The sequence below is a fragment of the Onychomys torridus genome, chromosome 1, assembly GCF_903995425.1.
Source record: "Onychomys torridus chromosome 1, mOncTor1.1, whole genome shotgun sequence".
NCBI classification, from domain to species: domain Eukaryota; kingdom Metazoa; phylum Chordata; class Mammalia; order Rodentia; family Cricetidae; genus Onychomys; species Onychomys torridus.
In genome coordinates, this window is record NC_050443.1 from 54,070,021 (window position 1) to 54,141,948 (window position 71,928).

At 46.9% G+C, this 71,928-nt stretch overlaps 1 protein-coding gene across 1 annotated transcript; it reads left to right on the forward strand.

Moving 5' to 3' along the window:
• Positions 1-15,362: 15,362 nt before the first annotated feature.
• Fam174b (family with sequence similarity 174 member B) lies at positions 15,363-58,110 on the forward strand. Its single transcript, XM_036176916.1, has 3 exons — positions 15,363-16,016; positions 48,868-48,999; positions 57,450-58,110. The coding sequence occupies exons 1-3, from the start codon at positions 15,694-15,696 to the stop codon at positions 57,451-57,453; spliced, it is 459 nt and encodes a 152-aa protein (XP_036032809.1). The 5' UTR covers positions 15,363-15,693; the 3' UTR covers positions 57,454-58,110.
• The last annotated feature ends 13,818 nt before the right edge of the window (positions 58,111-71,928 follow it).

Genomic DNA, 71,928 nt, shown 5'->3' on the forward strand with positions numbered 1-71,928 from the left:
ACATTTAATTGGAGTGGTTTGCTTACCATTTCAGAGGTTCAGTCCATTATCATCATGGTGGGGGCGCATGGTGGCGTGCAGGCAGACATGGTGTTGGAGTAGTAGCTGAGAGTCCTTATAGGCATCAGGAAGTGGACTGAGACACTGTGCAGTGTCTTGATTATAGGGATCCTCAAAGCCTGCTCCACATGCTCCCTCCAACAAGGCCACATGTATTCTAACAAAGCCACACCTCCTAATAGTACCACTCCCTATGAGATTGTGGGGAGCCAATCACATTCAAACTGCCACAGCAATCTAAATGAAATAACAAAATAATGGGGGAGATAGAGACCTCCCTGGACATCTCCTGTCTCCAAATGAAGGTTCCAGTACCAGGAACGGGTTATATCTAATTGAGTTGTTGGCCAAATGGGTCCCATGGGAACCTCCAAATAACCAGGCTGTTGGCAAGGCTATATGTTGCTCTCCAGGCTGTTGGCAAGGCCCTATTGCTGAAGACAACACCTACCCAGCTCATTGAACATAGAGAAGTTGAGCTTGTGCCTATCTAGTGCCTTCACCCCTACGGACTAGTGTTCTTGGTATCAGAAGGTACTCTGTGCACTACCAAAGGAGAAAGCTAAAGGCCAACCCAGCTACAAACTCTTCACTCTACAATGGTATTCTGGCTGAAGATACACCGGGGCAATGGTGGCACAGAGCTTGTGGGAGTAACCAAATCTGATCTGATTTAAGACCCAATCCATGAGATCAAACACATGTCTGATGCTGCTGTGTGATAAAAAATCTGAGACTAGAAGGCCAAGGGACCTAAGGGAAAACCAAATACTACTATTCTACTAAAGGAATGTAGCAATAAAATGACTCCTAATGGCATTCTGCTGTACTCATAGATCAGTGCCTTGCTCAGCCACCATCAGGGATGCTACCACCTGCTGCAGATGGGAACAAATACAGAGACCCACAGCCCGACAGTATGTAGAGAGGGAGAGAGACCTTGAACACTCAGTCCTAAATGGGATGTCTCCATCAAATTCCTCTCCTCAGCGCTCAAGGAAGTATGTGGGAGAGGGGAGAAAAGACTAAGAGCCAGAGGGGATGGAGGGCACCAAGGAAACAAAGCCTTCTAAGCACAGCAGGATTGGCCCAATGAATGCTCAGAGACTGTGGCATCATGCGCAGACCTGCATGGGTCTATACCAGATGGGGACTTAGAGCTAAAAGGAAAAGCGGACACATGCCCCCACCCTTAACCCAGACTTGATCTCCACCTGATAACCCCTTGTAAATGAAAATTTAGTTTTCTTCAAGAGAGACTCATGGGGGCAAACAAACTTCTTTCCAGTGTAGGCTGCCTGCCCAACAGTAGACGGCCAAGAGAGAATGAACTCCTCAGAATCTTTGGAGGTTCCTTCTCTTATACTGTCTTGTCAGGGCCTTTTCTTACATTTATTTTTTATTTCTATTTTTACAGTATAAGTCCTTTGTGTATATATTATGGCTCCAGTTTTGTGTTTTTATGGGGTTCCTGAGTGTGTGAATAAATCTATCTCTGCATTTATATATAACTGTTTCATGTCTCTTTTCTTGGGCTCTTTTCCTTCTGTTTGTTTTGTCCTATTCTGATTTGTTAGTTTTTGTCTCATTATATTTTATTATTATCCATTAGAGGGCTCTTTGTTTTCTAATGAGAGACAGAAAAGAGGTGGATCTGAGGAGGGGAGATGGAGAACAGAGTGAGGAGAAACCACAATCAGAATATAGTGTATGAGAAAAAGTATCTATTTTTAATACAAGGGAAAAAACCCCACAGTGGTGTGATGGCTATTCTTGGTTGTTAACTTGATTACATCTGGAATGAACTACAATCCAGAAAAGGAGGGCACAGCTGTGAGAGATTTTTTTGCTTGTTTTGAAGCGGGTGAATGCACTTCTAGTATGGCCATTTGAAGTAAGAAGACACACATATGCCTTAGAACCAGATCTTGAGGCAGGAAGACATATGCCTTTAATTGGGATCCTGAGATGGGAATACACACCTTTAATCTGGGCCATGCATTCTGACAGGAGCCTATATTAACAGTGCTTCTCAACTTGTCGGGTTGTGATCCTTTTGGAGGTTGAATGATCCTTTCACAGGTGTTGCCTAAGAAACAGATATTTACATTATGGTTCATAACAAGGACAAAAATTCTAGTTATAAAGTAACAATGAAAATAATTTTGTGGTTGGGGGTCACCACAACATGAGGAACTGTATTAAAGGGTCACAGCATTAGGAAGGTTGAGAACCACTGCTGTGTAAGGACATGGAAGAAGGAAGCTTTTCTTCTTTATCTGTTTGCTCTCACCTTGCTAACAAGTCCATTCCTTTACTGGCATTACAGCCTACTTCCTTGGGTCTCCAGTATCTACTGAAGGCTGATGTCTACATGCAGCCTGGACTTTTTGTTCATAGTCAGCCATTGTTGGATTAGCTGGACCATAGCCTGAAAGTCACTCTAATAAATCATATATATATATATATTCATTCTATAAGTTCTGCTATATTGGTGAAATTATTAAGGCCACTCCATGTAGTTAAAAGGGAGGTTTATTTTGTGGGGTAACTTACAAATGAAGGGGTAGGTTGAAGGGTCTGGCAAAGATATAGGGCAGTCCGGCGGTGTTCTCTGGAGAACTCTGCTCGGTCTACCTCCAGCGTCCAGCGTCCAGGAACCAAGAGAGAGACCTCCTCTTGCTCCTCGGTCTTCCGCTCCCTCCTCTGCCCCGCCTTGTGGGTGTGACCATTACCGAAGCCTCAATGGGGGTTGGAGCTTCCAGGCCAATGCTGGGATGGCTATCCACTACATTTCCCCCTTTTGTCTAAATAAGAAAGTTCTAACCTAATACAAGACTATATACAAAGAGATGGTTATCAAATATTGTCCAGGAGTAATGAGGGATAATGACTTAGATAAGTTGGAATTACAATAAGTGCAAACAATATCAAGCAAAAAACATATAGTAAAATCCAGGGAAGTCTAGGGCATGGGTAGGTGGCATGTTACAAGGATCATTCCAAAAGGTGCCCTATCCTAAAGAACCTGAGTCTAATACTTAATATATTATTCTATCTAAGATATTACATATGTATATATACTAAGTTGTAACTATAACTGTTAATCTCCAACCTCATCAAAGACCTGAGAAGGAATATAATAATACCTGAGGACTGGGAGAAGGATGCAAGCAACTTTCGGGAGTCTTGCAGGGTAGACAGAGACAGCTGGCAGCCTGGACAGTCACCTAATGTTCCTTTGTAAAGTTGGGGCATTTGTCTTCAGCCCACAAGGCTAGAGTCTCCTGGTCACTTTTTTTTAGTGTCCTGTAGAATGTCTGGCAGTTTTCTCTGCGAAGCAGGAACCTGAAGGACCATTTTGTCAAGCAAAGTTCAGTGGTCACCTTTCTATGGGTCCTGCATGTCCAGTTAATCAAGCAGTCCAGGCAAGAACAGTTTTTTGCCCAAATGGCTATTTTTGCCAAGGTGAAGATAAGATATGAAGTGTCTTCAATGCCCATCCTTGTCTCTGAAGTAAATCGGTGTTGCCAGGAGCAGACATGTCTCACTGTCCAGAAAGTCTAAATTTTAAAAATATTTTAAATGCCATATTCTGAAGGTCTTTGAAGTATTTGAAGATTACCTATCTATCTGAAATATCTCTATGTATATCCAGAAGACTTAACTAACATGGCTATGAGTATGATTATCACAGATGATTAATTATTAATCTATTTTTAATTATCCATTACAATTTTAAATGAGCTACACAAACATAATACCTTAAACATGAGTAGAAATATATACATAGTATAACAAAATTAACTTTAAGTTTGTATCAATAGACTAAAATCTATACCAATGTAAAACATTTTAAACAAGTTGTTGCTCTTTAGAAGTAAGTTCCTTCCTTAATCTACCCTTTCATACTATTATATCTATATCATATCCCCTTTTCTTCTTTAGAAAGAGATCGCATTTATAATCAACCTGCTTTAAAGAAAAACATTGGTTTTTCTCTGTCCCACACCAGAGGGCTCTTCTGATTTGGGACACAAGAATCTCTTAACCTTTTCTTTTAGTAATATGTCTGGGTTTAGAGAAGGAGTGAGCCAATTCCATCTCCAAAGCCAGCTTGATAATTTTGGGAATGTGGGCGTAGTTTTTCTTACTACTTCCTGCTGGAGGGGGGCGCTGTATCTTATGGGGACACAAAGAAAATTTTAGGATTATGGAGTAGTCCATTAGGGTGAACCTCTGAGCCAGTTGCCTTGAAACCATTCTGGATGTTGGATCATCTGGGCCATGGTGTCATCGGAGACCTTTCAGGTGGTCTTGGCTGATGAAACCTGATGTATCTTAATGTGGAACAAATCCACAGCCTCTGGCTTTCTGTGGAAACAAAAGCAGAGACTCTTTTCCAAAGCAACATATCCTTATATCCAAATTTTGAAGTCAAGGTACCTTTAAAATTTACATATTTGTTTAACTCAACAGCTTTTACAGTCAAATCTTTTTTTTGCAGTTAAAAATCCCAAAGACAAGACAAACCAGATTCTCTGTGTAATATCCATCTTTGTAAGACTGAAACACCGCTGTGGCTGCTAGCTCCACCCACCTCAGCTTCCCAACATGGCGGTGGTACAGTTTACTGCCAGCTCTGGCTCTGGGGCCATGTGTACCATCAACTATCAGAAGCAGTTCTATCAAAGCAGTGCATAGCCCAGAAACTTTTTTTTTTTTTTTTTTAAACTAGCAAAGGCTAAATCCACCATGCAGCAGAGTAAAGTGCCGCTTGTAGAATCCTCATTCCCGCCAAACTGCAGATCAGAAGCACTCGCCAAGAACCCGCCATAGTAGCTCAAACCGGCAGGCTGCCGCTAACTTAAGAAAGACAACTAGGAAGCTGTTTTTAGCTCCGTTTTAGAATCTTTTTTTGTCAGGTTTTAGGTGGAAATTCTTGCCAACACGTTGGACGCCATTTGTAGTTAGAGTTTTCCTGCCTGGCCCAGTCAGGACAAATCTCTCTTACCCGCCAGTCCCACACTGCTACTTTAGAGAATCCTGACTAATACAAAGGAGAGAGAGAGAGAGAGAGAGAGAGAGAGAGAGAGAAGGAAGGAAGAAACATTCTTTTCAGGAGGGAGAAAATATGTTCATCAGACTCAGGAGCTTCACCAAACAAGACTGCCTGGAATTCCTGCCTGGAAGTCCCTTAATGATGGGGCAACCACTATCTTCTCCAAGTGGCTTTGGTCATAGTGTCTTATAGGATGAGGCCCAATAGTAAGCATAAACAGAGAAACAATTACCAGACATCCATATCCTCCTCCAAGGCTCACAGAACTTTATGGAAGATTGTGTGGAACAAATAGATGGGCCAGAGGAGTCTCTAGATAGGAGAGGGCAGGACTAGAACTCTGTTGGTGACAGCAAATCCACGGTCTTGTTAGTGACCAAGGAATAAGGGCACTGGTGTGACTAAACCCGGCTAAGTGGTTCTTGAGCCTTTGGGACTGGTTTAAGGGAGGATTTTGGAAGAGTCTGGAGTTGTGACTCTGGTGGGAGTTCAGAAGATGAGAATAGGAAAGTGGGCGGTAACAGCTACACCTGTGAGATTTCAGCTGGAAAGGTGGACTCTATTGGGAACTGAACCACATAATACTTATGTCACATTCTGACAAAGATTCTGTTTCATTTTTCTTATGTTCTGAGACTCTGAGTGAGACAGAATACAGAAGTAGTAGAACAATTAAATTGTAGTAGTAAGTCAGTAGCAGATTAATTAAATTGGTTGAAGGAATTTCAAGATGATAGCATTTTGGGTGTAGTTCGGTTGTTGATTGCTTTGAGTAAGGCTTACAGTGAGACTTAGGAATAAGCAGTGCGGAAGAATTAAAAAAAACATGCAGTTTTCACAGACATAAATAGAGTCAACTGAAACTTCCTGATGGGGCAGTGAGGGGATTAAAGGGATTAGCTTCATTAAAGACACACCATCACTTCAAACTCCCATTTCCATGATCTCAGAGCCAGCAGCCATGTCTTCCCTTCTACAGTGGCTTGTAGCCTCTAAGTGAGACACCAAGATAAATCTTCCTTCCCTTAAGTGGCTTCTGTCAGGTAATTGGTCACAGCGATGAGAAAAGTAACCAGTACAGTAGCTCAGGCTGGCCTTAAACTAACTATGTAGACCAGCTGTCCTCAAGTTTTGATGTTCTTGCCTTTGGTTGCCAAGTGCTGGATTACATGCTTATAATCCATCATCTGCCACTGTACCTTGCCTTTCATTGGCCTGAGTTATACAGCAAGGCTCTATTAAAACACAAACCCAAAGCCAAGAGGAATATTGAGGCCCCCTAAGAGTTTTTATTGATGTGGGTTTACACATTAATATTGACAGTATTCTAACCTGTATTTATCATGTCAGTACTTGGGAGATTGAAGCAGGAGAATTGCCATGAGTTTGAGGATAGCCCAAGCTACAGAGACCCTATCTCAACAACAAAGGAACAGCAACAAACCAAAGGGGGAAAATAAAAAAAGAAATTAAAACACATAAGTCCTTAAAATGTTTATTAGTTCATTAAAATGTGTTACTGTACTAATATAGCACGTGGTAGTTTGAATGAGAATAGCCCCCATAGCCACATATGTTTGAATGCTTGGTCCCCATTTCATGGAACTGTTTGGGAAGGATTAGGAGGAGATGTGTCACTGGAGTGGGCTTTGAGGTTTCAAAAGCCCACACCATTCCAGCTCTCTCTCTGCTTCAGGCTTATGGATCAGATATAAGTAAGCTCTCAGCTACTGCTCCAGCACCATCTCTGCTTACCTGCCACTCTGCTCCCATGATGACCATATAACTATAAGCAAGCACCTAGTAAAATGCTCTTTTTTTTTTTTTTTTTTTTTTTAAATAAGTTGTCTTGGTCATGTTGTATCTTCACAGCAATAGAAAACAACCAAGATAAGTAGTAACATCAATAATACATTAAAAAACCCCTACTTTTCACATACAAAAACTGCAGATAAGTATGGCTTTGCTTGACATGTCTTTCTGCAAATATCTTCTTTATTGTTTGGCTTCATGGAAAATGGTTGGATTCTCATATTTGCTTTTGCATTTAATCTGTTGTGATTTGTTGTTTTGAAACAACAAGAATAAAAGGAAGTTGTTGAAATAACATAGTTGTGAAAAGGACAAACCTTTTTTTTTTCAAGACAAGGTTTCTCTGTAGCTTTGGAACCTGTCCTGGACTAGCTCTGTAGACTAGGCTGGCCTTGAACTCACAGAGATCCACCTGCCTCTGCCTCCCGAGTGCTGGGATTACAGGCGTGTGCCACCACCGCCTGGCAGCAAACATTTTTATAGTCTTTTCAGATGGTTGTGACATTCTTTTTGATACAGTATGACAATGCACGAGGAGTTTCTTAGAGGGTAGTTACAATCTAAAAAACCAGAGCACATCATAAATGTTTTATATTTTGATTCATCACAGTCTGTCTGTCTCAGGTTGGGCAGTGGTGGCACATGCCTCTAATTTTGGTACTTGGGAGGCAAAAGCAGATGGATCTCTGTGTGTTTGAGGCCAGCCTGATCTATACAGTGAATTCCAGGCCAGGAGAGCTACATAGTAAGACTATTAAAAAAACAAAACAACAAAACAAACAAATCAAAAATAAAAAACCAAAACCCCAAATCAAACACCACCACCAAACCAAAACCAAAACCCAAACCCCAAATCTGTCTAATGGAACAGAATAGAAATAAACCCTCATGGCTACATAACAGCCACCTGGTTTTGACAAACGGATCAACAACTTACCCTGGAAAATAAGACAGCATCTTAAATGCATGGTGCTGGGAAAACTGGGTATCCATCAGCAAAAGAATGAAATGAAATCTGTATCTTTTAGCATGCATAAAAATCATTCCCAGGGGCTAGTGATATGGCTCAACAGTTAACACTTCCTGCTCTTGTAGCAGATCCAGTTTAATTCCCAGCACCCACATAATGGCTCACAGCTACCCATAGTCCCAGTTCCATGGGAATCCAGCAGGCACACACATGGTGCACATACATGCAGGCAAGAAACACATTCAAAAACATAAGAAAGTAAAATAAATAAACCTAAAAATAATTTTTAAAAAGGCTCCTGGAAAGATGGCTCAGCAGTTAAAAGCACTTACTCTTGCAGGGGACCTGGGTTCAATTCCCAGCACCCACATGGTGTGGTTTACAGTCATCCATGTTATGGGGGATCAGATCCCCTCTTCTGACCTTTGTGGATACCAAACATGCACATGGTAGACATATGTACATACAGGCAAAATGCTCAAATAAATAAAATGAATATGTTTAATAAAAATGTAAAAAAAAAACCCAACTTGAAATGGATCAAGGGCTTTAATACAGAGGTGGAAACACTGAAAGTTCTAGGAGGAATCATGCAGGAAACACTTCAAGATCTAGACAGAGGAGGGCTGGAGAGATGGCTCAGCAATTAAGGGCACTGGCTGCTCTTCCAGAGGACCTGAGTTCAAGTCCCAGCAAACACATGGTGGCTCACAACCATCCGTAATGAGATCTGGTGCCCTCTTCTGGCCTGTAGGCAAACATGCAGATAGAACACTATATACATAATAAACAAACAAACAAACAAACAAATAAATATTTTTAAAAAAGATCTAGACAGAGGCAAAACCTTTCTGTTAATAACTAATAGCATAGTACATAAACCAAAACAAGTGGGATTACGTGAAGTTAAAGGCTTCTACACGACAAAGGAAACAACCAGTGGAATGGAGAGTGAGCCCACAGAATGGGGGAAATACTTGCTAGCTGTACTTTAGACAAGGGGCTGATGGCTAGACCATATCAGGACAAAACCAAGGGGCTAGAGAGATGGCTCAGAGGTTAAGAGCACTGACTGCTCTTCCTGAGGTCCCGAGTTCAATTCCCAGCACCTACATGGCAGTTCACAGGCTGGAGGCATAGCTCAGCCATTAAAGGCTAGGCTCACAACCAAAACATAAGAAAAGTTCAGTTCCTAGCACCCACGTCTGTCCCTCCGGCTATTAAAAAAAAAGACAAAACCAAAACCAACAACTTCAAATCTTCCTACAGAAGACAAAACCAAAACCAACACCTTCAAATCTTCCTACCTATAAACTGTACACATAATTCTCACAAATGAAGAAACAAAAATGGCCAATACATAGTTAAAATGGAAATTTTAACTACTCTGAGGCTCCATCCCACCCCAGTGAGAAGGGTAACTTCAAGGGAGCAAATGAGAACAGATAGTGTTGAGGATACAGGGAAAGAGAAACTCTTGTTCATAGCAGGTGGGAGTGTATTCTTGTGTATTCACTATGGAAATCAGCATGGAGGTTTCTCAAACAACAACAACCAACAAGCAAACTAACCTACAAATAGAACTACCATATAACCCAGCTGTAGCACCAGTGTGCACAGACCCAGAGGACTCTAGGTCTATTGCATTCCAACATCCATGTTCATTGCTATACCTTTCACAAAAGTAGGATTTGGGACCAACTTAGAAACCAACTGATGAATGGATAAAGAAAAATAGTACATACATGCAATGGGATTTGCTAAAAAGATTTTGAAGAATTTCTCTCTCTCTCTCTCTCTCTCTCTCTCTCTCTCTCTCTCTCTCTCGTGTGTGTGTGTGTGTGTGTGTGTGTGTGTGTGTGTGTGTGTTTGCATGCTACAGCATTCACGCAGAGATCAGAGAATAATTTTTGGAAGTGGATTCTCTCTTCTTCCACTGTAGAATTTGAGGATTGAATTTGCAGTGATTTGAATGAGAATGGCCTCCATAATCTCATATTTGATTAGTCTCATTTGAATGTTTGGTTGAAAGACTGTTTAGGAAGGATTAGGAGGCATGGTCTTGTTGGAGTAGGTGTGACCTTGTTGGTGTAGGAGTGGCCTTGTTGGTGTAGGCGTGGCCTTGTTGGAGGTGTGTCACTGGGGCTTTGAGGTTTCAAAAACTCATGCCATGCCCAGTCTCTCTCTTTCTGTCTCCATCTTGTGCAAGATCAGATGCAAGCTTTCAGCTACTGCTCCAGTGCATGCCTACCTGCCACCATGGACCCCACCATAATGATCAGGGACTAACCCTCTGAGACTGTGACCAGGCCCCCAATTACATGCTTTCTTCTACAAGCTGCCTTGGTCCTGCCGTTTCTTCGCAGCAATAGAACAGTCACTGAGACCCCATTGGTCTGGGCTGGGGCTGATCAGTGGTAGAGCACTTTTCTAGCATCCATACAAAAGCCTGGTTCCCTTCCAAGCACATATGTACCCACTGGTCTGTTCTGCACTTGTTTTTTTTTTTTTTTTTTTAGCTGAGGATCGAACCCAGGGCCTTGCACTTGCTAGGCAAGCACTCTACCACTGAGCTAAATCCCCAACTCCTGTTCTGCACTTTTAATGGACCTTCACTCACCAATAATTTCTAACTATGTGTATCTGCTGCTCAGGAAAAATTAGTTCACTGATCTAAGCAGACCTTCCAAATTTTGACATATTTCGCTATGAAACACCCATGATCTCACAGCCTCTAAGGCATACATTTTGGATGCCACAGTCCTGTAATTTGGTACTTAGGAGGAGTTCCTGCATGATAGAGTTATAAACTGTGACATATACAGAGGCACTGGAGCAGTCGCTCAGCAGCTAAGAGCACTGGTGCTCTGGCCGTGGATCTGAGTTCGTTTCTCAGGATCCACGTGGTGGTTTACCCCAGTCCCAGGTTATATGATGCCCTCTTCTGCCCTCCATGGGTACCAAGCATGCACTCGGTATGTGTACCGAGTACATACAACTAACACACTCAGACACAAAAAAATAACATCAGTAAACCTGAAAACTGAAAAACATGTGAAAAAGAATTCAGGCACTGTGGTACACAACTTAGGAGATGGAGGTGGGGAAACTGAAAGTTTGAAGCCAGTCTGTGCTACATGGACTATTTGTCTCAGAAAGGGAGGGAGAGAGAAGGGAGGGAGGGATGGAAGGAGTAAGGGGTATGGACGGGGCTTACACTTTTAAATACTTCCATCCTCAGAAAAGTTTTGAGGTACTGGGCAACTGTCCGACTCACAGCATGAAGCATCCTAATTGACAGGTCTTCTAATGTTTCTCATGTTTCACTTGAAATCTTGGATTTTATCACCGTCAGCTGGCTTCCTGGAAGCAACAGGCTCGTTTTGTTCATTTTTGAGACACTGCCTGCCAAAGACCCACTCTGAAGTCTGTCAGTCACTCTTTGATGACAAACGCTGTTCCAAGAAAAACAACATCAACAAAAATGGCCATTTGGTTTGTGGCTCCAAGAACTGCATGCTTGCTTTTCCTCAAGTCCGCTGCCAGTTCTCAGCATGGAACAGAAGTGATTTATTGATTCCTCCTGTCTTACCACAGAGGATGATAACATGGCCTGCTCCCCAGAGTCAAGGTTTAATAATGTCAAGGCTATATCAAGGGAATTCTGAAGTGAGGTTGGCTCTGTGTCAGGGTCTGTGCAGAGCGTGGCTTTGGAGATGACACCCTGTAGTTGGAGTTTCCTGCCTGGCCCAGTCAGGACAAATCTCTCTTACCCGCCAGTCCCATAGTCGCTCAGACCCAACCAAGAAAGCACACAGAAACTTACATTGTTTAGAAACTGTATGGCTGTGGCAGGCTGCTTGTTATCTACCTTTTTATCTTAAATTAACCCATTTCTGTTAGTCTATACTTTGCCACATGGCTTGTGGCTTACTGGTGTCTTTACATGTTGCTTTTCATGGCGGCGGCTGGCGGTGTCTCCCCAGCCTTCTACTTCCCAGAATTCTCTACTCTCTTGTCCCGCCTATACTTCCTGCCTGGCCACTGGCCAATCAGAACTTTATTTACACAGAGCGATATCCACAGCAACACCCGGCACAGGTAGAACTCTCCTTGAGTCCTGCTGTCACCCTTGCTGACACTGGCATCAATGTCAACTCAGTGAAAAAGGAAAATCACCTCTCAGCATCGTTCTAGAGTTATTTCTCATTTTGAAGATTCCCTGAAAGACTGTGAGGAACCCCAACTGTCCGCTGACAATGCTTCTAGGATGTCTGCTCTAGTGGACAGTAGTCTTGGAGGCAGCCTACCCTGTGTCCAGTAACCCTTGACCTTATATCAACTAAAGTTGGTCGCCATTGCCTGCTACTAGTTTCCAATGTTAAAAGGTCATTGTTCACATGGTAGGCACTCACTCATAAGTGGATATTAGGAGTAAAGGATAGGAGAACCAACCTACAACCCACAGCCCCAGAGAAGCTAGATAACAAGGAGGGCCCAAAGAGGGTTGCATGGATTTCCCTGGGAAGGGGAACTAGAAGAGAGCTCCTGGGTAAACTGGGGGTGAGAGGTGGGATGGGGGAACATGAACTTGAGGGAGCCGGTTGGGTGGGCTAGGTGCGGGAGGCAGGTTGGAGGTGGGCCAGGCTGGGCATTTTGGGTTTAGAGAGAAACCTGGCACCAGGGAAACCCTCAGGAATCCACAAAGACAACCCCAGCAAAGACTCCTAGGAATAGTGGAGAGGGTGCCCGAACTGGCCATCTACTGTAATCAGATTGGTGACTACCCTAACAGTCGTCAGGGATACTCTGTCCAGTAACAGATGGAAGCAGATGCAGAGATTCACAATCAAGCACTGGGCTGAGCTCCCAGAGTCTTGCTGAAGAAAGAGAAGAGGGATTGTATGAGGGGCGGGTCAAGGTCATGATGGAGGAACCCACAGAGACAGCTGACCTGAGCTCATGGACTCTGGACCAATAGTTAGGGGGCCTCCATGAGACCAACCTAGGCCCTCTGCACATGTGTGACAGTTGTATAGCTTGGTCTCTTTGTAACACTTCTAGCAGTGAGATCGGGACCTGTCTCTGGTGTTTAGCTGGCTCTTAAAGGGAACCTGTTCCCCATGCTGGATTACCTTACCCAGCCTTGATGCAAGGGGAGGAGCTGGGTCCTGCCTCAACTTGATGTGCCATGCTTTACTCAAGCCCATGGCAGGCCTGACCCTTTCTTTCTGAATGGAGACAGAGGAGGAGCGGATGGGGAGGAGGGTAGATGGGAAGTGGGGGGATGGGAAGAGAGGAGGGAGAGGAAACTGCAGTCCATATGTAAAATCAATGAAAACGTATTTATTTAAATAAAATTAAAAAGGACATTGTTCACAGTTATTTGTATCAAAATGCTTCAGGGATTCTAATATGAGGCGATTTATAAGTGAGCCTTACATAGGGAGAGTGAAAGATCCTAGACTGCCACTTTATTAGTTTACTGTTTATGCTTTCTGTATTCCTGGTGTTAGTTAAGTCAATGTCAAATAATCACATCTACAGCACACAGATTATGGCAAAAGAAGAGGATGCTGATATTTATATGTGTATGTTTGTGTGCCTGCCTCTCTGTGTACCTCCTGTGTGCAGTGCCTGGGGAGGCCAGAAGAGGGTGCTAGATCCCCTGGAACCAGAGTTGGGAAGCCACCAGATGTAGGTGCCAGGAACTGGACCAAGGTCCTTCGGAGCTTCATTTCTCTAGCCTGTTTCCCTCTTCTTGTGGATTTTCTCAATGACCTTATTGTGCTCAGCCCTGTTACTCATATTCAATATTAAAAACCTGCTATTCACTGGTTAAATCCTTTCTGGCCAAGACCACTCAATGGTTAACTTCCATCCTCATGGAGAGGCTTTAACTTGGGCACACCTGTGCTCTACTATGTCGGAATTTTTTTCTAAGTAACAGGTGTGCTGTGGTACCTGAGGCTTGTTTTAGAGAAGGCGGCTGGGGAATTATGGACCTCACACCCAGCTCTTTAGGGAGTTTTCTGTGCATATTTTGATATGAAAATGAATACTCTCAACCATATGATTTTTTTATTCTCTCTCTCTCTCTCTCTCTCTCTCTCTGTGTGTGTGTGTGTGTGTGTGTGTGTGTGTGTGTGTGTGTGTGTCTCACCGTGTAGCTCTGGCTATCCTGGAACTCACTATGCAGACCAGGATGGCATCAGACCCATCCAGATCTGCCTGCCTCTGCCTCCTCAGTGCTGGGATTAAAGGCATGTGCCATCATGCTGAGCAAATGATCTGTCTTTATCTCTCACCCCTGTAGCATGCTTGCAAACACACATTGCACATAGTACCTTGTGGGCAATGACTTCTGGGAATCTGAACGTTGTTCATCTCCCCCCCCCCCCCCAACCCCGGGAGGCAAATAAAAATTCATCACACTGTATATGGCAGACAGCTGTTGGGTGGCCCCATGCACCCAGCTTCCTGTTATTTACAGCACTGCACAGTCTCCTTTCCTCAAGTGTGAATGAGAGCTGTGTCACGCTTCTAATGAATTAGTTCAGGAAAAAGTGTGGGGATGTCGTATCTGCGATTAAGTTTTATAGAATTGTCTTCTGTCTTGATCGATGACTTAATTGCTAATTGGGCTTGAATGCTTTGAAGATGCCTAATGGCTCTGTTAGAGAGTCTCCAACGAGAGAACTCAGGACAGCTTCTGACAGACAGATGGCGGGGAATGGAGGTTCTGGTCTCATAGCCTGTGAAGAGCTGAATCTACCAGGTGAAACTGACTGAGCCCAGAGACAGACAGCTCCTCCCCCAGGTGAACCTTGGGAGATCTTAAGCTTAAGATCATAAGACACTTTGAAACTGGAGAACCCAGATATGCTTGGGTCTGAGATAATATATGTGGGCTGTTGTAAGCTACTAAGTTTTAGGGTAATCATGGAAGTTTGGTTATGCAGATATAGATAATGAATATATCATTGTATTTGTCTGTCTCTAGCTGGACCAGAAATGAGGTGTTCAAAGTCTCTGGATTCTTGCTTTATGTGTTTAGATATTTACCTGTCATTAGGGAGTGTCTTCCAGATCGAGCTGGGGTCTGCTCCAGGAACGCACTCAGCACTGCTTCAGTTCCTGGGCTCCCAGAAGAGTATCCATAGCTGTTTAACACTCCAGCATCATTTAGTTTATAGACCAGAGACAGCACGACAATCGGAGTTTGAAACTTCAGGCTGGTCTGGACAGGGTGCTAATACTTCCCACGGTGGGAAGGCAGAAAACTAGTTCACCAGGTGGGGGAATCGGGGCTGCTGTGAGCTGGCTCTCAGCGTGCTAAATCAAGTAATGAGGAAAAGAGAATATCTGTTTCTAGGTAGGGGCTGCTGAATTGAACGAGAAAGCGCACGAGCCGCTCATCATACCGCTTGGAGCGGAGAGAGCCAGGCCGTTAGGACTTCTCCGTGGGGTCTCAGGTCCCCGATCAGCTTGGGGCCACCCAGGGGCGGAGCGCAGCGGGGACCCAGCTGAGGTCTGCCCCGCCCACGCGGGGCCGAAGCCCGTCGAATGACTCGGTGCAACGTGTTGGTGGCTGCGGCGGCGGCGGCGGCGGCGGCGGCGCGGGTTCTTCCGGGCTCTGTAGCTTCCTGCCGAGCACCGCGCAGCCGCCACGGCCGCGGGAGCCCCCGGGCGCAGGCCTCCGGGGTGCAAACCTCCGGGGCGCAGACCTCCTGGGTGCAAGGCTCAGGCTTCGGGGACGCAGACCTCGGCACCGTGCGCGCAGCGCACCATGAGCGCCCTGCCGCCGCCTCCGCGGCCGCCGCTGCTGCTGCTGCTGGCTCTCCTGGCCGCGCCCGCCGTCCTCGCCCGCAGAGCCGAGTCCGCCTCGGCCTCACAGCCCGAAGCGGAGCACCAGCCTCCGCCCAGCCCCGGGAATGTCACCCGGTTGGGATCTGGCGTGGCGGGCGGGGGCGGCTCCAACAGCAGCGGCGACGCTGTGGTGACCCGTCTCTCCAGCCTGCTGCGTGACCTGCCCACGCTGAAGGCGGCGGTGATCGTGGCGTGCGCCTTCAGCGCGCTGCTCATCGCCTGCCTGCTGCTGCGCGTCTTCAGGTGGGTCGTGTCACCCTGCTCCTGGCTCAGCTGGCTCTGCGGGCCGTGTCGCCATGCTGCTGTCCCCGCGCGCCGGCCCCACCTGCGCGCACAGGTGCTGGGTCTTGGCGCGCTCCCGCCGGACGCGCTCGCTCATCTCTCTGCTCTCCCTGCGAGGGGGGCATCCCGAGGGCGGGCGCTGTGCATTTGATTCTTTCAGGTACGCATTTCAGGAACAGTTTCCCCCCTTGAAGGCTGTTCGGTGTGTCCCAAGTCCTTGATCCATTGCTTTTCTCAACTCACAGTTGACGCGAGCATTGTCACTCTGAGTTCCGATCACCTTCCGCGCTTCCGCGGAATTGATTTGTATGCCCACGTCACAGACGAGGTAACATTCAAAAGAGAGGTGGCTTACACAGTTACTCAGCGGTGGAGGGACAATTTGGAGTTGGGTTCTTCTAAGGTGAACCTCGCTCCTGTTCTCCCCTTGCCTCCCCCGCTCCGTTTCTCCCTTCTTCTCCGCCCCCCATTCCCCTCTTTTCACCTACTTTTAGAGAGCAGAAGGGAGCGAGAAGGGGGATGCCTGAGGAACTGGGGACACCTGCCTTACATCAGGTTTGGTAATAGGCTTCAGGAGGTTTGGTGACCCTCAACAGATGTGGCGACTTTACATTGCTGAACTTCTAGACTGAGCTGTCTCAGTGCTCATTTACAGGGGACCGAGACGGACCTCAGGGAGGTTTTGTAGGTTGTTCAAGGCCAAGGAGAAAGTGTCCAGGAAATTTAGACGGTCCCTGGAATAGTGAGGTGGACAGGTTCACAGGGGAGGCCAGTTGGACGTTTCTCTGGAATGCTAGGGAAATCCTGGTTTGTAGGAAAAAGCCAAATATATCCTGTTATTCCCACCAGCTAGCCAGGAAGCGCGCCTGCGTGCGTGCGTGCGTACATGCGTATGTGTGTGAGGTTATTGACCCTCTGTCCTACACTGTGTTTTGATGATTGATAGTTACTGAAGATAGGGCAAGGGGCTTCTTCCTCTGGAGAACATCTATGGGGCAAGAGCAGAAATTAGACCCAGGGAAGTCAAGGTTGGGAGCTATGTGTAGAGGGATGCTCTCAGTTTTGTGTGATGTTAAGTCTAGGTGGTTCCTTTGGGGCCCATACGGTGAAGTGCCAGTTGTCAGAGAACAGAGAGGGCCTGTGGTCTCTGTCCCCTACCACTGCCTGCTTTGGCTTACCCCAGCCTTCTCACTTCCCTCATTCCTCTGCTGATGAACCTCGCTGGCTCTGTCTAGCCACAGCCTAGGCCTGGGATTTCCTTTGCGAGGTGTTCGGGGCCCTTACAGGCTGGCTCCAGCTCGCCTTGCCTCCCTCAACCAGCCCTTCCCAGCCTTGTCTTTTGTGTCTTGCTCTTCCCTTTACCCCCACGGCCCCTGGCGTATGCATTTCAACTCTGCATCTTCCAAGACCGCAGGCTGGACCCTGAGTGGTTTTCTTGGACAGCTGAATGGGGCCATTGCTTTCTTCTCTGGCCTCTCCAGCGTTAACTTCATGTATCCTTTGCTACACCCTAAATCCCACCATGCTGGGTTACCCAGTTCCTGTATTCAGCAAAGAGCCCTAGAGGGTGAGGTGCCCAGTTCATCTTAGCGTGTCTGTGCAGAGCGAGGATCTGGCATTCAACTGAGGCAGCGTCCTCTTTTCCAGACTTCCTCACTGTTCACTTGGAGTCAGCAGATGCCTAGAGCCGCTCCAGCCTAAAGGTTTGAAGCATTTAGCTCAAAATAGTCCCAGCCCACACAGCTGTGTACTTTTAAAAGAAGGCATTTCAACTATTTTTGCCAGTCTTCTCTTTATTACCCAAGAGTGGGGGAGAAGACAAGGCATCCTGTCACCAGATGTGTGTGTGTGTGTGTGTGTGTGTGTGTGTGTGTGTGTGTGTGTGTATGCAGGGGGATGGGACAGGGCTATGAGTTTATAGATGTGGCACTCAGGCCTGGGTGGGAGAGTCCTTGCCTTGGGTGTGGAAGGAAGGAGACCACTTCATAAGATAAACTGCTTCTGGTTATGATCAGCGAGTGTCCTCTTCCTGAGAAGGCATGCTTGTTATTTGAATCTCCAGGCAGAGAGCTGCCAATCTGGCTTCTGATTTAGATAGGATTTGTAGCATTTTACAGCAGGGAAGGGCCTTGGTGGTACCCAGTCCCCTAATGTCCTTTTGGAGATGTTGCTCCTCAACGTGTGGGACAAGTATTGGGTTTTTAAGAACATGCCATGGGTCTGTGTGGCTAAAGGCTGGGGCTGTGCCTTGACGGCTGCTTGGTGCTCTGTTCTGTGGCTGTTGCCTGTAGTCACAGTCTCCTGTGGACTTGATTAACTGGGCTTCCAGAACGTCTGGGCTGCTGGCTAGGGGTCTTTTGTACCTTCTTGCTTTCCATCTTCTTAGTTTATAGGCCCCGAGTCCTGCTCTTCCAATCACCGAGAACTCCCAAGACCATTTCACCCCTGTTTAAACGTTCCCTGGTGAAGTGATCCCACCCCCCACTTTTGCGTGAGTTACACCTTCCTCATCTCTCCTTGGTCACAGTGATGTTCTAGGCTGGGGTTCCTGGGGGATCCCTGCTCCTCTGCACTTCATTATCCCTCTTCTGCTGGAGTGCTGGTCTCGTTCTTCGATTCTCTCAATCTCCCACGTCCAGTTCTTGGACCTGTGGGCAAGGCCGTCTCTTCATGATTGTCATCGAGTCTTGCTCTTGAGTCTCCATATAAATTCTGCCCAGTGTTCCTCTGCCCTTAGCTCTGCTGGACTCCAAGGGCTCTTTAGTGGCATTGTGTGTTCCTTTATTCAGTTATTTATTTGTTTAGTTATATTTTGGATTGGCTTCTCCAGTCCTATAAGGCCCCAGTTTCTCCTGTGCTGTCCAATCTGGTAACCATTAGCCACCTGAGATTATGGAGAACTGGAAACATAACCCTCTGAACTAGGAGGAGCTGAAATCATGGGAAACACATGGAATTTATTAAAGAATGCTTGATTTTTAAAAATTTTTGGTAAGATTTTGAAGTAATGTTTTTTTTTTCAAATTTATAATTTTGATGTATTGGGTTAAATATATTAAAATTAGGATGGGGATGCCATTCAGTGGTGCATGCATTCCCCCCTCCACACACACAGGCACACTCACACACACGAGTGAGCATTCATACGTGCACAAATGTCTGACAGGTTTAACTGTGGCTTCAGGCTTCTGTTTCTTTTGTTGAGCCTAGCAGGCTGGTCTCAAGATCAAACAATCCTCCTGTCTTAGTTAGGGTTTCTGTGCTATGAAGAAATACCATGACCAAAAAGCAAGTTGGGGAGGAAAGGGTTTACTTGACTTACATTTCCGCATTGCTGTTCATCCCTGAAGGAAGTCAGGACAGGTACTCAAACAGGACAGGATCCTGGAGGCAAGGGCTGATGCAGAGGCCATGGAGGAGTGCTGCTTACTGGCTTGTTCCCCATGGCTTGCTCAGCCTGCTTTCTTATAGAACCCAGGACCACCAGCCCAGGGTGGTACCACCCACCACGGTATCCCACCACCTCACCCTTTGATCGCTAATTAAGAAAATGCCCTATAACTGGATCTCATGGAGGCATTTCCTCAACTGAGGCTCCTTCCTCTCTGATGACTCTAGCTTGTGTCAAGCTGACACACAAAACCAGCCAATATACTTCCTGTCTCAGCCTCCCAACTGCTAAGATTACAGGCATGAGCCACCATATTGGTTTTCATATATTTACGAAGGCTCTGGTATCGTGTAAAACATACCACAAACCCAGAAAGTTAGAGGGAAAAATACTGTGTTGGTTTTTCATGCTACAGTGATAAGATTCCTGATAAAAATGGGGGCCGAGCGTGAAATGTTGATCTGAGCTCATGGTTACAGAGCTATCTGGGCCCCAGGGCTGTGGACCTGTGGTGAGGCAGGACATCATGGCTAGGAAGTTGGAGGTGGTGGAGGAACAGAGTTGCTCATTTCCTGGTCACTGGAAAAGAGAGAGAGTGCCCAAACACGTTGCTCCACTCTGCCCCTTGCCTGGATTCCCTTGGGACCATGTCTACACAACTGGCTCATGGCTGACCCTCTTGTGTTTTAACTTGGGAAAACTCCTTGGTCAGGCCCTCTTCCCTCAAGCTCCCAAAGCACACTTGAGTTTTGAATTTCCTGTCCCTGCATTGCCAGGCTGAGGGCTGCCAAGGGCAGGGCTTCCGTGCCTCTCTAGCACCTAGTACCATTCCAAGAATAGGCTGGCATTTAATAAAGATATTTTTAGCAAAAGAATGTTGAACTCCCAAGTATTTTACATTGTTGATGACTCTCCAAGTGTCCCCTGTGACTAGATGCATGGTCAGTGTGGGATGCCTATGGAGTGGGAATCTGGGTGGTACCTGTTCATTGTCTTAGCAATGCAAAAACAAAATTAGGGAAGAGAGTGTGGTATCATTGCTTTTAAATTAACTCTTCTTCCTGTTTGTTTTCCCTGAAGGAGTCACCTTGCTAGACAACAGAAAAAACATGGATCCAAGGAAAGAGTTTAATAAAAGGAAAGATCCATGTAGTGAAGACCAGGAACTCTTAATTAGGCAACCCTGCTGCTAAGGTCCACATGTATTTCCCTTTGATATTCTTATTTTGATGCTAATGATTAGAAGGAGATGAAATGTGTGCATGTTGGGGGGTATTCAGAGTAGTTCTGTTTCATAGTGAAATATTTTAAATAACTTATATAGAGCTGAGTATGGTGGTGCACACCTGTAATCTCAATATTGAGGTGGCTGAGGTAGGAGGATCATGAGTTGGAAGCTAGCTGGTACATGGTATGACCTTGTTGAAACAAAACACAAAAAACCAAGACATATCCAGTAATTGACACTGTTTAAAAGAATATGGTAGTCTGTGATGGGTTAATGCTGAGCGTCAACTTGACAGGATTAGACTCATCTAGAGGATGAACCTCTAGGCACGTCTGTGACGGAGTTTCTAGATTGGGTTTGTTGAGGTGAGTGGATACACCTTAAATGTGGTCAGCACTGGCATGGGCCGGGGTCCCAGATGGAGTGAAAAGGGGAGACTGAGCTGAGCGTCAGTGTTCCCATCTCTCTGTTTCCTGGCTGCGGGTGCCATGTGATGGGCGCCTCATGCTCCTGGCACCACGGCGTCCCCACCATGCTGCATTGTACCTTCAGAACGTGAGCCGAAACAAACCCTTCCCTAAGTCGCTATTTCAGGTATTTTGTAACAGAAACAAGACAAGTACAGAGTACGTAATCCTTTAGAGCTGCTGAAAGTAATGACATGGGAAGATGGCGGCGCGAATTAAGTAAGACAGGCTATGGGAAAAAGTAACGACAGCGGCAATATCGGCCGCGGGTTGTGGAATGCAGCAGGTTATAGAGTGGCACGGCAGTATGGGCTCCTGTCACTCACTTATAAATATATGCGTATATATGCATGTGCAAAGAAATGTATTAGCGTGTGCACCCACCTGTCAATGTGGGCGATTCTTCCTTCATGTGCACCCACCTGTCAATGTGGGCGATTCTCCCTTTATGCATTTATATTTGTGGCATGATTATGTATCACCTGTACTCCTTTACAGTCCTGAGTCCTGTATTCATGCATGCACACTGTATCCTAGGACATGTCTGAAGACCAGTAGGAAATCATCTGGGGTATACCCCTGGCCATGGGATTCCTGTGTTCTTCATACTTGGTTTCCCTGGTGGGGTACCATGCAGCCATGCCTGTGGATCCTTTATTTGTCCCTGACACTTAGGATGACTGATGCTTTCCCATGTGTTGGGTATACCGTAGCATCTCCTTGCTTTGGTCTCCATTTCTTTGGTGTCAACTGGACCCAAACAGCATTCTTTCTTCCCATGCTTTCTCTGCGTGTGTGCCAATGCACACGTGCACGTGGAGGCCAAGGAAGATTTTGGGTGCCCTCCTCTATTGCTCTCTGCTCATTCCCTTGAGATAGGATCTCTCACTGAACTGGGAGTTCACCATTTTTTCAGTTAAGGATGGCTATCAGCAAACCCCCTTTAACCCTCCTGTCTCCATCCACCCAGTGCAGGGTTATAGGCACCCCCCCAGCCACACCTAGTGTTTTTAGTAGGTTCTGGGAATCTGAACTCTAGCTTTCATGCTTGTACAACAAATGCTTTTACCCAGGGAACCCCAGGACCCATACTTAATCTGATTTCCCCGTCTGTTTTACTTACTTTTTTCTGTTTCTGTGATAAAATGCTGTGACCAAGGCAACTTAGGAAAGTTTAATTGAGCTTTGGTTTTAGAGGGCTAGAGTCCATGATGCTTCTATGTCTTAATATGTATTTTGATTTTTATTTAATGTTACTTTCTATTACATTTTATTTACTGTCTCTGTCTCTCTGTGTAGGTTAGAGACAACTTGTTGGAGTCAGTTCTCCCCTTCTACCACATGGGACCCAGGAATTGAATTCAGGTCCTCAGGATGTGTGGCAGGAGCCATTATTCACTGAGCCCCTTTACCTGCCTCATGTATTAACATTTTACCATCAAGGAAAACGCTAGATAGGAGATCAAATCTGGAGAAAATGGTGGCTTGATTCCAGAGCACCCTCTGGTGGATGTGATCACATGGTGCATGTGAGGGTCCTGGCAGGGATGTGAGGGTGGGGAGTGGGGAGACATCTCTGGGTTGAATGGATGCTTGATGCCTTTTGTAAAAGGACAGGAGGTAGGTTTTTTTTTTTTTTTTTTGCCTTCAGGTGCTGGTGCCTTGCATGGGATGTCAGTCATAGACTAGAGGCTGTTGTGGAGACCCTTTGCCCCAGGGGTTCCCTTACAACATCTCTCCCTTTGAGCTTTGGGAATTGTACTTTTCTCTCTCGTGATGTGGCTGCAAGCCAGGGAAGCTTTACACCTTGAGACGCGGCTTCCCCGTTCTGTGGCTTGGCGGCTCTCCCAGTTTTATTGTACAGGCACGGTTTCTCTTCCGTCTCCAGTGGCTGCATGCTCAGCCCCTTCTTACTTCAAAATCTCTGTGAAATCCTCTTACCCGAAAGGCTTGTTTTGGCGCTTTCCCCAGGGATTGGGAAGACAAAGTTGAGGTGATTTAATCTTGCCTGGTGTGGTGGCGAGGGAGTAAGCACCATGTTCTGGAGACGGCGATACCTTGCATACCCAATGTGCTGCTCTAGGTCTTGGAGTAGGGGGTTAAAGTTTCCTACTTGCCTTAGGTTTCCCAAATTTTCTTTTTTATTATTATTTATAATAATGAGAAAAGTTAATATAAACAGTAACTCCAGGGCTGGGTGGGGTGTGTCAGGAGGACTCTTCAAACTCACTGGCTAGCCAGCCTAGCTGAATTGATGATGGACTCCAGGCCTCAGTGAGAGAACCTGCCTCAAAAACCAAGGTGGAGAGTAATTGAGGAAGACAACCGGTGCCCACACACATATGCATGCACACACTCACCTGGATGTGTACACGCAACATATGTAGTCACCATCACCCGTGTCACCACCAGCACCAAGGGTACTGGGGCTGAGAGACTCTCAGACATGGCTTTCTGGTTGCTTGTGGGCGATGTGAGCCGTTTCCTGAACCGTGCTAAGAATCCTTTCCACATTATTAATTACAGAACATCCTGGAAGGATATTTGGGTCAACATCGTGTCAACCACACCCTGGTTTCTCCTTCAAGCAGCCAAGTGTCCTGTGGTACTGAAAAATATGATTCTGAAGACAGGTAGTTTCTACCTGGCCTTTTTGGTCTCGTTTCTGCTTGTCAGCAGGGCAGCCATATGGTTAAAATAATCAGGCAGCTGTCTGTACCTCCAAGCATGTTTTAAATGAAATTGGTAATCATTTCAGCTGAGCCCTTTTGATGGCTCGGCTCCCCAGCAAAGAGGGTATCTTGTGACTACCCTTATGAATAGGCCTTTTAGGCATGGGCACCTGCCACTGGTTCCTTCTAGCAAATTGAAAAGGGAAGAGCAAATCCCTCTTTAATTTAACCCTGAGCCCCTGGCTTACATGGCGTTACCATAGACTCCCTGGCACATACTCTTGCCGATGTGGGTTCTTGTGATATCAGACCCGTGTAAGGCTCCGTGGGGATGGGGATGGCTGGGGGTCGGGTGGGGTAGGGTTGGGTGGGTGTGTCCCACCAGAGAGGAAATCCTCCTAGATTTAAGCAGAAGTTTCTTGAGTTGTGTGTTTAGTTTTCTGGTGCATGTTTGGGTCTAAACATTTGCAAGGGGACATTCTAGGAACTGGCGTTTAAAATCCTATTCTTATGGTTTCACTTAAAAAGCAACAATAATGTCTCCTAATCTGAGGGCAGCCTGCAAGGAATCCAGACTTCATGTTTATTTTCTGAGGCCACAGAGAGGAGGAAGGCCATTCTAGGTAGGTGTGGCTCAGAGGAGAGTGGTGACAGAGAACTCTGGCATGGTTCCCCCAGATCTGGGAGGCCTTGGGCCCTGTAACCTCTCAGGTGCGAGCTTTCTTCACATTCAGGGCTTTGTCGACCTTCCTCCCCCTTCTGCATTGTACAGTTGAAACTGAGGCCCTAGCTAGGAGACATGTAACTCCAGGTGCTTGTATGCTCAGCTGGGCTCTTTCTGGACCTCCAGGATGTGGCAGGCTGCCCTTTGACCTGTCAAATAGGTCTCCCTAACATGTAGCCCAGCAGCTAGGAGAAAGCTTGGCTGAAGAGACCACACATTCTTGCCTCTGTGAACTCAGGGTGCTGTGCTGAATAGGGAGCAGCCCAGAGACCCAGGAATATCAATGTAGAAGGAAAGACAACTCCTTTATTGCTTATCTGGTGGGAAGGAAGCCATGCAATTCAACAGGGGAGTCACAAATCCAAAGTGGCTTTGGATGGAGCTAGAGTGGTCTTGGGAAGGTACTGTAGAGAGGAGGGAGATTTGGACTTAGCAGTGGGAAGGAAGGCTTCTTCCAGGGTTGGGTAGAAAAAGCAGGCATGATGGTTAGCTCTAATTGACAGCACGGTTAGAATCACCTGGGCAGAGAGTCTCAGTGAGTCATTGTTGAGGTCGGACTGGCCTATAGGCATGTCTGTAAGGGGTTATCTTAATGGCACTAGCTGATGTGGGAACATCTAGCCTGCTCTGGTTCTGGATTGTATAAGAATTGAAAAGGTGAGCTGAGCAGTAGACGTACATACATGCACTCATTCCCTCTTTGTTCTTGACGATGGATGTGAGTAGCTGCTTCAGGTTCTTGCCTTGACTTCCCTAAGTCAGTGATAGACTGTAACCTCAAAATGTGACCTGACATAAAGTTATCTCCCCAGAGTGTCCCATTGTTACACAGTTCTGAGCTGGATAGTTTATGTTTCCTATTCCAGTGAGGGGTACTTTACTGGAGTTCCCATTTTACAGATGAGCAAATCAAGTCACTGAATGTGAATGTGTTTTACTTAAAGGCCCATAGCTGAATAGGAAAGAGAAAGGGTCCAACTCATGCTTCTTCTGTTGAAATATATTTGGAAAACACCCAATGTTTTCCAGAGGATTTGGCATGCTGGAGGAAATGGAGGGATAATGGAACACACAGTTAAAAATTAAAGGGCTGTTTTCAAAAGACTGGTCCAGATTGAGGTCTTAGGTACTGAATGAGTGGATGAAGAGTAATTGGTTGCAGTGGGGGGTGCATGGTGTCTAAGGAGACCCAGAAAAGGTGTTGGGAGACCAGTTGGCCCAGAGGTCTCAGTGATGGTGACAATGACATAAAGAAGTCATCTTCCCAGGGAGACAGGGTGAAGGGGTGGGAGGGTGGTCAGGCAGGGAGAAGGCTTGATGAGGACAGAGATGAAATGGAAGGGAAAGCAGCCTGTAAGCCCCTGCTCCTTCCTGTGCCATGGACCACAGACACTGACTCCCAGCTGACTCTGCCTGTCAGGTATCCTCCCCTGCTCCCCTGCTCCTTCCCATCTTCTCATGAAGACTCCTAACTTTCAAGTGGTCTTTGTTTTTTTCTGAGACAGGGTTTCTCTGTGTAGCTTTGCGTCTTCCCTGGATCTCTCTCTGTAGCCCAGGCTGGCCTCGAACTCACAGAGATCCGCCTGCCTCTGCCTCCCGAGTGCTGGGATTAAAGGCGTGCGCCACCACCGCCCGGCTAACTTTCAAGTGTTCTTAACTCCTTTTGTTTTTAAAATAAGCCAATACTAAACAGAAAAGCATGGCTGTGGTCAGAATTTCCAGCCCCTGGACCTGTTGTTGGCAAACTCTGACTTGGGATGCAACAGAAGTGAAATTTGTGAATGAAGATGCCTGAAAGCAGCTGGGGGCCTGGTCTTGGCACTTCTCCTGCTGGGAAGACTTGGGTTCTTGAAATCCTGGGTGGTGAAGACAGACAGTGCCACACCTCCCCCTTCCATGGATGTGTGGACACTGTCTCCTAAAGCATGGTGAGCCCAGGCTTTCAGGCTCCCTCGGGTCACCAAATGAACCCCCATGGTCATTTGGTGCTGCTCTCAAAGTAGTGAAGTCTAGCGGCTACTTTCTTCATGTTTGGCTCCCTGTCCCTAACCTCCTTTACAAACAAAACAGACCCAGCCCTTCGCAAACACACCTGGCAGCTGGAAGAACAGGACCAGGGACATTGGCTGTGGCCGTGTTTCACCTGGTTCCCTGCAGCAGGTCAAACTCAAGGTGTGCTGTATTTGTCTTGGAGAATCAGAGAGCTCATCCTTCAGAGTAGGAGGGTGACAGGTTAGGGGGCAGTTGGGTTTGAAGCTCCGAGATCTGTAGTTGAGATCGTATGGGTTGTCTGGCTCATGTTATCTGACACCTAGGGCCACGTCCTGGATGCCAGTGTTGGGATATATCTATAGTTGGTATTGTTTTGCCAATCACAAGGGAGTGGAGGCAGGAAGCAGATTGGTAGCTGATCCTGGAAGAACTGCCAGGGACGAGGGTGAAGGAGGGGATCCTGGTTGATGTGCGTATCATTACATCTGTCAGGGCTCATAGGCTTTTAGTAGAATTATTAAATATCACTCATGACCCTATAAACCACAGCTAAGAAACTGAGACAAATTTTGCCAACAGAAGGCCTGGGAGTTGGAAATCCAGACCACAGACAGGCATGCTATTCGGTTTGGTTTTGATCTGGTACTGATTTTGAAAACTGAGAGAGCTGAGAACACTTAATGTAAAGATTGTGGTTCCTCTTCTCTTGCTAGGTGAGCCTCAGTCCAGGAAGGGACAGGATGCTGCTGCCCCCTTTAGGCTGGGCATGGCACTGCACTTTTTATTATTAATATTTATGTATTTATCATGTGGGTGCGCACATGTGTGTGCTGTTTTATATTTATTTATTGTGTGTGTGTTTGCACATGTAGGTGAGTGTGTGTGTGTGTGTGTGTGTGTGTAGGAAACTTGTAGGAGATGATATTTACCTTCCATCATGTGGGTCCCAGAGATCAAATTCGGGTGATCTGGCATTTCAGCAAGCACCTTTATACACTGAGCCATTTCAGTACCTCCAGGCATTGCTCTTTGGGTCTTTGATGTGAAGGTGGTGCTTAGTCACCATTTGTCATCCTGTTTGTTCCCATAGTTACGTCACACCGTTTCCACTTCAAGGGTTCTGCGTATCTGCAGGGCACTGTAGCGTTTGAGTTGTTGACTTGCTGCTTTGAGTCACAGGGCTGGGGCAGTGCTGGTACACTGGGGCATGACCAGGTGAGGAGTGGGTGGCTACAAAGAATCTCAACACAGCATTCAGGAGGCCCAAGCAGAGCCCGGCTGCTGGTCCTGAAGGAGGTCCTGAAGTTATGACCGAACTAAAGGGGCACCCGTATGTTCCACGTGACTGTGTTTAGTTGCAGTTCCCCATCTGTAGTGGAGCAAGATGAGGTTCAAGTCTTACTGACTCATCGAGACTGCCTTACAGGGAGGGCGCTGGTTGGATGCACTTGTCAGATGGAGCTCATGGGTGCTGCGGTCCCGCCGCAGCCTGGGTTCAGGGGAAGGTTCCTGAGTTGGGGAAGGCGTGTTGGCATGAAGAGATGACCTGTCCGACCACCAGATGAGTTTCACACAAGTGGCTGGCCCTGAATAGCTCCAGCCATGGTTATTTACACACCAGAAACAAGCGTGTTTTTCCACTCTAACAAGTTTTCCCCATCCCCCAATGTTAACCTCCCGCAAAAACAAGAATGTCAGATATGTTTTTCCCCAACTTTTACATCAAAACATCTTTAAACCAAAAATAACACTTATCATTTTGCTAACTTGGCTAAATATTGAGCCAGGTACATTCTGTCTTTACAAAATTAAAGGTGATTGACACAGGCACACATTTTCAGGAACAACAATCCTGCTCAAAACATATTTACAGAAATAGGGGTGATCTGTCTCCAATCCTGTCAGCACTGAATCAGATCAGCTCCCGGGGTCTGGAGTGACAGCTGGCTTCCCCAGTCAAGAAACCTGAGAAGCATCAGCTCCCAAAGAATTTTAGGGGAAAATATTCGAGAAAAAAAATGTGGTTTCCAGGAATGATCCCAACTGTCCCATGTGTGACCGACAACATGACACTGAAGTCACCATGAGAATTCTCAGTACTTCAAGAGAGAAGAGAGCATGCAGGCTGTGTGGTCCCAGCATATTCTGTGCTGTCCTGAAGTCCACTGGTCCTTGCCGAGTGACTGTCCCTGTGTCCTCATCTGGAGACCCAGTGGACAAGTACTCATATACTGGTCCAAAACTAGGCTGCAGGGCTCCCAACACCTGGGCTATGCTCAGGGCAGGTTGCTGGGGAAGGGTGCATTGGTAGCAGGCCATGGTGGCTTTTCTATTAAGCCTGGGACTCAGGCATCTCTTCTTCTGTACTGGGCACTCAGGCACCTCTTCTTCTGTACAGGGTATGGCAGAGGCCATGGCTGGAAAGGGGGCAGGGTCTGGGGTCCAGTTCTACCATTCTTCAAGTTTAATTGCTTTTCTAGGGAAGGCCCAGTCATTTCTCCTGGATAGCACCCAGGCATCAAGGCTCACCTGCAGGGTGAACGCCCATTTATGCTCAGCAGCTGCTTGCTTGCTCTCCCCACTTCCCACATTCCATTTTCATTTTCTTTGCTGAGTTTTCCCCATGTCAGAGGTGACACCATCTTTAGCTTCCAGCTTCAAGTGGGGTTTTAGGGCCTTAATGATGAGATAGTGGAGGTGGGGACACGTTGAGTTGCTGAATGTGAATCCTCAAGTCATCGGGTCAGGGGAGTATAGCCACTTGGAGGAGTCATGGCAGCCCCTGGGTGGGCTCTAGGAGGGGCAGCCTGGTCCATTTCAAATTTAGTGATCTACTCTGAATTTTTGAAATGTACTTATGTCTTTAAAACACAGAGCTTGGTCTGGGGATGTATGTAGCTCAGTTGGTAAAATGCTTGTGTGGATGCTGAGGTTCATAAAATTGGGAAAGTGGCCCCTGCTTGTTATCTCAACACTCAGGACATAGAAGCAGGAGGCAGAAATCAGGGTTATCCTTGGCTATATGGCAAAGTTGAGGCCAGCTTGAATCCCTATCTCAAAACAACAAAATCCAAAACAGATAGTTTATTCCTGTGGTTCAAAATGCATAAAGAATATGAGTAGGGAGTAAAAAACTTCACAAGTGTCCATAAGCCTTTCCCAGCTCTAGACCACCACTAATTTACTCCCAAGTCTATGGGCTTCTCTGTTTTGGACTGTCATATGACTGGAATCACGTAACATGTGGTCCGACTGGAATCATATAACATGTAGTCTGTTTTACTCTGCATTTTCTCAGGGGTTGTCTGGATTGTAGCATGAATCAGAGTTTCATTCTACCCAGCCCCCCAAATAGTAGCTTCCTATTTAGTTACTGTGCCACTCTATTTTTTCCAAGCTTAATCTACATTTAAAAATTGTGTGTGTGTGTGTGTGTGTGTGTGTGTGTGTGTGTGTGTGTGTGTGTAGGGATATTTGCATATGAGTGCACAGGTCAGAGGTATTGAGTTCCCCCTACAGCTGGAGTTACAGGTGGTTTTAAGCTGCCCAATGTGGGTGCTGGGAACCAAACTTGGGTCCTCTGCAGGAGCTGTACATGCCCTTAACTGTGGAGTCGTCTCTCCAGCTCTGTATACTGCCTTGATCCACATGTGGTGGTGTGAATGAGAACGGCCCCCATAGCTCATATGTTTGAAAGTTTGATCCCTACTTTGGGACTGTTTGAGAAGGGTTATGAAGTGTGGCCTTGTTGAAGGAGGTGTGTCATGGGGGAAAGCCTTGAGGGTTCAAAAGTCCACACCATTCCCCAGTTAGCTGTCTCGCTTCCTCATGCTTGTGCATCAGGGTGTAAACTCTCGGCTACTGCTCCAGAACCATGGCCGCCTGCCTGCTACCATACTAACTGCCATGATGGTAATTCGTATGCTTAATCTCTTAAGAATCTGATGACCAAGCTTCATACTATTCTGTGTCTCACTAGAAGGATATGAAGGACATAGTTTCTTCAGGTCCTTGTTAGCATTGGCTGCTGTCTGTCCTTTTGATCCTAGAGTGTGAAGCTATCTCATTGTGGTTCAGTTTGCACTGTGCTGTGTGATAATGGGGTGACCTTCCCTGTATGTATTTACTGGTCATTTATATGTTTGCTTTAGGGAACTATTAGGATCATTTACCTAGAGGCTGGGGGAGATGTCTCAATGGGTAAGAGCACTGGCCGCTGAAACATTAGGACCTGAATTTGAACCTCCAGCACTTGTGTAAAAAGCCAAGTGTGGCCACTTGACCATGTGATCCCAGTGCTGTGCACTGTGTGAGGGTTGGGGGAAGAAGGCAGAAGGATCCCTGGGCTTGCTAGCTGTAAGCCTGATTCCAGGTTCGATGAGAAATCCTATCTTGAGGAAATAAGGTGGAGAATGGTAGAGCAAGACACCTAGAGTCCTTTTCTGGACTCTGCACATGTGCATGGGTGCATGCACTGGCACACACACACGTGTGTATATATTACACATCCACTCACCAACACACTGTGCTGGTAGTTTATGTCAAGCTGATATAAACTAGAGTCACCCGAGAAGACCTCAGGTGAGGAATTGCCTCTATTAGATTGGCCTGTGGGCAAGCCTCTAGAGCGTTTTCTTGATTAATGATTGATGTAGGCAGATCCAGCCCATTCTGGGTGGTGCTATCCCTGGGAAGGTGGTCCTGAATTGTATAAATAAGTAAGCTGACTTAGTCATGGAGAGCAAGCCAGTCAACAGTATTGTTCCATGGTTCCTACCTCTGCCCCTGCTTGAGTACCTATCCTGACTTCCCTGTGTAAGCCAAATACATCTTTTCCTTCCTAAGTCAGTGTTTTATCACATTAGAAACCTACCTAGAAAACACACACAATTAACAATTAAAGACCCTTTGCCTGTTTTTAGCTGGTATCACTATTTCATTGTTGAGATGTAAGAATATTTTTGTATTGCAAATGCAATTTTATCCCATTCTCTGGCTGTCTTTTCACTTTTTGAATGTTGTTCTTTGAAGTCCAACATTTTTGATTTTGGTGAAGTCCAATTTATCTAATTTTTTTCTCCTTTAGCTTCTGATGTCCTACTCCAAGGTCACAAAACCTTATCCCGTGCTTTCTTCCATGACTCTTAGCTCTGAGAAATGTCTTATTTATTTACATACTTCTCTGGAAATATCCTATGAGGTAATTTTTGTATATGATGGCTTAATGTTTTACTCATTCTTTGGGGGCAGTGGCTTCCAAATTTATTTTTTTGCATGTGGGCATCTTCTCTCTCTTCACACCTATACTGTCTATGTGTCTCATCTTGGAGTATATAAATATTAATCTTGCATATATTAGAGATGTTCCTTTTCTATGTAGAGACAGCAGCTCCGTGTTGATGATGTGGAGGCATCATGCTCAGTGTGGTCAGCCTCTTACGATTGGGCACTTGTATGTCATACTGTGTAGGCTGAAGCATATGATTAAGACAGTTTCCCCAAAGGGGAGTTCTTGATGAGGTTTATATCATTGTAAGTGACGGACATTGATGATCTGCTCCCTGTGTGTGTAACAGTGTATGCATCCAGCAGGATGATGAGAGGACCTGTTCCCCCTGCCCCGGTCCATTGTGCATCTTTAGTCGTTTTGATGTTTGTCAAGCTTACAAGTGGATAATGGGATCTCTTTAAAGGCTGCATTTACATTTATCTTACTGTGAGGTTGCAGAATGCAAAGCCATTTGTGCGCCTTTTCTCTGTCTGTGCCCTGCCTGCTTTTATATCCTTTGACACAATTTTCAATGAGATGATTGGTCATTTTTTTTATTGATTTGTAGATACTCCTTATATCTGTTAAGGAGGTTAGTTTACACCTGTACTGCAAATTGGATATATGTTCCCAAGCTTATCGTTTATCTTGACTTAAGTTATTATTATTATTATTTTTCCCTGTGCCCCCTGCTGACTTAAATTATTTTTCCATGTTTGAATTCACCACAGTTCTTTTTATTGCTTTTGGATCTCTTCCATGGTTTCCACTCATAGTTTTATTTCCTACCCTTAAGTCTATCCATCTCATTTATTGTGATACAGAGTATGAGATGTGAGTGATTATCAGTAAAACACTCGATAAATGACTTTCCCCAAGCCATAATGTCTTTATTCTATGTTGGATTTGGGGATGCAGTGGTGTCTGTCTCTGGATGGCATGCCTCTTTGTTGGTGTGTATATAGCTCAGCATTGTGACTGTGACGTTTCTGCTTGGAGAAACCAGTTCCTTCATTATCCTTTGCAGAAGGCTCCTTGCTCTGTACCCACTTCTATGCTTTGCTTTGTATTCATTTGAGGTGGGGGTCTTCCTGTGTAGCCCAGGCTAGCCTTGCTCTTCTTGCCTTAGTCTCTGAATGCTGGAATTACAGATGTGTACCAAGACTGGAATCAGCATGTCTAGATTTCCCAACAAAAATCTTGTTAGTATTTTTTTGTATTTCATTAAACTTGAAGTTAGGTTAATTTAGATGGCTCAATGTCTTCATGAGACAAAAGCTAAGCATGCCTTCCTTCTGTGCACAGCTTTCTTTTGGTGACTTTTAGTTGTAGTAGGAGCTGCCTGGCAACCAAAGGAACTTGGGTCTGTTCTTATAGTTGCCTGGGAAGTATCACAGACTGCCTGTACTTCTCAGGGGTAGAAGATGTACCCAGACTGAACCCACCTGTATTTGTAGCTTCAGGCTATGATGAGATCATGTGTTTTGTTGTGTTGAGCCCCTTGTGGCTGCTGCTCTTACTGTCACCCCAGGGGAGAGGATGGCAGAGGACCAGGCATACTTACTAGTCATAGGTGGACTGTGTCCCATAGTAGGGCCATTGACAGGAGTCAGAACAAGATTTAGGTGTCCTTAATGATCTCAGGAAAAAATGGGGGACAGCATAAGGTCCAGTGGAGTAGGTTGGCTGGGAGATCTATCACCAGAACCCCAGAACGTCTTGGAAAGAGACAGACATGAAGGAAGAAGTTTGCATTTAGGGCGAGCAGCTTATTCCCAGGCACAAGAACAAAGGCTAGGATCCAGACCTCCATCTCTGGATTCTTGGTCTATGTTTCTGACTGCCATACTCCAAACTGAACCCGCCCACTGGGGCTCAGTGTTGCTTTGCTCTGCCGGGTCGGGGAGGGCAAGTCTGGAAGGTTTCTTTCCAAGGTGCTCTGCCAGTCCTGGAGCTTGCCCCCCAGCTCCCTTGTTTGTCTATGTGGAGCTTGAGGGCTCCCTGGAAACTTGATTCTGAATAGCTGTTGAAGAGCCCTCTGAGGAAACAAACCCTCCACCTGGGGATGACATTCCAGAGTGGAAGAATTGAAAAAATGTATTTGTTTTGTAATACCCCCCCCATCTTTTCGTTAATCCTTTCTTCAGTCTTGAGGATTTTACACATGTATACCCATATGATCATAGATATTCCCCATTTTTCCTCTTCAACTCTCCTTGTATCTCCAGCATGTTCCCCTCCCATCTTCATGTCTGTGTGTGTGTGTGTGTGTGTGTGTGTGTGTGTGTGTGTAACCTTTAAAGTCCAGCTAGTGCTGCCCCATGTGTCCATGGGTATGGAACCATCTACTGGAGCAAGGGAATCCTATCAGTGCGCATACTGATTCCCTCTACTGCCAATAGCTTCCCGGTAAGGAATGAGGCCTTGAAATCATCTACCACATCTGTACTGGACTTTGGGCTCGATTGACCTTGTGCAGGTAGCCACAGCTGCTGTGAGTTTATGAATGTGATGGTCATCTTTTTTCAGGACAGAGAATTTTACAGCACTCCTCCCTATCTTCTAGCTCTTACATTTTTTTTTTTTTCTTTCATGGTATTCTCTGAGCCTTAGTTGGGGGTAAGGTGGGGTTGAACTAGATGCCCCATTTAGAACTGAGTACTCAGTCTCTTATTCTTAGTACTTTGACCAGTTATGTATCTCTCCGTTGACTGCTGCTCATTGCAAAAAGAACCTTCTCTGACCAAGATTGAGAACAGCCCAGTTTTATGGATATGAACATAGGTATGTAGGAGACACTTTGAAAACATGACCATTTAGCAAAATAACAGTAGCAGGCTCTGTGATTTCCCTAGTCATGGGCTTTTGGCTAAGTTTGTAGTATCGGGTATGAAATCCCTGCTGTGGAGCAGTCCTCATAACCAGTCAGAAAGTGGTTGGTTACCTCCACAACAGTCATGCCACTGTTACAAAATTGGGTGCATCTCGCCTGGCAGGCTGCTGTTGTAGCAAGCAACTCTAGGTAAGACAATTGATGTCTTTTCTCTCCCATAAGCTTGTATAGCACCTTCCTGCATTATGACAGCTAGCCAGGAAGGAAGTTTACTGCTGGTTTGAGATTGATTTCTCTATGTCCTGTAGTCAAATTATGTGGTGTCTTCAGCAATAGAGTCTTGCCACATAGCATGGTGATAATCAAAGGCAATGAAAATCCTCTGTATTGTTTTGGATATCTCTGGGGCCTCCTTGACCAATAACTCTGCTCAAAAGGAGAGATGCAAATGGCTAGAAAATACTTTTAAAAGTGTTCTACATCCTCAGCCATCTGGGAGAGTGTCTCAGGGTTTCTGTTGCTTTGAAGAGACACCAGGACAACAGCAACTCTTATAAAGGAAGCAAATTTAATTGGGGCTGGCTTACAGTTTCCTGGGTTTAATTCATTATCATCATGGTGGGAAGCATGGCAGCATGCAGGCAAACATGGTGCTGGAGAGGGAGCTGAGAGTTCTACATCTTGAACTCTTCTGTTGCCTGCAGAGGCAACAGGAAGTGAACTGTATCCCACACTGGGCATAGCTTGAGCATATATGAGATCCTGAAGCCCACCTCCACAGTGACACACTTCCTCCAATAAGGCCACACCTCCTAATAATGCCACTCCCTATGGGCCAAGCATTCAAACACACAAGTCTATGCGGCCATTCAAACCACCACAGAAAGGCAAATTAAAACTACTTTAAGGTTCCTTCTGTCTTAGTTAGGGTTACTACTGATGTGACAAAACACCGTGACCAAAAGCAGCTTGGGGTGGGGTAGGGGAGGGGTTTATTTTGCTTATACTTCTCCATCACTGTTCATCATCAAAGGCAGTCAGGGGAGGAACCTGGAGGCAGGAACTGAAGCAAAATCCATGAAGGAGCGCTGCTTACTGGCTTGTTCATCACGGTTTGCTCAGCCTGCTTTCTTATGTATCCCTGGCCCTCCAGCCCAGGGCTGGCACCACCTATAATGGTCTAGGCCCTAACTTTTAATCCCTAAGAAAGTGTTACAGGCTTGCGTGCCTGCAGCTTGATCTTATGGATCTATTTTCTCAAGTGAGGCTCCCTCCTCTCAGATGACTCTAGCTCGTGTTAAGTTGACATAAAAACTATCTGGCACACTATCTCACCCCAGTCAGAATGGGCATCCTCAGTGATGTAAATGACAAACAAAAACAAAAACAAAAACAAAAGCCCAAAGTGGCTTTGGCAAAAAGGGAGCTTTTCCGTATTGTTGGTGAGGAAATCAGTCTGGATGTTTCTCAAAACACTAGAAACACAACTGCCATGTGACCCAGTGATATTGCTTTTGAGCATATGCCCAGTGGACTTAATTTCCTCTCACAGAGGCACTCACCCATAAGTGCTCATTGCTGTGATATTCACAATAGCTATGAAATGAAATCAAGCTGGATGTCCATCAACAGATGAATACATAAGAAAAAATTGGAGTTTGTTCACAACAGAATAACAATACTCAGCTATCATGAAGGAGGAAATCATGAAAATTTCAGGTAAATGGATAGAACCAGAAAATCATACTGAGTGACGTGACTCAGGCCAAGAAAGACAGACACCTTCCCTTCTCCCTCATATGCATAGCCTACCTGCAAATTTGTGTTTCATTTGGAGCAAAAGTGGAAGCCAGGAAATGAGAAGGGTGCCTTTTGGGCTTGGGCACATTCAAGGAAGGATGCAATAGACTGTAGGCAAAACAAAGGCAGAGAGGAGGCATACTGGGCAGAGAGGCTTAAGTAGGGAGGGCACAGGGGTACGGGAGAAGCCAGGGGGCAGAGGGGACGGCATTCCAAAGGAAAAGTACATGAAAACTCACACGGCACCCTACTGTTTTCCAATGCAATTGAAAAAGAATAATTGGAGGGATAGTAGAATGCATGGGAAAGAGGGGGAATAATCAGGGGTTAAAGGACTAATCATGGATGGGAGGGGCCGTAGCAGAGAGGAACAAGCCAAGGATGTATAAAAACGCCTGGTGGAAATCCACTAGTTAGTGAGCTAATCTCAAATACAACTTAAAAAGTTGGAAAGGAATTACTGTACAAGGAAGGACACTGTTGCCCCGGGACGCATGGGTTACTACATGAAATCTCAGCACAGGGCAGATGGACGAGTTCTGAGTGACTGAAGGTGTTTAGATTTTCAGCACCGAAGAGAACATCTGGTGTGGTGGGCTGTACCTGTAATCTCAGTCCCGGGAGGGGTCGGTGGAGGCAGGTAGATTCTCAGAGCTCACTAACCAGCCAGTCTAGCTAATGGGTGAGCTGTAGGCTCACTGAAAGAGCTTGTCTAAAAGAATAAAGTGAAGACTGATTGAGGAAGACATATAATGTTGACCTCCGGCCTCCATGGATGCACACACACACACACCCCAGACCAGATATATACCCTCCCCATCAGACACACGCACGCACACACACACACACACACACACACACACACACACACACACACACACACGCATGCATGCACGCACACACACACAAAACCAGACCAGATACAACCCCCCCACCAGACACTCCCCCCTAAATACACACCCACACACACCCACACACACCCCAGACCAGATCTGTACCCCTACATACACATACACACACACACACACCCACACACACACACACACACACACACACACGCATGCGCGCGCGCGCGCGCATCGAGTTTTGGTTCGAATGGAAGGGTGACATGTCATCTCTGGACCTCACAGTCTCACAGGGGATATGCTCTTTACTTGACTCTCATGCCACTGAGCTTGCTAACAGCCCTGTGAAGAGCTGTTGCATGCTTACCTTCTGGAAAACCTGCACTCGGATATGCCTGAGCAGAAAGTGTCAAGCTGTTGTCACCGAGTGACTCTTTAGGGATTAAAGGGGTTGTAGCAAAGTGGGAAAATGACACTGGTTGTGGAAGCCTTTCCATTAAAACATCAAAAAATGCCCAAGGTGGCCTTTGTTATAGTGCTGGTTTGTTTCAGTTCCCGCCACCGTGCCTTCCTTTTGAGCGTGCTCTGGCATTAGGACTCTAGGTCACGTGGGACTGGAAACCTGCATGTTTGAGAGAGCAGTGCCGTCATGTTCATGGAGAACTTCAAAGTAGATTTAGGACTTGCTCTCATTCCCTCTGGTCTCTCTTCTTTTCCCTCCTTGGCCTCCCTTCTGTCAGGCAATAAGACCATCTAGTGAGCAGGGCACCTAGTGGTTGGCTCTGATTGGTCTTTCCTCCTCCTCTTTCCCCGCTGTTGGTTGGTTAGAGGGTTGCTATGCATTGACTGGCTCACACTTAATCCTGTGTGTCCACTCTTGGAGCTGGAGGTGTGGCCAGACGGGCAGGATGGAGTAGCCAAAAGGAGGTCAGTGGTGGATGCTGGCCTGCCTCAAAGCAGTGTGTGTCTCAGGGGAGTCTCACTTCAGCAAGAGTTTGTTAGAGGTTTGTCTGGATCCCTGTGAAGCAGGACTGGGTGAATTGTGTTCAATGATACCTTCCAGAAAGTGAAAGGGGGAATTCTGGGTATTGAAGTCAAGGAGAGGTGAAGTAAGTGTGTGTGTGTGTGTGTGTGTGTGTGTGTGTGTGTGTGTGTGTGTGTGTGTTGGGGCTCTTTGATGGGAGTGGAAGGCACTAGTGTATGTGGAGTGGTGGGGTGGTGATTCCGGGTGACTTTCTGGGGATATCAGCATCACGGCAGCCTTTGTCCCTCACTGGCAGGCAGGTGCTCACTGTCCTCTGAGACCTTCTTGAGCTGATCTGAGTGTATGCTCTGGAGTCCCTCACTCTTCTTTCTTACATTTTTGGTTGTGAGACTCGCCTTTAACAGCTGAGCCATCTTTCGAGCCCTTCATTTTTCTTTCTTTCTTTTTTTTCTGTGTGTGGCATGTTTCAAACCCCAAGTACCATGTAAGGAGAAGGCAGCTGGGCAGTTTGGAAGTCCTTGGTCACTGGACCTTCAAACCCAACCCTACTTCCCACTAGCTGTGTGGTTATGGGCAGAATGACCTCCCTGAACCACAGTTTCCTTTCCTGGAAGACCAAATTACCAGTGACATTCCTTTATAGATTATTTGGATGTGTCCATGGGTGTGGTGGGTATTGTGTTGCCTGAAATACTGTGTGTACCCCGAAATAAACTTATCTGGGGTCAGAGAGCAGACAGCCACTAGAACAGAGCCAAAAATGGTGGCTAGAAAATGGGTCAGAGCAAGCCAGAGAAGAAGCTGGGTGGTGGTGGTGCACGCCTTTAATCCCAGCACTTGGGAGGCAGAGCCAGTTGGATCTCTGTGTGTTCAAGGCCACTTTAGAAACAGCTAAGCATGGTGATCCACACCTTTAATCCCAGAAACCCAATCTTTAATATCAGGGAGCGGGGGCAGAAAGAGAAAGGTGTATAAGGCATGGGGACCAGGAACTAAGTGAGTTAAGCATTTGGTTAAGCATTTTGGCTGGTTAAGCATTTAGGCTTTGGAGCAGCACAGTTCAGCTGAGAGCCATTGGGATGAGGACTCAGAAGCTTCCAGTCTGAGGAAACAGGATCTCCTGAGGAACTAGCAAGGTGAGATAGCTGTGGCTTGTTCTGCTTCTCTGATCTTCCAGCATTCACCCCAATAACTGGCCTCGGGTTTGATTTTATTAATAAGAACCTTTAAGATTCATGCTACACATGGGAGCTTGGGGACATGGTTTGGTAAGTAAATGCCTGCCACAAAAGCATGAGAACATGTTTGGATCCCCAGCAGCCACATACAAAGCCAGGTATAGAGCTGGAGACATGGCTCAGGAGTTAAGAGCACTGGATGCTCTTCCAGAGGACTGGGGTTCAATTTCTAACACCCACATGAAATAAAACAACAATAACAATAATAAAAAAGCTAGTTGAGCAATGTGTGCCTGAAACCAGTGTTGAAAGGGTAAAGACAACTGGATCTCTGGCCAACCATTCTAGCCAATCAGTGAGTTTGAGGATGTAAGAGCCACCCTGTCTCAAAACATAAGGTGGAGGGAGATAGAGGAAGATACAAACAGTGCACACACTGCCTATTTACCCACATATCCACATACACGTGCACACGTACCACACACACAAATACAGGAAGAGGAAGTTGCACATGTGTGAACACACTTGTGAGTTGCTTAGCATCATTGACACAAGCGCAGCTTCTAGGACTACTATTTCCAAGTTTCTCACATTCTCTCTTGCTGATGCAGGATGCTCTGGTTCTTTACTCCCAGGACAGTTAGACTCCAGGATCTGAAGGTCTGTGAAAAACATGGATCCATTCTATTTCTAAAATTTCTCGTTTCTGCCTGGTGCATAGCTGGTAAAGAAAAGGTCCTCTTTGGAAGGAGTGTGAGACTCTTATTCTCTGCCCACTCTGTCCATACACTGCATAGCGTCTCTCCTATCAGTGGATGTCCTTTCTTGACGCATGATGTGATGTGAGCTCTGTCCAGAATGGACCTATGGTGATATTTTATTTGTACTGAAATGTGATTTTATTTGTATGTTAATAAAGTTGCCTTGGAGTCAGAGCAAGCTATAGCAGAAGCTGAGCAGTGGTGGCGCATGCCTTTAATCCCAGCACTTGGGAGGCAGAGCTAGGCGGATCTCTGTGTGTTCAAGGATACAGCCAGCATGGCGACATCTCAATACCAACCATAGAAGACCTGGAGGTCTGTACAGACAGGCAGTGACGAGAAGGTCATGTGATTGGGTTTACACCCAATGAGAAGGCAGAACAGAAAGTCTATAAAAAAGACAGGATACAGGAAGTAGGCCTCTTGCGGAGAGGAAAGACAGCAGCAGCAGTGAAGGGTAAGGTGTTCAGCTCTCAGCTATTGCTCTGACCTCTTGGCTTTTAACTCTGTGTTTGGCTCTGTGTTTCTTATTTAACGAGACGGTTACATCTACATAGACCTAAGTGTATGGACTTTTCATGGGTCTCAGCTTTGTTTGATTAACATGCTTTACAATGAATCAGCAAGGCCTGTGCTTCCCTGGCAAAGGGTATTTAGTTTCAGAGGGTTGATTGCCTGAAATATAGTTTCTCTGGCTCATGTCAGAGCTGGTTTTTTGAAGTACGCATGAGGACCCTTACTGATGGCCTTATGTACTAGTGAGGGCTCTCCACAGATGTAGCAGAGTGTGTTCTCTCTCCTCGTTTGTGTGTGTGTATGTGTGTGTGTGTGTGTGTGAGAGAGAGAGAGAGAGAGAGAGAGGGAGAGGGAGAGGGGGGGGGGGGGGGGGGGGGGGGGGGGAGGGGGAGGAAGGGAGGGAGAGGAAGGGAGGGAGAGGAAGGGAGGGAGAGGAAGGGAGGGAGAGGAAGGGAGGGAGAGGAAGGGAGGGAGAGGAAGGGAGGGAGAGGAAGGGAGGGAGAGGGAGGCTGGCCACATACTTATAGAAAATTGCTTATGAAGATCTGATGGTATAGGTTCTGTTTTTTTTTTTTTTTTTTTTTTTTTTTTTTTTTTTGGTTTTTCGAGACAGGGTTTCTCTGTGTAGCTTTGTGCCTTTCACTTGGTAGCCCAGGTTGGCCTCGAACTCACAGAGATCTGCCTGGCTCTGCCTCCCGAGTGCTGGGATTAAAGGTGTGCACCACCACTGCCCGGCTGGTTCTGGTCTTTTTTTTTTTTTTTTTAAACTTTTTATTTATTTGTTGTGGATTTCATATCATGCATCTCGATCCCATTCATCTCCCTGACCCTTTGTATCTGTCCTCTGCCATTGCAACCCCCCCCACCCCAAATAAAATAAAACTTGAAAGGAAAAAAAGAAAAAGAAAAACCTCGTTTTGGAAGCTGTAGTATGACAGACACAGTGAGTCACGCAGTTTAGTCTGTACATCTTCATTTGCAAATGATCTTTGCAAAGAATCATTGATCTTGTTCAAGGCCTTTGGTTTCTGCTATGCTGTAGACACTGGGTCCTTCCTGGGACTCTTCCTGGACATCCTGTTGCTGCCCTGTGTGATGGAGATCCTGCAGCCCTGGGTCCACAGTATTGACTCCCACCCCCACCCCTTGCTGCAGCAGATCACAGATGGCGTGGATGTTGGGGTGGACCGACACATAACCCTAGTTCTGGGCCTGGGTAGTTGCAGGGTTGGGCAGCCCACCATGTCATCCTCACCACCAGGGCGACCTTTACGGTACTACCCCCAGCTAGTTCGCCCGATCAAGGAGGCAGGGCTGGTTCTCCTGCTTTAATGCCCTTAGGGCCGGCTCACTGACATCTACATCACTAGGACCTGCTCTACTGTGTTGCCCGGGTGAGGTACAGAGGCCGCTCTCCTGAGCGCTGCAGCTGATGAGGGACAGGGACAGTTCTTTCATTCTCATGACCTCAGGGCCAGCTCTCCCAGCTGCCACAGGCATAGTGGGAGGAGGGCATCTTTCCCGTGCCCATGCCACTGTATGGCGGATGAGGGGGTGGGGCCGCATCTCCCTCACTCATGTTCTTGGGCTGGCTCACCGGCGTCTCAGTCAGCTCTACGGGGCTGCCCAGGGTGAGGTTCAGGGCTCGTGCTCCTGGGTACTGCAGCTGGTAACGGGGAGGGTCGGCTCTGGGAGGGCATCTTTTCCTTGCCCTTGACACCACATGACAGATGAGGGGTGCAGGGCAGTTCTCCCACTCTCATGCCCTCGGTCAAGGTGCAAAGCCCGAGCTCCTGAGTGCTGCCGTTGGTGAGGGGCAGGGCCAGCTCTTCTGCTCTCGTGACTCAAGTGCCAGCTCTCCTGCCTGCTGCAGGTGGCAAGGGGCGAGGGGCGAGGGGGGGAATCTCTCCCTCGCCCACCTGTGGCAGATGAGGGGCAGGGCCAGATCTCCCATGCTCACCTTCTCAGGGCTGGTGCCTCTGCACCCATGCTGACAGGATCAGCTCTGCATTGCTGCCCAGGTGAGGCGCAGGGCCAGCTCTGTGCAGCCTTATTCTCTCAGCCTTTGGTGGTATCAGGAGCCACGTGGCGGACATCAACACAGACCGTGGCTGCAGCAGGGCTACAGACCCAGACATGGGCCTTGGCAGCCGCCCAGGCCTGAACATCACGTTGGTCACCTCAGCCTGTTCCTCACTGCTTTCACCTCTTCAGATCTGCCTCTCTACATAGGACGTGGACCATTCTGCCTCTCTCTCTTCCATATCCCACCATATATTTGTTCATGATAATAGTGCTTAACTGCCTGGCACCACAAGGTGCCTGGGGGCAGGCTTTCCTGGTAGGCAGGCATATGGGTCTCCTCCTGCTCAGGCTTAGTGGTGCTGGGCAGGGTTGTGTTTTCTCCTTACTGCTGGGTTAGGCTGCCCTGGTCTTTTTTTAAAATTTTTATTTCAAATGCATTTGTGTATTGCCTCCAATTATGTCTGTGTGAGGGTGTTGGTTCCCTTGGAACTGGAGTTACAGACAGTAGTGAGCTACCATGTGGTGCTGGGAATTGAACCCAGGTCCTCTGGAGGGGCAACCTGAACCATTTCTCCAACCCCTTGGTTCTGGTCTGAATGCAGACATACTTAATGCTGAGAAACAGCCATTGTTTCAGTGTGAGTCCAAGGACAGTGTATCTGGCTGGGTGGGGTAGTACCCATCTGTGGGTGGAGGCAGGGGGACGTGAGTCTTGAGGCAAGTTTGGGATACTTAGGAACACTGCATCGGAAGTCAATATAACAGAACAATTGAATAAATAACCCCCTTTCTCCTCCCCCGCCCCGCCCACCTGATGTCCAGTGGGTAGGAAGACTTCCCTTTAGTCCTCAAGGGAGAGTCTGCCTTTTGTCTCACTCAGGCCTTCCCCTGAGTGGGTGAGGCCCACCCATGTTGTGGAGGACAGTTGGCTTTATTTATGTAATTTTAAAAATGATTCATTTATTTTTTTTCATGTGCAATGGTCTTTTGTCTGAAAATAGGTCTGTGTGAGGGTGTTGGATCCCCTGGAACTGGGGCTACAGACTATTGTGAACTCCCATGTGGATGCTGGGAATTGAACCCAGGTCCTCTGGAAGAGTAGCTGGTACTCTTAACCATGGAGCCATCTTTCTAACCCTGACTTTAATCTACTTTAGATGCTACATCCATTCAGAGATACCCAGGATAATGTATGCCCATGTGTCTGTGTGTCCATAGCCCCATCATTTTTACCCATAATGTTCTCTTGGTATCATCTTGGGGTTCATGATTCCTTTCTGAGTTTGTGTGGTTGAGAAGACTGATGTTAAAGCATCATAGGCCATGGAGGTCTCCAGGTTGGTGTTGTTTTCCTGAATCTTCCAGGGGTGAATATATAAGGCCTTGCTGGGTGGTGGTGGTGCACACCTTTAACCCCAGCATTTGGGAGGTAGAGGCAGGAGGATCTCTGTGAGTTTTAGGCCAGCCTGGTCTACAGAGTGAGTTCCAGGGCAGCTAGGGCTGCACAGAGATTCTCCTCCCGGAGTCAGGAATAAGTGGATAGGCCACATTCCACATGCAACACTGAAGATTGTAGGTCAGAGATTGTGCTTTGTGGCGTTCACAATACCTGGAGAAGACAGAACTGTGACTCCTCAGCCTGAAGCCATCTGGGTATGGCCATTTTGAGGGTATACAGGTGATTTTCTCAAGTCTTCAGGTTTGGGGAAATTTCCTTTTCTAAACATCTCAGATGCTTCTTCTGCCCAGGCCCATGTCAGAGCAAACAGAGTGGGGAGCCTCATTGAATCTCAAAGCCAAGTGTACCCCCCACCCTGGACAGCTGTGGATCATCTAGGGGGCCATGTTGGCTTGGCTTCCTGAGGAAGGTGTGGGAGTCTGCATGGACTGAGTCAGACCTCCATCCCGAGGGCTTAGAGCAAGGGTGGCCTATTGGTGAAATTATTAAGGCCACTCAACGTAGTTAAAAGGGAGGTTTATTTTGTGGGGTAATTTACAAAGGAAGGGATAGGTTGTAGGGTCTGGGAAAGGTATGGCACAGTCCGGTGGTGTACTCTGGAGAACTCTGCTCGGTCTACCTCCAGCGTCCAGGGTCCTGGAACCAAGCGAGGCCTCTCCTCTCGATCCTGGGTCTTCAGCTTCCTCCCTCAGCCCTGCCTTCTAGGTGTGACCATTACCAAAGCCTCAATGGGGTTTGGAACTTCCAGGCCAAGGCTGGGATGGCCACCCACTACAGTGGCCCTCCCCTGTCATTTGGTCTTGGTTGGCTTGTGGAATTTAGAGCCATTGCTGAGCTTAAATTTCCCCATCTGGCACTAGAGCTGGAGCTGGCAGGGATGAAGAACCATTTAGAACAGAATGTAAAGATGATCTTCCTTTTGGGTATTGAAGGTGGGGAGAGGAGAATTTTGTTGGAGAGAATGTGGGACCAACAGTGTTGATCCGGTGAGCACTGTGGCTTCTGAGGAGCAGAGTCTCCTCTCAGAGTCACTGGCAAAGTTGAGACAGATCGGAGATCACAGCGCTCCCTGAGGGTATTTGGCTTGAAGTTAAGCAGTTTTAAGTACTATCAAGACTGTTAATGTCATTATATAAGCACCAGTTAGTGTTTACTTCTTCAAGTAAACTAAGCCACTGGGAGGCAGCCCTGTTGTACCCTTAGAGGGCTGGCGGTCAGAATCTTCCCTTGTGCCTGAATGCCTTGATCGAGGAACTGCTGGTGGAGTAGGCTTCTCCTACCTCACCGCCTTTATTCTGAGTTAGGGTCTCAGGTAGCACAGGCTAATCTTCAACTTGGGTGGCTGAGGCTGACCTTGAAATCCTGATTCATCTGCCTCTGTTTCCTGAGTGTTGGGATTACAAGGTATGCACTCCTATGCCTGGCTGGGGCAGCCTTTCCATACAGACGTCACCATGATATCCCCACTGCTTTGAAGCAATTACAATCCAGATGCAAGGAAGGCTGCTACTGAAGCCATAGAGCTCCGGTTCAGGAGGGCTTCCGCCAGCCAAGACCGTTCTGGGTGGTGTGGCTAGTGTTGGAAGACGCCACTCCAAGCAAGACAGTCCTGGATGGACTGTGGATGTTGCTGCCCACCTTACAGCTAGTCCTCTCAGGATAGGAGGGGAAAGCACCCTCTCAGCCAGAAGTCTACAATTCCTCTGATGGGAAGCCTGTGATTAGTTCCTGAGGATTGCCGTCAGTAGTATGTGAGGGCCAGTTGGCAGAATTATAATCCGTGTGTAAGCATGCCATGCTTCCTTCTGCCTATGTAAGCAGGCTGTTTCCCACTGCTTTGGGGGCTAGTCTGGGAGTTTGTCTCCTCTGTGCCCGCATCACATTCCAATACCAGGCCCAGCAGAGGCTTCTTTCAAACCATCTTTTATTTCCTATGGGTGATACATGTCATAGCTAGAGTGGGCTGGGCTGGTTGTACCTATGCACTCTTGAGGCAGCGAGAAGGCAGATGTGGGATTCCAGAGGGTGGCCTGGAGCGGACACTATAGAAAACTGAGCTTACTGGGGGGTGAGAAGATATGAACCCCACTTTCCCTAAGAGCTGTCAAGGGTTAAAAGCTGACGGTCCCAACATCTGATACTCAGCTGCCAAATACCAGGCTGCTGCCAACCCAAGCTCAGAGCACCTACATCTGTAAGTCTGTGTGGCTTTGAAAGCTTGGGGCCACAGCCTCTAGTTCTCGGAGCCTTGAGTTGTAAGCTAGAGGTTTTGCAAGTCTAGCCTATAAACCTCGGACACTCAAGAACTTATTTATGACAAGGTGGCTAGGTATGTCCCTTTGGTTTAATGTCTTGCTGCCAGGCTTGGTATTTGCTCTGCTCTTCATCCTAATTGTCGAATCCAGGTAGATACATCTGTGCCCAGGGGCATACCTGTGAGGACAGCTGGGAGAAAAAAGTCACTCTGCAGCGTGGCTTCAGGTTGCCTCATTTTGTTGCTAGGTTCTCATTTGCCACGGTCTTCCCGCTGCCTGTGCTGTTGTGTGACTTCTCGGGAGGAAGGACACACAGACAAACGGCTGTTCGCCTCAGATAGGGCCCCAACAACACACAAGAAGGGATTATTTCTTGTAAGCCTACCTTGGTGACCAGTGAACCTATCAGAGTTACTTACAGGAACTTAGAAACAGCTGCACCACAGAAGAGCCCAGTTCCACTATGCACATCTGGAGGTCCCTACAGCTTGTAGGCATCAACACCACAGAAGCATCCGCTACCTCCAGCAATTGTTCACTGCCTCTGTAATTTGGGGAGGGAGCCTCACGAGGCTTTTAGCATTCTTGTAGCTTTTGAGTTTCCTCAGCCTTCCTCCATCCCTGCTTAAGGATTGTTTCAGTCTAGAGAAAACAGTCTCGTACCTGAAGGGCCTGCAAGAGCGGGCGCTATAGATTGCATAGGTTAGTTTATGCTAGGGATACGGTGCTAAAATTTGCTATGTAAATGACATGACAGTTTGGTAAGTCCTATTTTTGGTAATTCATAGTAGGTAAGCCAAGAGCACGTTGCCGTTCCTAAGACATTTTTAGAGGACCTAAAAGTGAGGTTCTGCTTTGATGCTTTTTGAGAACTTGAGAGTTTCTCTTGGCAAGAGGTAAAAAGATCTGCCGGTGTCTTTGACAAGTGGTCTCAGGGGAACAGCTTGCCATCTGCTGGAAGGCTCTTCAGTGTCCCACTTAGGATGTTTTGGATTGGCTGCTTTTTCATAGAGAGCATCCGATTTTCTTAGGAGGAGGCTGGCATAGAATACAAAACACTGGGAACAGATCCAAGATCACAGAGAACCAGGCTCAGAGAGCATTAGTGGTCATCAGAAGAGGGCTTCCCTTAGGTGACGTCATGCATTTTCCAGACTCCCCCTGGGAAATATTGCAGTCTTCAAGCAGGGGCTTGTGCCAGCTCTTTTCCTGTGGCCCACAGTGTCCCTCTGCCACGCCATAGGTACTGGTGTAGTAGGAGAACCCTCGCCATGGAAACAATATCGACTCATTTTCACAAACCCTAATCTTAGGAGAGAGGCTGGAGCATGTGTGATTTCTGTATTTGTTATTATCAGCTCAAAAGAACTTATGCCAGGAGCCTCCCGTATGCATGCTCGTTAAGGGCATTATCTCAGTGACCATCCCTCACCTTTGAGGAAGATCGCTCCTATCCCGTTTTATTTATGAGGAAGCTCAGGAAACCTCACTTAAGTAGAACTTGTCTGGACTTTGACCTGGATCCCATAGGGTGGCATCTGCACCCCCAGCCAGGCTGCCGCTCTCCTGTCCTCAGAGAATAATTTGATCTTTTGTTTGCTGTGCATTGTAGTATTTTGCACGAATTTTACCTTTTTGAACTGTTGCATTTGAATAGTATTTCTCTCAGTTATTGAGTTGTTGGTGCTCAGATAACTCTGCTTTGGGAAGATGGGAAGGGTTAGGAAGTTGGTAACTCACTCAGTCCTGTGGACACCCTGTGTGTGTGTGTGTGTGTGTGTGTGTGTGTGTGTGTGTGTGTCTGTCTGTCTGTCTGTCTGTCTGTATGTATGTATGTATGTATTTATCTATGGGGTGTGTATATCTGTGGGGTATGTGTATGTGTATCTGTGAGGGTATGTGCATGTGTATGTGTATTTACATATCTGTAGGGTGTGTGTGTGTGTTTGCATGAGTGTCTGTTGTGGGTTCTTCCTCAGTAGCTTTCTAGTTTATGAGGCAGGGTTTCTTGCTGAATTGGAAGCTTACCCCTTGGACTAGTCTAGCTAGCCATCTTGCTCCAGAGATTTCCTGTTTGGCTTCTGAGTGCTGAAATTTCAGGAGGGCCATTATATCCGTCTGGCATTTGACCTTTCTCTTGCAGCTGAGGGTGAGTGCTGGAAATTCAAACTCCAGTCTTCATGCTTGCAAAGGACTGTTCCCTGAGCTCCCTCTCTAGCTCTCAGCTTCTGGGGCCTTAACCAAGCCTTCTGGGTACAGCTGTAGCATCTGTCCGGAGGCGGTTGCAAGCATTGTCTGCAGATGTCAGGAAGTGAACTTATTTAGGCGAGCTGCTCCATCTATGTATGGAGGCTTGGCCCCCTCAGTGTGGCTCACAGGCTTGGTCTCATGAGTATGCTTCTCTTCCTCCAGGTTGGGAAAGAGGTTGAAGAAGACCCGCAAGTATGACATCATCACCACTCCTGCTGAGCGTGTGGAGATGGCCCCACTGAATGAGGAGGACGACGAGGATGAGGACGCCACAGTATTTGACATCAAGTATAGGTGTGGGCTGGGGATAGAGCCTTCCTCCAGTGCTGGGTCGGGTAGGGTGGTTCAGGCACAGTGTCCTTGTGCTCTTGTTAACTGTTGGGCTGTGAGATGTTCTTATTATGGTGGGACCTGTTCCCATCACCGCCTTGGTAGAAGTACCCAGGAATGTATGTGTGTGTGTGTGTGTGTGTGTGTGTGTGTGTGTGTGTGTGTGTGTGAGAGAGAGAGAGAGAGAGAGAGAGAGAGAGAGAGAGAGAGAGAGAGAGAGAGATTGAGATTGGTTTCTCTGTGTAGACTCGGCTGTCCTAGAACTCACTCTGTAGACCAGGATAGCCTTGAACTCAGAGTTCCTCCTGCCTCTGCCTCCCGAGTTCTGGGATTAAAGGTGTGTGCCACCACACCTGGCATACTTAAATTTTATAAAGAACAATCACACATTGAAACAGGCTGATTCTAGATATCAGAGCAAGAAGAAACTCATGACCTGTATTTTGTCAGGGGAAGGATGAAGTCAATTAGTAATATTCAGTTACACTACAAAATTATACATACATAGTGTTATTAATGATTGTATTGGTTTTATTGCCAGGCCATTTTGCCCACCTCACAGTCAGAAACATAGAAACAAAACAGAAAATGATATCATTTTAAAAGGCCATTAGGCTTGCCTAACAAGCCCCTCAACTTCTACCAGGCCATCTTGCCAGACCTCACTTTTTTATCTTTATTTTTTTTGAGACAGAGTCACATAAACCTGGGCTGGCCTGGAACTTGCTATGTAGAACTTGTGGTATTTCTCTTGCCTCAGTCTCCTGAGTGTTGGAATTGCAGGTGTGCATTACCCTCCTGTGCTTCCAGCTTTTTGCTACGGTTCACTATGTCCTTCTGCAGGCCTGTGGCACATTGTGCAATATGGGCCCTTAATGGAGTGGGTCATATGTACTGCCGATGTATATATGCATGCGTGTATATGCGCCTGTACACGGCGCGTGCCCCTCGGTGTATTCGGAGGCAGAGAACAACTTTCTAGAGTTGGTTCTCTCCTTCTCTTATGTAGATTCTGGGAGTCAAACTCAGTTTGTCAGGCATGGCAACAAGAGCCTGTACCCACTGAGCCATCTTGCCAGCCCCTGTACAGTTTTTGGATTCAGAACCACTACTAGAATCTTGTTCATATTAGGTGTGATCGTTAATATTGATTGTTAACTTGTCAGGTTCCAGAATCACCATGGGGACAAATCTCTTGCTGAGTCTGTGAGGGAGTTTCAAGACTGAAGACCTACCTTAAATGTGGTCAGCACTATCCCGTGGGTGGGGGTCCTGGACTTCATAAAAAGTAGAAACTGAGCTGAGCACTGGTGCTTACCCCTCTGCTTTCTGACTGTGAATGCTATGTGACCAGCTGCCTCGTGCCCCTGCTGCCCTGCTGTCTCCGCTGTGATGGACTGTACCCTCAAACTGTGAATCAAAGCAAGTCTTTCTTCCTTAAGTTGCTGTCTTTCTTAGGTTTTGTTTGTTTGTTTGTTTTCTTGAGACAGGGTTTCTCTGTGTAGTTTTGTTGCCTGTCTTGGATCTCACTCTGTAGACCAGGCTGGCCTGGAACTCATAGAGATTCACCTGCCTCTGATTCCTGAGTGCTGGGATTAAAGGTGTGTGTCACCGCTGCCCTGCTAGGTTTTCTATTGCTGTGGTAACACACTGATCAAAAAAACCTGAGCCAGGTGGATCTCTATGAGTTCAAGGCCAGCCTGGTCTACAGAGCAAGATCCAGGACAGGGACTGAAACTACACAGAGAAACCCTGTCTAGAAAAACAAACAAAACAAAACAACCTGAAAGGGTTTATTTCATTGTACAGCATATAGTTCATTAGCCCAGGGAAGTCAGGGCAGGAGCTGAAGCAGAGGCCATGGGGGAGTGCTGCTTGCTGGCTTGCTCCTCATGGCTTGCTTGGCCTGCTGTCTTATAGATCCCAGGAACACAAGCCCAGGGGTCACACCACCCACAGTGAGCTGGGTCCTCCCTTGTCAGTCATCAATGATCATTCAAGAGGATGTACCACAGGCTTGCCTGAAGGCCGGTTTGGTGTGGACATTTCCCCAGTTGAGAATCCCTCTTTCCAAATGACTCTAGTTTCTGTTAGGGTGACATAAAACTAGTTAGCACAGTTGCTTTTGCTACGTATTTTCTCATTATCACGAGAAAGAGAGAAGTAACTAGTACACGGAGTGACTGAACTGATTCTGTGAGAGTCATGATAGAATGGTCTGTTTTTATTGTGTGTTCACATGTCACTGAGTAAGAAAAGTCCCTAATCCGGATGTGGAAGCCCATGGCTGTAGTTCCAACACCCAGGAGGCTAGAGCAGGATGTTTTAAGTTCAAGGTTGGACACACACACACACACACACACACACACACACACACACACACACACGTATAGTGAGAACCTGTTTCAAGTAACTGGTATGGAAAGGACTTAAACAAGCTATTCTAATATCTGTTTAGAAATTCTGTCTAGACTGTGAGATGGGAAAGGGGCCTGGATGCCAGTGCTGCTTTAGCCTGAAATACATCCACACTTGTCTGGATTCTTCAGACTTGGAACAAGTTCCCTTTCTGGGCTGATGGTCAGTCCTGGATTGCGTGGCTGCTAACTCTGAAACTCACCAAGCGCTGAAACCAGCTGGCAAGACTGAACCACTTAGTAGATATTTAGGTAGTAGAAATACTTTTGTTTTCTGAAAGGCCAAGCCCCCCTCGCCATGGCCTGATGCAAAAGTGAGAATCAAGGATGAGAGAGAAACTATGTACCCACACACTGGCATTTCCCAGACACCCCTCTCTTGGCACCCGGCGATGTCTGATACAGGATCTGGGTTTGCCTCCTCCAGCCCCGTGGTGTCCCCCATTTCTTCCAGGCAGAATCTCAGGACCCAGCAGATCCATTTGTATTAATCCTGTATGCTAAGTTGTTGGCTCTTGTGAGCCCTAGTCCCATGGGCTCAGTCTCCATGCTGAGTGTCTGCTCCTGGGCAGTCTGTATAGGAACCTGTTTTTGAGGCTGTCCCCAAAGTGACAACAGAGAACCAAACTGTGGTCATTACATCTGTGACCTCATCTCTGGTAGCCGTATTTTAAATTTATTTGTGTATGTGTGTGGACATGCATGTGTGCACATGAGCATGTAGGCACACGTGCTGGGGCATGTATGCGGAGGTGGTATGACACTCTTTGCATGAGTCAGTTCTCTCATTCCACCGTGTGGGTCTGTTTGGGGTGAATGAGAATGGCCTCATAGGCTCATGTGTGTGAATGCTTGGTCCTCAGTTGGTGGAACTGTTGGGGAAGGATGAGGCGGTGTGGCCTCGCTGGAGGAGGTGTGTCATTGGGGGTCAGCTTTGAGGTTTCAAAAGTCCATACCAGGCCCAGCCACTCCTCTCTCTGCCTTGTGCTTGTGGATCAGAAGCGATGGTTGCAGCCTTGCTGTCTTACTCCTGGTTAAGACCTTTAAGAAGGGCATGCCTTCAGTATTTGAGCACTGAGTGAGGTTTGCTGTTGGGTTGCTACATGGAGTTTTCTTCTATCTCCGTGTGCTACCTTTGAATTTTGTTCCTTTCTTCAGCTCTGTTGAGCAGGACATACCTTTTCCTTTAACCCGTTATGGTGGTGAATCTATATATTCATGAAATTTCCAATATACAGTCAGTTCAGGATTCTGGAGTTAAGAACTTGGTCTTGTGTTACCTTGCTACGTGCATTGTATTGCACAAGGCTTCCTTTCTCCCTAGGAAATGGTGACTGGCCTGTTGTTTTTCTGCTCTGCTACTGGTCTGTTTGTCAGGCTCTGGTGAAAGTTATGCGCGTTTCCTTATCTCCCTTCTCTGGACTAGTTGGAATCAGATTGGAACCATTTGTTTCCTAAGGGTTTAGTAGAGCATACGAAAAACTGGCTGCACCCGAGACAGTCTGTGTGCTGTTTTTAGGATCAGTGACATTCAGCTTCTTGAATAGTTCCAAGAATATTCAGTCTTTATTTCTTCCTGGGTCAGCTTTGATCAGGAGTGGTTTTGGGGCCTTTTGTCCATTTCTGCTCAAGTTTACAAACTGTTTTTGTATAGTTGTTCCCAACATTCTTCATCTTCTTTAATCTTATAAACATTTTTAGTAAGAGTAGCTACGGTCTTTCTTTTCCTTTTTGAAAGACAGGGTCTCTGTGTAGCCCTGGCTGGTCTGGAACTCCCTATGTAGACCAGGCTGGCCTCCAACTTACAGAGATCTGCCTGCTTCTGCCTCCCAAATGCTTATTTAATATTTCATATGTTTTTTTATTTTTCCCTTGCTCAGTCTTGCAGGAAGTTTCATTTTCTCTCTCTGCATGAAGAATCACCGTTGGGCTTCTTTGCTACCCTCTGTGATGATCAGTTTTCAGTTGGTGTCTGTATCCCATCTGTCTTAGTCAGGGTTTCTATTTCTGTGAAGAACCATTATGGCCAAAAAGCAAGTTGGGAGGGTTTATTTGGCTTACACTTCCACATTGCTGTTCATCACTGGAGGAAGTCAGGACAGGAACTCAAATAGGACAGGATCCTGGAGGCAGGAGATGATGCAGAGGCCATGGAGGGGAGCTGCTTACTGGCTTGCTTCACATGGCTTGCTCAGCCTGCTTCCTCATAGAACCAGGACCACAAGCCCAGGGATGGCACCACCCACCATGGGCTGGGCCCTCTGCCATTAATCACTAATTAAGAAAATGTCTTACAGCTGGATCTCGTGGAGGCATTTCCTCAACTGAGGCTCCTTCCTCTCTGATGACTTGAGCTTCTGTTCTGTCAAGTTGACACACAAAAGCAGCCAGGACACCATCCCTCAGTTTTCTTTGAGCGAATTCTACTTCTGTTGCTTCTTCCACTGAATACATAGCCCATTCAGTCACTGTCAGACTTCCCAGCTGGAATCCCCATTTGTTCTGTGGCAGCCCGTGTCAGAGCCTCCCACAGACATTCAGGACTGTTGCCAGGCCCCGTGCCGCCCTGCCTTGTGTCCTGAAGAGCTGAACTTCAGGGAGCACCCCGTCAAAGCTCCTGCTGTTTGTGGTGGAAGTGAACTGAGGATGTGAATGAACTTGGAGGTGAGTCAGTCAGACACAAGGCCATGCTGGGCCAGAGAAGACTGACCGCTGGGAGGCTGTAGCTTTTCCTGATGTACAGGTTTATAGGAACTACAGATGGGAAGTGGGGGCGATGAGTTTGCTGTCATCTCACTACTTAGCAGTAGCCACTAGAGTGTGTGTGAGTCCACGTCTGTGGGGATTTCCTTTTCTTTTGAAATAGGCCCATGTTACAAAGGCGTATTGTGAAGAGCTTTTTATGTCAATAAGTATGAAAGAATGCAGGTTTTTGAGGTCACCTTTCTCTTTCATGGAGTGTTTTTGAGGACTTGTCTGCACACTGATAACCTATTATAGGGTCTTGTTTTCCTGTCCACCAAATGTTTCTGGTTCTCTCCAGGAAGCACACACATTGAAATCGGATGTGAACGAATCATGGCTTTAGGTTGTTTTATGATTCAGTGGAGAGAGGGCCATCATGTGCTTGGCACCAGGGTAGTGAGGTGGGTCGGGTGCTTCTTATTGTCTGTGTGACTTCTGATCCTATCTTGTGACTTGGAGCCCCGGTGGATCAGCCAGGCTTGTTTTTCCCTAGGTTTCCAGTCATGTAGAGAAGAGGTCACAGGCCAGGGAGGCTTCTGTGGACAGCACACCCAACCCCAATGCTGGCTATCAAACCTAGGATCTCAGGCAAGCTAGCCAAGCGCTCCACCATGAGCTGCACCCCCGGCTCAGCTGCCTTCTTTGTGTGTTTCATACATCTGGGATGCTTTGATTTGGGGAAAATAACTACATGGAGTATGGAGAGCCCTGGAGTTTTGAAATGGTGCCACATTTCAGGAGGTGGATTTCACTTGTGTTTTGTGCCTGGTTGGTCTGGTACACAGTTGCAGCCAGTGTTTTGGGTACTCTGCAGATCCCTCGTTTATTATGGAGACTTTTGTTTCGCCCCCATAGGCATCCCTGGAGGACAGGCACATACGAGCTCTTCTGGTTGTACCGCAGGCAGCCTGGCAGCTGTGGTGTTGAGTGTAGCCCGAGGTACCCAGCTGCTGGGAAAACCCATCCAACGTACCAACCGGGCTGCCGCTGTCCCTGCCAGCCCTGCTGCCTGCTGAGATGGGCTTCCTGTGTGTGGAAACAGTGTGGCTCCTCCAGGATGTGGACCAACATTCTAAGCAGGCTTACTTGCCCCCCATTCTGTGGCTAGAGCTTCCTGTAGGGATATTGGATACCAACGACATGACCACGGCATAGGAGACTGTGCCTACTCTATTCTCCATAGTCAGACCCCTGGAGAGTGAGTGGGTACGAAGAGAAGCGGAAGCAGAGCTGCCCCTCCCCCACCCCATCCAAGGTTGAGGTATAGACTCAGTGCTTCTTAAATGAAGGGGTTAATACCTTTCCAGTGGTAATGTCTTACGGCTGCCTTTCCTTCCTAAGGAGCTTGGGAATGGTTGGGTTCTGGAGGCTCCCCTGCCTGCCTCACGTCCCCAGATTTTAGTTCTGCTGTGAAAGAAGCTGATGGCGAGGAGCCTCTCAGAGAGCTGGGGTTCCCCTTTGCTCTGCAGCTCCCCCCCCCCCCGTGTATACAGGTGGCTGATTATTCCTACAGGTATGGGGGTGTAAGCAGCTCATGGGATGAAGGTACAGGACCTGCCAGAGGTTCCATGCTGATGCTTCTGGGACCTTGGTGAGATGAGGGGTCACCTGGCAACTGTACTTGAGCACCCAGGCAGGCGACAGTGCCACGTGTTGGGTGATCAGTGTGTCCCTGTGCTATGCTGTTACTATCCACCAGCTCTCCCTGGGGTCAGCAAGCCCCTGCCATTGGCTGCCATTTGTGGACGCTTGATGTAGCTGTGGAAATGGCTCTCTACTCTGATTTTTAGTTTGGTCTCTGAAACCATCACCAGTCCTTACATTCTATTATGCTTCTGTTTCCCATGGATTATGTAAGGTCCATAATCCAATACTAAAGCGGCAGCTTTCCTGGGTCTGTTTCCCCCTTCTCTAAGCTCCTTTTATGAAGTTGTAAGCTTTCACTCAAGGTGGAAACATTTCCCGTGCTTCTGCTGCAGTCTGCCCTGTGTTAGAGCTAGAGTTTGAAGAAGAGCAGGCTCACACGTGGGTCCTGCCTGTTCACACACCCAGTCTGAGCAGGAGACAGATACTAGTCATATGCTTATATGGGCCCAACTAACCAAACAATGGCCATGTTTGCTTTGTACTCCTCCGGTCTGTGTTACTGTAACAAAATACCTCAGACGACTTAAAGGTTTATTTTGGCTCACAGAGTTGGAGGTTTCAGTCCATGGTTGGTTTGCCCCGTGGTGAGGCAGTCTGTGGTGAGGCAGCCCATCTTGGCAGGTGTGGCAGAATAAAACCTCTGGCCACATCATGAGCCAGGGAACAAAAGGGAGAGATTGGAATCCCATGATTCCTGCCCATGTGCTCCCAGTGACCTGGAGGCCTCCCATTGGGCCTCCCCTCTAAAAGGCTCTGCTGCTTCCAACAGTGCCAATCCTCCTGACTCAGTGGGATGAGGGGAGACGTTATGGACCTCAGACTGGGACAAGAGCTCACAAACCAAGTATGAGTTCTTTTTGTTCCATGTGCGCCCGGGTCTCACTGTGCAGCCCCACGGCTTTTCTAAAACTCACTGTCCTCTTGCCTCCACCTCCCAACTGCTGGGATTATAGGCCTGTGCCAACATGCCAGGCTCTGATTTCTACATTTTCATGCTTGAAAAAGAATCAAAAGGAGAATAATATTTCAAGATAAAAGTCGAATGTAATTCAGTTTTCAGTGCCCATAAATAAAGTTTTAGTGGAACACAGCCATCACCAGGCATTTCTGTACTGTCTCTGGCTGCTTTTTGTCATGACAACAGGGCTCCTAGTTGATACAGAAGTGGCAGGATCTACAAGGTTGAAAATAGTTACTCTTGGTAGATTTTAAAGAGATGCTTTGTTGACACTTGGCCTGAGCACCTGTAGGAGGCTGGAAGGAGGGATTTAAGGAGAAAACAGCTTGTGCTCTAAGGTGGATGGGGTGGGGGCTGTGTGTGGAGGGAGGGTCCCTGAAAGCCCTGTTTGAGAGCCGAAGGATAGAGTTCCAGGGGAGAATGGAATGTGCCTTTCAGAGTGCACATTCAAAAGCCTGGTGGGTGAGGACCATCAAGGGCCGCAGAGGACAATGGTGACAAAGATGACTGCCCAGGCAGCAGGGATAGGAAAAGGGACAGAGAGTGAGTGTGACAGTGTGGCCCCAGGAGTGGACACTGCCAGGGAGGAGTCAGATGGCTTCATTGCTCTGCCTGAAGTGATGATTCTCCTTCTTGCTTTGTTTCAGATAAAACTTTTCGGGTACGTCAGCATCCTGGGGGAAGCTGGTCAGCTGCAGCCTGGGATGTGGAGGTCTGGGCACCGTCTCTCACCTGAGGTTTTGAAACCAAACCCACTGTTATTTATGAAGCACTGGCTCCACTCTGTGTGTCCAGCAACTGCTTGGAATGTCACCATCAAGCTTGTCTCCTGTCGCCTCAGCCACCCCTGGATGCCCCTTTGAAATGCTCTTTGCCCTCCTTCCTTGAGGGGTTTTCTACCTTTCTAAGAGGTGAAGATGGGAACATCAATTTCAAAGAATTTTTCTACAACAACTGTAATAATAGTAAAACTATAATTAGGAGGATTAATAATTTTAAGAAGCAGGGCAAGGGGGGAGATAGCTTAGCTCATAACCTGATTAGCTTGTGAGCAGGGGATACAAGTTTTGTCCCTAGAGCTCACATTAAAATAAATCAAAACTCCTATGATGACCCACACCTCTAATTCAGCACTGGGGAGAGAGGTGAATCCCTGGGGTTGACTGCTCAGCCAGTCTAGCCTAATGAGCAAGTTCCAGTGAAGACACCTGGTCACAGAAATGTTGGATGACTCTACAGGGACAATGCCCAAGGTTCATTTCTGGCCTCTACACATGTTTACCAACATAGACACAGACACAGATAGACACACACACACACACACACACACACACACACACACACACACACACACACACCCCTACATCAAAAGCCTGAAGGACCTTCAGATGTACTTAGGAGAATCCTGACATTTTGTTCTCCCAAATCTTTCCATCGTCATCAAATCTGGCTTTATTTGGGGGATAGCTCTGTGATATTTTAGAGTGGTTATCCAAGTTCCTCACCCCACCTCACCCTTCCTAAGAGGCTCAGCATAAATAGCAACAGCTATTCCACAAACCAATTTCTGATTTTTTCAGGGATCAGAGCACATGGGTGAGTGTGTGTATGGATGTGCGTACCTATTTCTCTTCTCGTGGGAATGGACAGTGCCAGGCAGCTTTGGTCATGTTTTTGTGTGTGTACTATAAATTTTTTTTTTTTTTGTTTTTTTTTGTGCTGCCTTGGTGCTGTGTTGTCTGTCTTAGGAACGCAACGCTAAGAAGAAATCACTGTGGTAATTTAAATGAATGGTAGCTGAAAAAAGAAGGAACAAAGAACCTTGTCAGGAACTCTGTTGGAAGTCAGTCCAGGCTAGGTTGAACTAGACTCCTGGGCTCACTGCACCTCACCTGGGAGCTGGGTACCCAGGGATGCCCAGAGGAAACAGGCCCTGGACTAACTGCTCAGGTTAATGGAGGCCTCCCATTGGCTTCCCCCAAATTTCTGTAGCTGGTATGCAAGTCACAGTGCCTTTGGGGTTCTTGGAATGGAGTATATCTGAAAAGGTGGCTGTTGATACTGCCTTGTGTCCTTCCATTGCTTTGGATGAAAACCCCTACCTTGGCCAGCTCCGCACCACCATCAGACTTTACAGTCCCTGCCTGGGGCTGTGGTGGTGGCAGTAGGTGGAAAGGGCCACCCTGACTCCAGAGCCTGGCTGGGCATGGGTGCTTTGCAGCAACCCTAACCCATCATGAGGGGTGCTGTTCTTCTGGGCCCCCTTTACCTTGCTTCTCAGTTGACTTCTCTCAACCTTCTGCCCGTTGGCCAGAGGGGTGGGGCTGGGAACAGAGCAGGAAGCTCACAGCACAGTGGTGAATCTAGGTAGCTGGCCACCTCGAAGCTGTGCACCCTGCCCTTTCAGCCTTGGGAGCTGGGACTGCCACCTCCCATTCAAGGGTCCCAGGACTACAGCTGAACCTTCTGGGAAAGCTGGATTCTCCTGCCTTATGTGTGCACACCATGGATCTGGTTGCCAATCACTCATCACTGACGCAGTCGAGAATGGCAGGACAGGGACCTTCCAAATCCTTGATGGAACTTCAGCACCATGGGCGCTTAAATAAAGATCCTTAAAACAAACCCAAAAAAGAACTGTTAGATTGAGTCATGAGTGTGTTGGGTTTTGATGTTTTCTGATGGAGCTGGTGAGATGACTCTCTGTGGTTAGAAATGTGAACATGGGTTGCAGGTAGGAATGAGTGGGAGTTTCTGGGTGTTTGTATGTCCTGGTGATTTAGAAAAAAGACACATGAGTGGAATGGGGCTGGGGAAACACGCCCGCCCTTCTCTCTCTCTCTCTCTCTCTCTCTCTCTCTCTCTCTCTCCTCTCTCTCCCTCTCTCCCTCTCCCTCTCCCCCTCTCCCTCTCCCTCCCCTCCCTCTCTTTCTCCCCCTCTTCTCTGCCCCTCTCCCCCTCTCCCCTCTCTCTCACACACACATATACACACACATGATTCATTTGCTGTTGGTTCAGGTTGGGAGTTATTGAGCCTTCAGTGAAGACTCTTGAGGTGTCCAGAGGGTGGAGAGCCTGTCATGTGCAATCTGCTGTCCTATCCTTGCCTCATCCCTGCTTCAGCCTCTGTGACAACCAGGTGTGATGGCACATGCCTGTCATCCCAGTGTTATTAGCAGCGCTCTTACCCTGTGAGGAACACGTCCCGAACACGACAAATCTACAGAAGAGCTGTTTATTAATATAAGATAGGAAGAGATAGATGTGTTAGGCCGCATGGTCAAGAAAAAAGGAAGAGAGGAGAAAGAGAGAAGAGACTTGTGCAAAATGGCGCCGGCTTTTTAAAGAGTGGGCTGTACATGTGTACAGGACCGCATGTGGCTACTCCATGCATGCGCATAGATTACATGGCCGCAGGAGTCACGTGAGATGTTTTGACCCGGAAATGACTATTTTGAACTGGAAATAACTAGGCGGTCTGCCAGGCAAGCCCAACCGTGTGAGCATGTTGTGACTTCCTATCACCCAGGGCTGGAGAGGCCAGCCTGGGTTACAGAGTAAGACTTTGTCTCAACAAACAGAAAACCATCCCAATATTTCTATGATTGTTCAGTCTGGGTTAACCCCTTAGTGGATAAAAGCCAGAGGATGGCTCACTTACATCCGTTTGAACACGCAGCATTGGACATCACCAAGAGCTTGATGGGTGTGATCTACTTGACTCTCAATAGCGCATTAGTATTCCTTGTGGTCAAGTATTTCCCTGCCAATCTCCTTCCTCTTGACATCTAGGGATGAGCCTGAGGAGGAAGAAGGTACCCTCAATCCAGCAGTGACCTTCTGGTGTAGGACTGGCTGCCCATGCAGCTTATTCTTTAGGGATTCATTTGTGTGTGGGGGTATCTGTCCAAACCCTGGTCCCTTCTGCACAAAGTCTTTCTTCCCCCACATGCCTTGTTAGCTAGTAAAGAAGATAGAGTCCATGACCCCCACGCTGTCTCCCAGCTGCCTGAGTTTCCTCCCAGAGGTGCTGACATGAAGAGGGACACTTTGGAGGCATCACTCAAAATGGTGCTTTCTAAGGTTGGGAGACCCCTACTGAAATCTTCAGGCTATTTTATGTGCCTGGCTTGGGGACCTTTTGAATGGAATTGGAAAATAACCAGAAGAGAAATTTCCAGGGGCAGGTACACAGGTACCCTATGCTTGCTGGTGAGATTACCAAAGTTATTTCAAGATTGATTGTTTCCTTGGTATTGTTAGTGCTTCGAGAGGGAGTGGACTATGCTGTGAGCATCAGCAAAAGGGATTATGGCTCAGCCAAGAGGAAAAATGGGGGAAGAGTTGGGTGACTACTCCATCCCACTTTCCAGAGCCACAGGATCTACCCCATGAAGCCTGCAAGCTGCTCCCAGTCACAGGTGGGAGCCAGCGCTTGCCTCCAGCTCAGCTGAAATAGACTTCTTGTGACCTTTATCTGAGAATTCAGGAAGCCTTTATGTGGACCAACTGTGAAATACACAGCATACAACTTGTGAGATGGCTCTATTTTCTATTCTTCTTGGGAACCAAATAACGTGAGCATTTCAGGCAGTTGCTGTAGACTGCTATCTGTGCTGTTGTCTGAGTATTTGGTCTGCAGAGTGTCTTTCCCCTTGGCAATTGCTTCAGAATTTCTTGCTACAGTCAGGCTCAGTGGGCTGGATTCTCTTTCGACAAGCTCCACCTTCCTGGAGATGGGCTGTTTTTGATGAGCCAAACTGATGTGGAGGGACCACAATGAATTTACATGTATCTGTTAGCAAGAGAGATGTTCCACAGCCTCTAAGTGTTTAAACGGTCCATCTGACACTGGTGCTGTGAGTGGGTAAGACCACTGTGAACAACTGATAAGTTTGCAAGAAGCCAGCCATGTGGTGCTGGGTGTAGTGGAAAGAAGCAAAAGGCAGAGAGCTGCTGTGATTCCTGCCTTGCTACTCATAGTACCACAGGGCAAGCTTCCTCTACTAGCCATTGTGATCACGTGATCATCTAAAGGTTGGATCTCGTCGAGCATTGCCCAGTGATGGGTACCTCTTTGACAGACACCAAACCACAGAACTCTCCTGTTAAGACCTTGCAGCTTCCACATGGTCGTTTTTTTCAGGTCCTGGAGTCAGGGCCAGTCATCCCCAGGCTTCCCTATCAGCTTGCAGCAGCTTTAGGAGGTCAAGCAGGGAGAGTTTATGGCTCCCACAGCCCCAGACACCTCACCAGACACGAAGTCATCGAAGTCAAGATCAAGACTCCCCCAGTGGGTGATGCTGCCAAGGTGCAGTGCAGCGTAGGCTCACGTTTGGGACTGGCGGAACGAACGGCAGAGACAAGAACCGGTCATTGGGCCTGGGAGTCAGTGCCTAGGAGTGACTGGGGAGGCCAGAGGTGTGGAAGAAGGCCGCATATCTGGACTCAGCCCAGGCAGGGACCAAAAAAAAAAAAAAAAGTGTATGTGTGTGTAGAATTAGAGTAAGGGCTATAGGTGTCTGGGAATGATCACCATTACCAATAACTTTTGGGATTCTTTTATGTGCCTGGAGCCTTGGCATATAATTTCTTACTTAGTTTCTAAGTTGGCCTTTTAGGTGGATATAATCTTATTCCTGAAATAGACTCTGGGGTTCTGTGATCATTTCCCCAGACCAGGGTCTGTTTCAACTATGTTCCCCTCCACAGCTCTACCACCAGAAAACCAAACTTCCTGTTGGTCCTGCCCTTTAAAATCCTGAGTCCTAGTGTCTTAGGATAGAGTTGGCGATTGCCTTCAATTTATCTGCATGGGAACTGGCCTAGGAAAGTCAGGTACCACACAGGGTCACAGGTATGTAAGGGGTAGATCTTGGACCACAAGCCTCTTACCCTCTCCAGCATGTTTACTTGGGGCGGGGGGAGATGGGAGACCATAAAAGCTCACATTTGGGTGGCAGAGGATGCCTGAGCTCTGGGCCAATGGGAATGAAGGTCGCATACTTCAAGAGGCACCCAATTTGAGTGGTAACCCTCCCCCACTCCCGCTTGGGTAAAAGAGTCTGTATGCCCAGGAACCCTTTTCCTTTCCTTTCTAAATTCTACCTGGGCACCTGGGTCCTTGGAGGACCTTGTTCAGATGCACTAAGCTGGGTTCAGGGCCTATGCAAGGAACACTTTTGCATGTCTATGTTGTTGGGGAACGCTGTCCTCCAAGCATAGCATGGCTGCTACTACACTAATCAGAGCAGCTCTGATTACCCACAACATCTGCATAAGACTGGAGTGCTTGATAGTCCCTTGTAGAAGGAAGTGTTGGCAAAGTCATTAGACCTCACCTTAAATTCTTGTCACTTTGTTCAGCGAGCTCCTCGACCAGCGAGGAAGAATGACCACCATTCGAGGATTCCTCTCAGATCACACTTTATTGGAGCGCCTCTTGATTGAGGGAGAGCGGGAGGTGAGGGGCCCCAAGAACCAAAAGGCAGCTGCTTATATAGGGAACCAAGCGAACGGGTCAGTCTGTGATTGGATCCCACCAGAATGCAAGCACGGGGAGCCACGGGATAGGCTGAGGACATAAGGCCAAATTACCATATACGCGCATGTGCAAGCATTGAGGCGCGCAGCCCAGCAAGCACAGCCAAGTATGGAGTTGTTTACAGCAAAGCTGTCAGGAAGTCGGCACCATCTTAGAATGGCAGCTCCCTACATCTCCCCCCTCTTTATTAATTAAGCAACAGGAGAGAGTAGAGGTCTGATCTCTGATAAGACCTTCAAGTACCCTTTTTTCAGAGATGGGATATTGGTACTGACCCATATGCAATCGGACTTGCTCTCCTTGAAGGAAGAAAAACGTCCTACTCTCCAAGTGCAGTGCACGAGCCTGGCATCCTGTGCCCAACACAAATACTTCACCCAATCAGATCCCCACCTCAGGATGTGTTGACCGATCGAAGGTGAGTAAACAAGATAATTGTCCACATACCTTCCCGAGTGCAATGGACTAACTAGTCCTAGGGGTGCAAAGGCTATGTGAACTTATCATTTGTTCTTTAAGGCAGAAAGCCAGATCTGAGGGGAGGAGCCACACTCCAGAGTGGCTAATGCCTGAGTGATAATGACCTTGTCCTTTTTTGTATGTGCTCGCAAACCGCAGACCAACCACAGACAAAGCACACACCCTCCAAGACAGCATGCCAAAAAATATATATCCACCCCCACCCACTCCTTAAACAGGGAAAGGGCAGAAGAAATCCAGGAAGTTAATCCCTCCGCCAGTCCGGTGTCCACCTGGGTCGAGTTCACCGTGACGATAGACACCCTCAGTTGTTCCATCAGGTTGTCGAATTCTCCCATCCAATTGCCTAAAAGATAACTGGACAACTGTTTAGACAGATTTACAGCATGGGTAAAGTTTTCATACTGGATACTAGTTACACACAACCCAGCATATTTCCATTGACAGCCGAGCTGGGCAATCTGCCAAAGGGTGTCAATTTGCTCTTATTGGCCACAGCCTCTTCATTAGCAAACTCAATCAGGACAGACACCTGAACTCAGGCCCTTGGCCCTAATCATTCTCTATGCGGACCTTCTGGATAAAGCCACGAGAAACCCAAAAATGGGCTCCCACAGGTCCCCCTTTCTTAATATATAAAAAAATAACTCATTATTAATAGCTTACAGCAATCTTCATAGCTTTTATACCTCCCAGAGTGGGAGGAGAGGATGATAAAGATGGTATTTCTCTTTTGGATTTGGTCCAAGGTGACTACAGCAGTCTTTAGCTGCATCAAGCCCTCTCTAAATGAAAAACTTAATACAATTGCAAACTTAAAGAATCCCTTAGCTTCATCATTACCATTAACAGGTTAACATAAATATTGCTATACATAGTCACAATTCTCCCAGTCTTACAACTCTAACTCTTAATAGAACCATTTGAATTTTCTTGCTAAAAACATAGGAAAAACTTCTGATGTATTCACATCAAACTTAAATATTTCCTTATCTCCACAAAACCAGGGTGCATTAGGTTAAACATATTTTCTGCAAACATGCATTCAACCTTAATTCACTCATAACTCCTCCTTTTCTTTATAATTTTTAAACAAAATCTCAAACCTGGTTAGAAAAAACCCAAACTTATACAATTCCTACAAACCTATATTGAAAAGCAATATTCTCAATCTAACCATTAACTTTGAAAACATTTAGCAAAACATCCAAAAGCAGTTCCTTAATAAAACTTTTTACACTTTAAAAGTAGTCTCTTGATATACTCCATTTGCATGTCTTACTAACAAAATGACACTAATCCACTCAAACAATAAAATATTTATTTAAATTAAATAGACTAAAGAATATTAATTCTCCCTTTTCTTTATAATTTTTTTTAAGCAAAGTCTCAAGCCTAGTTAGAAAACCCAAACTTTTCCATTTAAACAGTTCTGTTTGCAACACAAAAACCAGTTCCAAAAGTCTATCAACTAGCCCTTTGTTCCCGCTCTCTCTTTACAGAGAAGAGCAAAAACCTCCCCACTTTTGTCGCGGGTTCCCAATTCACCTGGGATTCCTTTAACCCTGCTTTTGTCGCGGGTTCCCAATTTACCTGGGATTTACTGGTGCACCACCCTGACTGCAGAAAGTTCTGAGCCTTCATTGAAAGTAGTGAAGTTCCCCGTACGGGCCACCACTTGTCACGCCCGCCTCGACCAGCAAGGATGATGCGACACCAGGCTCTTCTTTCTGCAGTTTATTCAGGACCTTGTTACAAGCGATGTCTCTCTCGACGTCGCCGCTCCGTGTGTTGAGTTCTGAATCCCCTTCGACCCCTCACCCGGTGTCCGAGTTTCCCGGTGTCCGAGTTTCCCGGGTTTCGGCACCAGCTGCGGCGAGCTCCTCGACCAGCGAGGAAGAACGACCACCATTCGAGGATTCCTCTCAGATCACACTTTATTGGAGCGCCTCTTGATTGAGGGAGAGCGGGAGGTGAGGGGCCCCAAGAACCAAAAGGCAGCTGCTTATATAGGGAACCAAGCGAACGGGTCAGTCTGTGATTGGATCCCGCCAGAATGCAAGCACGGGGAGCCACGGGATAGGCTGAGGACATAAGGCCAAATTACCATATACGCGCATGTGCAAGCATCGAGGCGCGCAGCCCAGCAAGCACAGCCAAATATGGAGTTGTTTACAGCAAAGCTGTCAGGAAGTCGGTGCCATCTTAGAATGGCGGCTCCCTACAACTTTGTCTTGCCTCCTCCCTTCCCCCCAGCTATGTGCAGCTGTGTCACTTTTATGTAATTTTGTCCCAGCTGCACATGGTCTAGAGTACACAGGAGGTAGAGGGTAAACTGAATGATGTGCTCCATCTGTGGTGTGATACTGGGCCTGGCCTTGCACACAGCAACTATTAGGAGTAGCTGGGTGGATGACCTGACTTTGGACTGTGCTCTGGAGAAACAGTTCCCTTTTACTTTGGATCTCATCATGATGTTAATGACTAAGCCAGACCAGCATCTTCAGGGGCAGACTCCTGGTTAATGCACATTCAGAGCATCGTGTATTTCTAACTGCAAACTTTATGGTTCGGGCTGACAATGCTTCCCCCAAATCCATAGACTGACAGAATCCCCTTTGTGAGTTTTTGGCCAAGGCTCTTTAAGACACTCCCCAAACATTATAGGTTACTGTTGTTGCCTTTCTTTGTCCCCCAGAGGTAGAAGGTAAGCCCTTGTTGCTGAAGACACTGTTAACTTCAGATATAGGACCCAGAAGACATGGACTAGGAGATCTGACCTGAAAATACCAAGCATGCAATTTTCCGAGGAAGGGAAGCAGTCAATAGTCCTACCTAGCTATTATGCCTATAAACCACAACAATGACCAGTGTGGCATGATAACCCTAAGGATGCACAGTGGCACACATACCGTAAGGGTAACCAAAAGTTCTCTACTTGGACTTAAGGCCTACTTGGCAAGACGGAAACCTAGCCAACAATCTGGGGCTAGAAAAGTCATGGATTTTGGAGGAGAACCCATAATCACCACTAAACTGGCACAATCCCTAGCTATCTTCTAAATATTTATCCTTATGCCCACCGATAAGTATAGTTCTCACTCCTTATCATATCAAGGAGCCTTCTCTTTGCAATAGGCCATTACAGAAAATCACAACTGATCAAAATGCAGAGGAGAGACTATGTGTCCAACAGCTAGGGCTACACAACTCCTGCCCCGAGGCTCAGGGGTCCTCATGGAATCAGAGATGGAAAGACTGTAAGAGCCAGAGCAGTAGGGTGTTAGTGAGACCCTGTATCCTAGAAATGTCAGAGAAGCTGTACCCATGAAGTCTCATCAACATGGCTGCCCTAACAAGACTGGAGCAAGGACACCAGTCGACATTCTAACATAAAGAGGTAAAGTCCCAACCCTAGACAAAGAATTACAGGTGACTAAGGAATGCCACCATTGGGAAGAGATCCCCAAATAGTTTATTCAGTATTAAGTGGTCAGCCCTGAAATCATATACATATGGATAACATTGTATAAACTGAACAAGTTATATTTATATATTTAGGCACACACACACACACACACACACACACACACACACAAGAGGCTATAAATTTTAAGGCAGGAGAGTACATGGAAGGGTTTGGAGAAGTGGGGAAGTGATAGAATTCCAAAGGATAAAATCAGTTGCACAAAGTACTTTGAGACTGTAGTGGGGTATCTACCAGAGAAGACTACTTGGACACGGATTTAAACCAATAGTAAGTCTTTGTTAGCCAGCCAGCAACTGTGCTGTGTGTTCAGATCCCAGTGGAGCCCTTGGCCTTTCTCAGGGTAAGTTTTAAAGCACAAAATCATGTCCTGGGTTGACACACTTCGGAACTGCAGAGACTCAAAGCAAGGTTAGTACATGCAGAGACTTTCCTAGAACTATGGACTTCGCTGTTCTGGTGGGCGTTGCTGTCTATGTGATGGGTCCCATGGCCTTTCAAGACTGCCCTAACAAGACTGGAGCAAGGACATCAGTCGACATTCTAACATGAAGAGGTAAAGCCCCAACCCTAGACAAAGAACTACAGGCGACTAAGGAATGCCACCATTGGGAAGATGGTACTTTCATCATGATGTCAGCTGTGTTGAGGTCTGGAGCCTACTACAAAACAACAAAACTTTATGGTGCAAGCTGCGCATGCCCAGAGACATCTCTGTCTATCATTTTAGTTTTTTACGTACGTACTCCATGACTTTGAGCTAAGCATGCCTCCATTTAAAAAAAAAAAAAGATTTTAAACTGAGCACCCTCAAGAGAGGGCTGACCCCTATATGACTATATATTGCACCCTCACAACAAAATCCTATGCTTCTTTTGTTTGGAGGGGGTGTGGCTTTCAAAAGGACTCCTCTGCTCTCCTAACCTGGTACAGACAACACACTTTTCTCTGTTCTTTCATGTCTTACCTGTGCTTACTTTGGCTTTACACTCACCAAGAGGCAAACCCACTGTGTGGGGTTAAAACAACAAGCCCACTTGGTGCTGGTGAGGTGACCACAGGCTTTTTGCCGACTCAGCGGAGTCTGGTTGTGGGACTTGTCTGTATCTCCCTTTCCCCTATTGATGATGTGCAGATGAATATCAGGATTGCTGCGGCTTCAAAATCACATGCTTTCCTTCATAATGATCATTTCTCTGCATTGTAAGAGCTTGAGAATGGTTCTGATTCCACCTGCCTTGACATCCATGCCATTATCCGATGTTCACGTTCTCCCTCCTCATCCCCTCAAGGCCTTGGTAAGCACCTGTGCCCTCTTCTTGCCTTACTTTTTAGCTGGAATCACCACACATGGAAAATAATTACTGGAAGTGTTATGGAAATGAAAGTGAAGACCAGCCGACTTGTATAAATAAGCACTGCATAAAGCAGCTAATGAAATGGAATAATCTCCTTTTTATTTGGAAGCTGAGCCAGGGGCATGGAAGACTGCTGAGAATGAAGCCTCCCTCTGCACTGTCCACCTGACACTTGGCTGAGACACTGAAATTCTCAGCTCTCACAAGGCAGGGAGGAGTGACTGGTACATATGGGGTGGGGGGCACGGTTAACAAATGAGATGTGAAGGGCTGGAGAGATGGCTCAGTGGTTAAGAGCACTGGCTGTTCTTCCAAAGGTCCTGAGTTCAATTCCCAGCAACCACATGGTGGCTCACAACCATCTATAATGAGATCTGGTGCTCTCTTCTGGCCTGAAGGCAAAACATGCAGGCAGAATATTGGATACATAACAAATAAATTAAAAAAACAAAACAAAACGCTGTGCCCAACAAATGAGATGTGCATTATTATACATGGGGCCGTAGGCACAGTGTGGGGGCCTGCTGGGCTATCCAGGTGGACAGTGTATCCATGCCTGGGTTTAAGGCTAGTGGACGGGGAAGAGCACCACACAAGAGCCCTGTCATGACTGGTGTCTGCTTTGCTCAGGTACCTTCATCATGGCATATGGGAGTTCCATCTTCTATTTATTGAGCTTTCACTGTGTTTCAGGCAACACAGGAAGAACTTTACATGGATTATAGAGAGGCTCGTTTTCAGTGAGCTGAGCCAGGGGCTGTGAAGCTAGACTCTAGGTGAAACCCACAGACTCTGCCTTACACACCTTGTGTGACCTTAGATACATTACTTGACGTCTGTGAGCCTTCCTCCCTGTCTATTATAGAGGAATCAGTTTGTCTAGCATGGATATTGTGAACTGGATGTGTTAATGACTTTTAGGGTACTTTTTGGCACTGCCAGACACTTACTGTGTCATTGTGTATGACAGCCAGTCCAAAGTAGTGCCTGTATTATCATTTCTATTTTCAAGTGAGAAAACCTAAGTTTTGGTAATGAGTTTGCTCAGATCTCCTGCTAGCAAAGTTAGATGCTTGCCTTTGAAAACCCGAGTGCTGTGCACAGGGCTCCTTACCCAGGACTAGCTTCTGCTCAAGGCCTAGGCATGCAGAGGGAGTTGGTTGATAATCACAACCAGGTCCACGGAGCTATTCCAGATGTGTAGAGAGTGCTGAGTAGGGGTGTGTGTGTGTGTGTGTGTGTGTGTGTGTGTGTGTGGTCTCCTGAGGCATCTCTCCTTCTTTGGAGCAAGAAGTTTGAAGTTGGTAGTGAATGTTGCTTGGGAGAGTGGGGTTTTTGGATAAAGGGGAAGCAGGGAGCTGGAAGTAGAGAGGATGCTACGGTTCCTAAGCTGCTTCTTGAAGGAGCAGAGTGGGCCTCGCCCTGGAGGAGCAAAGCTGGGTTGGAAGGAACATTGCATAGGTCAGGTGTCTTTTTCTTGCACACGCCCTGTCTTCCTTATTGTAGGCACTCTCAGAATACTGTCTTGGGTGTGTGTGTGTGGGGGAAACAGCCCACAGTGCCAGCTCTGCTTCCTTCTTCCTGTGAGTGGGAATTGGAATTGGGAATCCTGGTCAGATTCGTGAGGAGCCAGCATTTCACAGACTCAGCCTCATTTCTTTTTGAAATGAACATCTAAAGACTTATCAGGTAGTGTGTCCCAGCATTGTCCTGGCAGTTAGGTAGTGATCACTACTGCAGACTCTATCCAGTCATAGTCCTCTCCGGATTAGTAACGTAAAGACGTCAGCTTGAAGTTAAGAGAAGCCATTTGGGGCTCATTTACACAGCAGAATTTTGGTTAAAATGTTCTGATCAAAAAAAAAAAATCTTTCTGTTGACCAAATTTTGGACAATGAGTTATCTATAAAGAAGGCAAAATAAGTGATCCAGACACTACTGATGCTCAGTGGTATTTGGGTGTGTTCCCTTCATTCTCCTCCTACCCATCCTTTTAAAACACCGCTTGAACGCTCACCTGTACCATTCCAGAGCTCACAGAACCTACTGGCCTGGGGAATTAGATGTGGGAGTCTTGCTCTCGTTTATGAGACACCAGCATTTCAAGCACTTAGCCTCTTATTTTATTTAAAGAATGATTTTTTTTTCTCAAACGAGCATGGAAAGACTTCTCAATTAATTTGTGTGCGGGAAGAGGAGAAGACACACAAAAAGCATTTTTCCTGTCAGAGACAACAGAGAATAAAGTGCTAGGAAAGAGATGTGAGGGCCCCAGGGACTGACCAGCTGGTGATCAGCTCTGTCAGGACAAACGACCTTTGGGACTTTTGTATTTTTGCCTTGGCGTCTTTTTTTTTCTCTTGAGAATTGGATTCCATGACTTGTTTTTTTCCCCCTTCCCCACCTCATATAGTGTGCATTCTTCCATGTCTGTAAATATTTAAAGGGGAGCCTCCCAGCTGTACTTTGTAGGCTAGTTCTAACCCGTGCCACCAAAAGCCCAGGATGAGAAAGGCCTCCTGTAGAAGTGCAAGAGGTGAGGACCTGGGGTATGGCTCCCAAGAAGAGCTACCGCAGAATAGCCTCCTCTCTTCCTCCTCCTCCTTAAAGATTTTCCAGTCTGAAAAATGAAGGAGGTATGATACATGTGGGATGGTGATTCATCCTTATGTTTGCACAGCCAGGGAATGTGGGCTTCCCACCAAGCCCAGCCATCAGGATGGAAGAGTGGACCAGCTCTGGACCTGTCCTCTCCCCTCTCCCGGCAGAGAGTAGCTCAGTGACTGTACTTGGAATGCTGGGCAAGGGCCGCAAGAGGCAGCTGCTGCCCAATATGGAACCTGTCAGATGAGGGCTCCAGGGAGCTGGGGCTTCTTGCTCATGACACACCTTTCAGCCCCCTTTGCCCCCCTTCTTTCCCTTAGCCATCACAGCCCCTGGTAACCCTGATGCTCCTTACCCTGTTTCTAAAACAGTTGTCATGGGAGCTTTAGATCCAGTTTGGTTTGTGTCCAGGTGGTCTATCCAATACCTATGGTCGTAGACTACATTCTATTAAGAGTTTTGTGTTTAAGGCTGCTGTGGATCCAATACCCATGGTCGTAGACTACATTCTATTAAGAGTTTTGTGTTTAAGGTTGCTGTGGATCCCGTGTGTGTCAACGGTTGTCCTTGGCATGAGGTCCTAGAATGCAGAAAGGTCCACCTTGCAGTGGCTACCTGAGGACGGGGCCCTGCTGCACAGAATGGCACCCTGG

Coding starts and splice junctions, on each gene's coding strand:
- Fam174b (XM_036176916.1), top strand. CDS start 15,694: ATGAGCGCCCTGCCGCCGCCTCCGCGGCCGCCGCTGCTGCTGCTGCTG. Junction 16,017..48,867: donor CTGCTGCTGCGCGTCTTCAG/GTGGGTCGTGTC, acceptor CTCTTCCTCCAG/GTTGGGAAAGAGGTTGAAGA.